Source organism: Tinamus guttatus, unplaced genomic scaffold, assembly GCF_059628265.1.
Source record: "Tinamus guttatus ecotype Peru unplaced genomic scaffold, ASM5962826v1 Tinamus_guttatus_pri_ptg000202l, whole genome shotgun sequence".
NCBI classification, from domain to species: domain Eukaryota; kingdom Metazoa; phylum Chordata; class Aves; order Tinamiformes; family Tinamidae; genus Tinamus; species Tinamus guttatus.
In genome coordinates this window covers 2,330,014-2,402,102 of record NW_028288736.1, presented here as the reverse complement: position 1 = coordinate 2,402,102, position 72,089 = coordinate 2,330,014, and the positions used below count along the sequence as shown (strand labels likewise).

At 38.5% G+C, this 72,089-nt stretch overlaps 1 protein-coding gene across 1 annotated transcript; it reads left to right on the top strand.

Moving 5' to 3' along the window:
* Positions 1-38,944: 38,944 nt before the first annotated feature.
* Positions 38,945-71,739, top strand: SEC24B (SEC24 homolog B, COPII component; the record flags this gene model as incomplete). Its single annotated transcript, XM_010226099.2, has 23 exons — positions 38,945-39,665; positions 44,763-44,948; positions 47,483-47,587; positions 50,933-51,013; positions 52,599-52,780; positions 54,447-54,631; positions 54,947-55,049; positions 55,918-56,044; positions 56,659-56,768; positions 57,725-57,837; positions 58,995-59,113; positions 59,451-59,506; positions 59,814-60,020; positions 60,422-60,545; positions 61,407-61,565; positions 61,937-62,110; positions 62,722-62,832; positions 64,186-64,361; positions 65,587-65,724; positions 66,819-66,923; positions 67,940-68,032; positions 68,851-68,954; positions 70,836-71,739. Coding segments are annotated over 23 exons (3,594 nt in total), but the record flags the coding sequence as incomplete, so codon positions are not given.
* Positions 71,740-72,089: the final 350 nt, after the last annotated feature.

The window sequence follows — 72,089 nt, the reverse complement described above, 5'->3', positions numbered from 1 at the left end:
ATTTGTTTTCCTATTATATAGAATTTAACAATACTGTGACATAAATTAAATGACGTTATTTTTACAAAGGATGATTGACCTTGGATAACTTTATCCTATGCTTCTGAAGAATTCAGTCACTGTTGGAGGAAGACTTAGGATAAAATACAAAAATCTGAACAGATCACACTTGGGTTCTACTGAAATCTCAATTTTATTACTTCTTAGAGATTTTGGCTTCACTAATCCCTAATTTGAGTACTTCTATCAATGTTGGTTCCTTTTCAAGATGTTCAAGAAGCTACAATTCCAAAATGCTGTACGATTAAGTGCCCAAGATTTTAATCTACTTCCAAAGGACATGAACAAAGTTTTCTGGAAAACTGTGACTTGCTTTTATAAGTTCTCCAAATAAAAAGATTTCCTCCTCTTGTTGCTCAAATCAGCACCAGGAGCATAGCAATTATTTACTGAGGAGATAAAAATGTCCACCTACATCACAGCCCAGGTAAGAAAACAACAAACCTGCAGTATAACTAGTCATTATTTTTTCTGGCTCAGAACAGGGAAAATTGTCAACTGTTCCATAAGTATATGACCACAAGTGCAGAACAGTTACATACTTTCGTAAAGCAGTGAAGAAATGGGTCCTATGGATTTAACTTACTTCAAACATGTTCTGAGGAGATAATCTTATTTCTCAAACTTTTTATCCCTACTGAACACCCAGCTGTCGCCCAGCTACCCTCTCCCTGCAATGCACTTGAAGCTGCTGCGTGTGCTGCAGACCTGGAAGGCATGAAGCAGTCTTGCCACAGCTCCCGTCTTTTGACTTGCTAAACTTCACTTTCTCTCTCTACTAGAAAAAAGAAAAAAAAAAGCAACCTCGATGCCTGTAAGACTGTGCGATAGGAATGACTATAAAAGCTATTGAAAAGGTGGTTCATAAGGCACAGGATGGTCAGCTATTCAGCCTGTCTCCAAATATCAGGGTTGGAGTTCTCTCCTAGACACCTTTCCATCTCTAAACAATGCTGTGACCTCTTCTACACGAAATTCGCAGAGAAGAAGCGGGTAAGATATTTGTGATATATCGATAAAAACTATGTCCTCATCATGAAAATTACAGAATTTGTGTGTTCCTGAGCATGGCCTCTGAAGAGTGGTGGAGCTAAAGGAATCTGAGGTCAGTAAAGAATTTGAAACCTGGCTCACAAAAGTTTAGGACACTTTTCCTTTTCACAAGCACAGAGATAAAGGAGGCCAGTCAGGAGATACTATCAGCTAAGGAATCCATAGATCTCCCACAGATTTCACCAGTGTTCCTGTGACGAAGTATAATAAAATGGCATGGCTGCTTGGAATTACAGGTCTCAGCATCACGTCTGCATCATCTCGACCCTGTCAGGCCTCCAGCTGCCAGAACCTTTACTGCATCTTTCAGAGGCACAGATTCTTCAAATTACTATCGCAGACTTGTTGTCATACTCTTAGCTGTAGCTGTCATACTCTTTAGACTAGGTTTATTATCTTTTATGTCAGTGGTAAAGTCAAGCCCTTGTGTCTTCCCTATTTGCCATCGCTGTAAGAAAATTTAAGTGTTTGATAGTAACGAGTGCTGACAATGCAGAAGGCAGTATGGTCCAGAGGCATATATGGGGAAGGAGGATGTATTATAGCCTTCGTAGCTGAGGGCAATGCTCTTAACAGTTCTTTTTTCATGGAACAAAGATAGGATTGAAAGAAGAGGTTGGACAGGACCTGATAGTCCTGGCATAATAAAGCAGAAAAGGTCTATCTTGGTAATGCACAGCATTTAGTATTTATACACAGCATGACTGAGAGGATACAGGAATTTTCTAGCATTTGCTTTACCAGCTAATTGTGTGATGGAATGATGCCATCTTATTTGGCTCAACAGATGTCAAGGTCTGGAGGGCTGCCTTTTAAAAACAAGGAGGCTATGGAGGCAATCCTGTGCATGGTGCTGAGAATCACTTGTAGCAAGAAAATGCAGAAAATACTCAAGGAAAAATATTTTTTACACAGAGGTTTTGCTCTGTATTGGTTAAAGAATCAAAAGATTTATCTTTTTAACTGTTTCTGGTTAAGGATGACTAGGGTCTAAAATTAAAGCAGTCCCTGTGTTACAGGACAGAATCAAATCCCAGAGGGCTTTGGGAGCAACATTCCCCTGGTGGGGTAGGAAAGGGAATGTTTTTGATCGTTGCAGCTGAAGTATTTTCTGCTTGATATAGAAGGCCAGGTGGGTGAGCAGAGATTCAGAGTGCAGAAAAGCTCTCTGGAGAGTGATCTGTTATGGTTGGGGTTTGCTCTCCTGGAAAGGAAAAACAGTTTTGGGAGCAGGTCTTCTCTCAGGGTACTTCTACACCTACCCAAAATCAGCTTGCTAGTGGTTTTTGCCTGACATCTAATTTAGATGAACCATCCCCTGAAGGTGGTCAGAATGATTTGGGTATAATTCTTCCTTATTACTGAATATCCATTTAAGAATCTTTTGCACTTAATTTTATGTTTCTTCTTCCTCTGTAGGATGTTTTGCTTCTACTGTATTTTTCTGCACTTTTCTGTCCTCTGTGATTGTAAGTGTTTGAGACTTATTAAATATAAAGGCTCTTTGATATCAGCTGGAGCACAGCTGAGGATTAAGTCTGCCCCTCAATGCTCTGTCTGCTGCTGTCATGTGTAAATCCTGCGTAGGAATTGCTCTTTTCCACAGAATTCAGCCATTGCCTACATGAAACATAGCAGATGCTTAGCAAAATAGATTTGAAAGGAAGCGAAGATACCTTTTCCAATGAAGTTCATGATGGTTATAAAATCTGGCATCAGAACAGCTCTCCTCAGGAAGCCAGCACATAGGCATCTGTAACTCACAAAATATGTCCTGGAAATTTAATGGATGTAAGGAAGTGCCTGTCAGCTTTCTGCCACATGGGAAAAGATGGTACCTTTGGTATGCTCAAAAGCTAGGCTGCCAAACTGGCATACTCACTGAGAAGGGACTCACCAGAACCACAGACAAGCTCCTGGAAAATGCCCTATCCAGGAATAAAGTGAGACTGACCCCAAGTTAACTTAAGAAATCTGACAGCTTCATAATCCTAGGTGTTATGACTACAGGCAATAATACATTAATCTCCAGAATGTAAAAAGTACCAGACCAAAGCAAACTGGTAGTACTGGTCATCAGAAGAGCAAAAAAAAATTGGCTGTTAAGATGGGAATCTACTTTCCTCTGGCAATGCTCAAACATTTTGCTGCCAAGGTTTCATCAGCTGTGCTATATGGTTTAGTTATTTGAGTCTCCATTAACGTGTAGGTTCTGGAACTAATTTTTAGGAGGTTTACCCACAGGAATACCAGTCCATATGCTTAAAATAAAACAGGGTGTATATATATGCATATATATATATACACACATATACACACAGAGCCAGAGAGAGAAGGAATATAACTTCTTTTTTTTTTTTTTTTTTTGGAAGTGATAGCATGCCTGTATATGATTACAACGTATAAAAAATACTCCAAAGCCTTCTTCTCAAACTGTGTTTATAGGAGAAGTCCCATACACTTATGAAAGAGTGAGGAGTTCTGAAACCAATACCATAAATCAACAATAAAACTTCATGAACTACAACTATGATGTAAAGTTTCCTGGACTGATGTGAAAGTCTGAGGGTCTTTGTAATCTCTTGTTTAGGTAGCTGTGCTGCAGACTATTCATTCCTCAGTGCTCACGATAACCAAACTCCTGCTCTGCTTCTCAGGGAAGCTGCATGTTGCTTTAGTGATTTAATCTAGGGGCTGGTTTGTTTTGTTTTGCACTAGATTCTGATTTGAAAAGATATATTGACAAAGAAATGCAGATAAGTCATGGGCAGGTTTACTACTGTAGCCCTCCTTTTGCTGCCATTCATACCCTTGCGAGCCAGGGAACATTGAAACAATCAGTTTTACCAAGGAGTCCGTCAGAATGTCACTTATTCCAGATCTGAAGCTAATGTATTAATTTCTTTCAGTCAGGAGATGAGACTGATCAAAATTGATCATCCACTATGTTTTCTTTTTTTTTCACTTTTGGTTGTTTCTTCCGTGGTTCCAGTGATTCTTCTCCCTGCCACTTCCAGTTAAAGGTCTGTCACATCTTCCTCTTAGTTCAAGGACAGTATCTTTCTGTCCAGCAGATTTTGTCTTTCATGAATGCAGCTGAACTGCCACGCTATCCTAGCTCTGCAGAATTCTATACAGCTCTTCTCCTTAACACCCACTGAACACTCACCTATTACTCCTTCCTAAACACTTCCAGCAAAATCGCAGTGCAGTTCAAATTTTAGTGATGCTGTCTCTTGAGTTGTTTGTGTTTCCAGCTCCATGAAAAATCATACAAGGAATGTGTCCCTCCTGCACAGCATTTATTATATGGTACAGTGAAGAGAGGGAAGGGACAATCTCAGTACAGTGATGTGCTGCTGAAAACATGTATATCTGCAGTATCACCTCTGCTGGCGGAGGTGAATAGTAGCTCTTTATCATGGGCGACAGATACATACTATTGCATTGAATTAGCACAATTCAATGAGATCAATTGGAGGAAATGAAGTTACATGGCTTTAGGGTATGACTCTTACATTTTAATTCACTGATTTAGATCAATAAAATATTTATCTACTCTGCTATACTGCCCCTATTTTAATTTTCCATTGGCTAACTCTATGCATCCGCACTATGCATTTTTTCAAAACTTAAGCAACCTCTTTCAGCTACCTCTCGTGCTGCTCTTGATTTTGTAAGATCTCATTTAAACACACAAGGGTCACTGTTCTTCCCCCATGAGCTGTGTATTTAATCCCATTTAGTCTCATTAATATTAAATAGTTTTGGAGGGAATACATTGAAGAAGAATAAGCTTCTTAAACACCTTTTTTTTTTTTTACCATATTCACTTTATTTATTTGGCATTTCTCACCTCCTGAAGATATTTTCTTATTTCTCTGTCTGTACAAGCACAGACTGTATCTCACTCTTCTAATAAAACCCTCTCCTATCCCATGATTGAGGACTCTCAGGTAGGAGACATACAGTTCCCTACACTGTTTTCTTTATCTCTATAGATTTAAGCAACACTGTTTCCACTCTATTCCCAGTTTCTATTCAGAGACATAAACTACTTTTCTGAATTGACCTAAGAAGGAACAAACACTTGCCTGAAGCCATATGATGTTCTAAAACTAACATAAAGATTTTTTCTTATTTGCATTTTTTGAGCTCTTTAAGTACAGAAACTCTTCTTTTACAGTATCTTTCAACGTGAAGTATTTCACAAATTATGGTTCAAGAAGATTTGCTATGGGTTGCAGGCTAAGCAGTCCGATTGGAACAGACAGTTTTATGTAAATTCATTTTGAAAGGAAATGCTTTGAAATCAATTTCCATCTCTGTACATGCAGTGCCACTGACTCGGGGCCACGTATATGGTGGACAGAAGTAGGAGTTAATATGTGCTGCAATGAACAGAAAAGAAGTCCTTCTTAAATAATGGCCTAAGATAGAAAATGCCATTTCTGCATATATCAGAAACAACTAACAGCCCTGCTTCTTTCCCTGATTTAATTGTATTGCCATCATCAGACAATGAGCTGTTAAATGAGTTGAAAATCTGTTCTAAGCTCTCTTCTGTAGTACTAAGTGCTAATGAAGTGAGAAAGAGTATCAGACAGAGAAGGAAAGAAGGTCACTTGCAATGCAATTTAATTAAAAAAAAAAAAACAGATCTGGGGATACTCTAGCCCTAGCTTAGAAATCTTAAACTTAATGCACTTAGCATTTGAGATTTTGAGGAGAAGTTATCATATATGAATTCTGCTTTAATTGCTGTAAATGGTTTCCTAAGATGTCTGTGTATGTAATTTCAGATCTTACAGTTATCTGGGTAGTATGCTAACCATAACTTTCTGCTTTGGGTGACTGTTCCAAGGTGTCTCTAGTTTATCCACTACCATTCTGTCTTTTTCCTTTGCAATGATCTGTTAGTTAATCTTGAACCTGTGATACGAATCTCTAGCTATAGAGGGTCAATTAAACTTTATTTCCCCACTGAGGGAAAACATGGCTAGCTGATTGTGCAATGAAGGAACAGTTAAAGAAAATATCGTTCCATCTGGAAAAGTTGCAGCAGGAGAGCGAGAGGGAACAAGGACTGTATCATGCAAGGTAGCTCTTAAAAGGTGTGCATAATAAAGGGGCTGTGTGAGCAATACCCAGTGACTCCAATAATAGCTCCTGTGTTAAGGCGAAAGTTAGCACATTACTGTTCACTTTCTGCCCTTTTTTCTGTTTCTTTCCTCCCTGTTAACAGTGGTCTTGTGAACACTCCCAAGCAGGAGACTTGGCTTGCATTCATTTTTAAACCACCACAGCTGTTTGCTGTGGGGCTGCCCCTGGCTGATTGGGCTGCCGAGGGCCACTGCCTCCGCAGTGGACAGGGCACAAGAAGTGTGACCGTGCTCAGCTGTTTGCACGCACAGCACAGCAGCCCAGAGGAAACGACGCGAGAAGCAACTTTGTGGTCCATCAGCAGTGTGCCAGCCCTCTGTCTCGTACCTGGCCTCAGCTGTTCCTCCTGAAGTCAGAAACACCCATCATCAACACCTCAGTTTTTCTGGTCAGGCTTCTTTAGTGTCATCACTTTCTTTTTAGATTGCTAGTGGGTTTTTTAAGTGTTGAGCAGGGCAGTGTACCCAGTAGTCTGCAGTAATCTCAGAATCAAGTATGTTCCCCTGGTCCTTCTCTGCAAAAAATATGTCAGTGTTGACAGCTACTGCAAACTAGAAGTTTTGTGAGTTAGGGATGGCAAGGTAGGAAGGTTCCTTTGAAGTCCCCTACCAAGAGTTACCTTAGAGAAAAGAGAAACAGATTTTTTTTTGTCATCTAGAAAATACCATTTGATTTACCAAATGATTTACCAATGATTTACCAAAAATCATTTGAAAATACCAATACCAAAGGCTCAAATCTTAAGTGGACTGGCAAAAAGAGAAGTTCTGTGTATGTTTAAGATTCCTAATCAACTCTTTTTATGAAGACATGCTAGATTCTTGCTTTTGAATCCCTCATGTTGGTGCAACAGGCTATCCCCCTTTGATGCATTCTCGCAGCTGCCAATACCTCAGCTGTGTCTAAGGTTGCAGGCAGGCTGCTCCTGCGCGCCGGGAGCTGCAGGTTTGGTTGGTCAATAAGCCACATGGAGCCACGTCATGGCTGAGCTGCACGCAGGTGCCTGGAGCTCTGCGAGGAGCTGAGATTGCCCGTCTCGCTCTGCAAGCGCAGGGCCCCTCGCATCAGCATTCCTCACGCGCGAGGGGAGAGCGTGCCGCGTTTCCGCCGTGCATCTGCACAGGCAGCCGCGCTCCCAGGGGAGCAGTGCAGGGAGGAAACAAGACGACGACCCCTCGCTTAACAGGCTACGATATGCAATGATTATCTGCAGTAGACAGGTGAGCCTTGAGTCAATGTGCTATTAAATAAAAAGGCATAATTGTCAAAAACAAGCCCCGCAGTGTGTGCAATGCATCTCTGGCCTCACGGACGGACAGGCTCCTGCTCACGGCACTGCTCACCAAGGGGACACCCGCCACCTCTGCTCACCTCTCCGTACGCGTAAAATGGGGCGTCCCACCACGGGGAAATAAATTACGGTACAGGTGTCACAGAAGAGAGCAGGTATTAAATGGGCTGACTGACTAAGGCACTTGGTGGTGGCTCTGTATGCTATAGCACATTTCATGTAGTGAAACTATTATGTTATTTTTAGGCTCAGTTTTCACACATAAGGTGTGAACACAGACTCAGTTTTGTTCTCAAAGGTGCGACTCTTCCACAAGCTGTTTTAAAAGCGTGCCTTAGTGTTTAGTATGCCAAAATAAATGTTCTGTTCTCTTTGGATTCCCTGTTGCTTCCGTATTTTAAACCAGTAATGCGCAGAATGATGAACTTGGTATCAGTGTTCAACACCATCATATACTTAATATGTCATAGTTATGTTCATGGCCATCTTTTTTCTTCCCCTTTATTAAATTATTGGCTCACTCACTGCTAAGAAAGATGAGGAAAAAGGGAAGTCTTAGAAAGAAAAAGGCATTGAAATCCCTGATACGAACTCAAGCCCATGGCCAACAGCCATTCTAGGAAGAAGACTATTTTTCAGTTAGGTTTCAACAAAAAGGCTGATCTTTTTTAATAAAACTTCTGACCATGCTAGTGGAAGCAAGCATGACTGACTTTATTTAAAAGCTCAGCTACCCAAGTAGCCACCACTTACAGCTGAACTCTTGTGAGAACAGCTTGCAAGAGCCGAGTTTTGTTTAATTTGAGTACAAACCCTAGTCTAGAGTTTCATACCACAACTAGTCTTAATGTAAGTAAGATTCTGACCTGGAGCCAAGCTCCACATCTGACCTAGCTCCAAATAAGTCAGAATCCCAAAATATACTCTAAGTGTACCACATGACAGCCTCCCAGAACATCATGAAAAGTTGTATGATAAATATATCCTAATCGGAATGCTTTCATAAATAAATGAGTTCTTGAGTCACTGAGTTCCTGAGGATGCAGGGTCCGCTCCTTGACCATTTGCATGCAATAGTGCAGACCGCGCTGCGCTTACGGACGTGGAGCACTTCAAAGCCCAGCGTGAGGAGCCAAACACTAATTGCAGGGATGAGAAAACGAGACGGACTCTTCGAACGTTGTGAGCAGATGGCCCCATGTGTGAGCCCGTGGCCGCCGTGCAGGGGGTCCACGCCGAGCGCTGCTGATCCTCAGGCCAACTGCAAGGCACCCACTTGTCTGGGCGCTGGGACGCCCGTGGCTCCGCGCGCTCCGGCTCTTGCCGGCAGGTGGTTACCAAGCAACAGCGCCGTTCCAGGGGCTCCCTGTGCGCTCCAAGCGCCACTGGATGAAGGCATCCGGCACGGCTGCTACTGGGGGGAGCGAGTGTGACCGGGGCAGGGAGATGAAGGTAGCTTTAAATGAATGGCTTTCATAGAACTATTTTTCCTCCACCCCCAAGATTCCTATAGATCGACTGGCTGGTACTTAAGAAACACTTTTTGAGGCAAATTTGTGGATCTGAAGTCATTCATTTCCCAGCAAATGAGATAATGGTGAAAGCAGATGCCAAATGTTTGCTATCCCTGCAAAATTGCAAATGCTCCTGCGCTATTTTTTAGGCTAGATAATTGTAGCACCTGCCCTTGCTGAGTTGTGTAATGATGTAGCTCACCCTTACAGTGACCTTCAAAGAAAAAACAGAGGAAATAGCTTCTACGCAGAAAGCTTCTACCTACAGCACATCTTGCAAGGAAAGCCTCCAAATGCCTGCTAGCTGTACCACAGATGAAGGGGTGGGCGTTTGGGATTTCATCCCAAATTCTCACACCATTCCTCTTTTACAATCAATGAAGGTGACAGGTTTCTGCTTTTTCTTAGCTGTGTTCCCTATGGCTGCATTTGTAGCGTGAATAGTGAGGGCAGGAACATGATGCAGCACTTCACCCTGCTCACTGAGAGAGTATCGTGGACACACATAGAGGAAGGAGAAATGACTGTCCAAGCAAAACAGCCCACAGGCAGAATGGCAGGGAAGGAAGCCCTTGTTACTCCTCTCAGTAGGTGTAGCCACGCACCTCCCAGCTTGCTACACCCGCTCAGAGGTGTAGCCATGCACCTCACAGTGAGCTGAGCCCTGCTTCATGCTCCCCCGCACGCCTAGGTCTGTGCCAAGAGCTGGGAAGAAGTGTGTCTGCAGACCAGGAGGGATGCATGGAGAGAAAAATGTAATTTAGCCCTCTGCTTCAGGCCTGGCCCGCCTTTAGCTGTAAAGCAGCAAGAAGAAAACCAGTCTATTTGCTTTTTCTTATGTTATACACCTATTCCTCAAAAGAGCTTCCTAAAATACACACTCAAAGGCAGTCTGCCTCTAGAAGCAAGCACTTACAAAGTCCCTTGCTTGGGGGCTCAAGCCTTACAATGAGCTTAAGGAAGCTCCTTTTAAGTCTGTCCTGCACAACTTGCTACGATTTACTCCTCTTAAAAATTATGTTCAAGCAAGTGGGGAAGCATGATGAACTATTCCTAGTTTCAAAACGAGAAAATTCTTGTATTCACACACAAAAAAAGCCTTGAACTGGATAAGTCCCGTTCTCTGCCCAGCACTATGAGAGCGGAGTGGAAGCAGCAGCAACGCGACGCGCTTGCAGGCCAACAGCAACTCGGCATCTCTCTCAGCATGAGGAGCTTGGAGCACGAGCGGTGCCGAGAGAGGCCTCCCGCGCAGGGCAGGAGCAGCAGCCCTGGCGGCACCGTGTGAGCCGCGCTGCGCTTGGCAGGATGCAGAGCGTCCGAGCAGAGCGGAGCGGAGCGGAGCGGGGCAGCGCATTCCTGCCGGCCGCAGGCATTCCCGCAGAGGCTCCGGGGCTGCCAGCTGCTCTGCCCTTTGCTGCTGCAGGAACGCAGCTGAAGCCCCAAAGCTGTCACCAGGCTGAAGCCACCACACACCTGTCTGCCTTGTCAGTCTCCTGCGGCAAAGTCTCACTGGGACTTAAAAACTAAAGCCATAAAAGTGGGATTTAACCAGACTTATGCTAGAATGCAATATGTAACATACATGCTCCATATGTCCCATGATGGGAATGTCTTTTTAAACCATGATATGTAAACAAGACAACAGCTGTGGAATGGCATGAGCTGTCCCACATTAATTCAGAGAAGACTTAGACAAAACTTTAGAGGAACATTCCTTTTTATTAAATATCTATATCCAAAGAAATGGGAAGAATGTGTGATGGGAATCATTGTCATCTCCTTTTTTATGAGGTGGTGCCGCAGTGAAAAACTGGTTAGTAGGATGAAAATGGCGGCTTCAGCAATGAGAATAGAGCCAAAATATTTACCTTTCCTGTGTCGTTACGTATAGTTAGAACAGTCTTGCTTCTCACTTGGAAAGACAGCTTGGTAAGCTCCTAGGGCTCACCTTTTCATAGGTCAGCAGCGTGCGGGCCTTGGAGGAATGTGCTCTGGTAAGTGTACGAAATGGCCGGCTGCAGCTGAAGCCATCCTTGCCTCCCAGGGGAGAAATGTTTGTCTGTCTTTCTTTTGCCTTTTTCTAAAAATCTAAATTAACACTGTCATAATGCAGAGAGATTTCCCAATACTGCTAGTAAAAGCGTGTAAAACAAAGGCAAAAACAAGCACTGTTCAAAGAATCTTTTTTTCTTTTTGTTTGGCTAAACTTAGAAGACAAGCACTGTGAGGTTTTTTTTTTTTGTTCCTTTGGTAGGTTTTTTTTTTCCCCTATAAGAACAAACAAATGAAATTATTTAAATGAAATGCTTTATTTAACCATATATCAAACATTTCAATGGGGAAAAGCAGGTTTCTCCTTCCCTTTATTAAACTTAGATAAATTTGAAGATAAGCATCTTCAAATTGCAGGTCAAGATGCTTGACCGCTCTTATGAAAACAATCCAGTAGTTTGATTAATTTGATTTTAACCTGAAAATAATTAGTTCTACCAAATTTTCATTATTGGTTAATAAAACTTCTAGCATTATTCATTCCATTCTGTTCTAGTTACATGTATTGACTTTTATAACACACGCTAAGATTTAAGGCCCTCTCAGGCAAATATTGACCATGACGAGAGGCTCATATTAACCTGTCAAATCAATAAATCCTAACATTCACATCAGCAGTAGTTAATCTGCTTATATTTATTAAAAAAATATCCGAAGCCCACGATTACCCAAGTAGTTAAAGTTGCTAAAGCTCAGAAACTTAGTTACTTACATTTACAAAACCAGTAGCAAGTGTTTACTTATAACATGGAAATTTAATGTTGAGACTGGAGAGAGCAGAAACTGGGAATCAGCACCACATACATGGTTTTCACTTAGATATTTAGAAATAGCATTTCACTATGACAGCTGGTGGTTTTAGTGCCTGAGTGCAGGCTTACAGAGTCAAAAGTGAAAATTAGGGTCACTCCAACTCAGTTTTCTAAGCACACTGGCTAAACTCACACTGAGACACTGGCAGCTTTGGGGGGGAAAAAAAAAGAGTTCTTGGGGAGGAAAGAACAGACTTTATTAGAGCAGTTTCTTCAAAATTCTGGGTAGAAAGCCAAAATCTGCATTTGAAAAGATTTTCAGCAAAGACATAATACAAGGTGTCCATCCTAAAGAGCTTTCCATATGCGATTATGGAGCAGTAAGATTTCCTTGCAGTAGTTCCAACTTCTGCTAAAATCCATTATTTATGCTGGCCATGTGATAAAAATTAGCACTCTGACTTATAGAGAAGTAGGCACATACCTAGTCAAACTTTCAAACAGGATTTTGAAAAGAATTTCACAGGCAAAACATTAATAGCCCTGCGTTTGAAAGAGACACAACACCAAAAAAAAAAAAAGCGAGAATGGAAAGGGAAGAATCTTCTCTATCCTTTGCAAAGCACATCGTTGAATAAAATATTTAAGGTCCCTGAACCCTTTCTGTTTACTTCTAGAGCTGAAGCAACATCCTTGCTATGGATTCTCTGTGAGCTGGGAATGCAAATTCCTGTTCAAATGACTACACCAAGATGCTTATTAAAAGCGATACTGCAGCGATTCTCAGGAAAGAGAGGGCGCCCGGCAGGAGAAAAGCTTCCCGAGAGCCAGCTCTGGGGTTAGCAGAGGGAATTGGAGGCTGGAGGCTGAACCACCACAGTCTCCCTCCGGCCGCACAATGGGACATTGTTCCCGCGCCGCAGTGATGCCCGCTGCTCATAATGCTGCATTCACGTGGGCAGCCTGCCCCAGAAAGCGCGCAGGGCAGGCACCGCGTGTCCCACTTGCTTCAGCAAAGGGAAAAGAGCGGGGAACGTGTAGAAAAGATGGGCTTGCTCTTGCATTCCCTCATTTTTGAGGGCACAGGAATAAGACAAAGTATACAGGAAAATATTCCTAATAAGGTGTCTAATCTGGTCAGCAAAAAAGAGGAACACACAAAAGCTCTAACACCACTGTTGTCCGAAAAGCGGCTTCCTGCAAGACTACCCCAGTTTCACTCTACCTCTCAATCAGGATCTCGGCTACCTTCATGTTAAGGCACCTGACGTGGCGGAGAGCTGCAGAGCACCACGTATTGGCTCTGTCCCTGAGGAGCAGAACAGGGCTCCCCCATGAGAAAAGCATCAGCCCCATCTCGCAGAGCTGGCTGCCCCAACGAATGCACCACAGGCCTGCGCTTCAGTCTCAGAAATCAGTGCCAAGCAGGTGCTGAAAGGAAGTTTGTAACATTTCTGTGTTACAACAGATAGTCTTATAATCAGCCAAGGGTGTCTGAAGAGTTTAGAAGTGCTGAGCATATTGTAAAACGAGTGATTAAATGATAACAGCTCTGCTCAGCCACTGATCTTCTGTGCACGCTGATCTCTAAATAATGTGGTAAATCAGGCAACTGAAGCTCAGCTTGCATTAAGATTTTGTGTTTCTCACACACGCGCGCTCTGAGCCAAGGACAAAGCGCTGGGAGGAAAGAGGGAACACAAAGTTAGCTGTGGAGGATGGAAGAGGATGGCCATTGATGAAAATACCAGGAGCAGTTGGAAACGTAGCAGCGAGCTACACTAAGGTATCAGCCGAGGGCAGTCACGTTTTCCAGCAGCCTAATCTAGTGCCGAGAGCACCAAGGCCATGGGTGCTAAGCAGGAGAGCAGATGCAGGTACTGAGGAATTTGGGAGATGTTTCTTTGCCCAGAGGATAATGACTCTTAAAGGCAGAAACAGAAGATGCATCTGTGAGTGTACTCAGAAACAAGGCAATTCAGGAGAAGCAGCATTACAAGACATGCAAGTTAAATAGGTGAACAGACTGTGGGCTTGTCTACGGGGAAATTTAGTATCGAATAAGCCAAGGTGTGAATTTATACAGCCCTAGCTACTCTGCACTAGCTTCCTGTGTGGATAGCCTTAATCTACACTAAGAATGCTTTTGTGAGCACAATGACACATTTACTACAGGCCTTAACGTAGGGCAGCTAATGCGCTGTGAATTCACACCCCCGCTAACTGCACACTGCCTTCCCTTGCGCTCCTACCGCAGCGGCTCTTCAACAAGGGGCACTTCAGTGAAGTGCAGGCAGGAAAGCGTTTCCAAATGCCGATGCTGCTGAGGAGCAGACCCACCTACGGGTAAGGAAAGAGATTGTAAGGAAGTAAATTTTAAAGCTGTTATTGAGGATTGAACAGTGATAACTAACAGAATAAAACTGTTAAGAAAGCTGGAGTATGTCTAGAATTCAAAATGACAAGTCATGAGTCAAAACTCATGAATTATATATTATCTTGAAACAAACAGGTCTGAATTTTTTGGATTTGGTTGGGAGAGGATCCCTAAGGATTTTTCTTCTCAGATTCAGGACTTCTTTATATATTAAATATATAACACTAGTGTTTTACTGTGTCTTATAAATATGAATCACTTTCGCTAGATACAAAAGTTCATTTACTTCTTTGCTGGAAATTGTGAAACTGAAACACAGGTGAAATAATGTGCCTCAGATCACAGCACTTTAACCACATGTCCAGAAAGGAGCCTCTAATCTCTTGATACTACCTTACATTCTTAGGGAATCTGGCTGTAATAAAACACCACAAATTTTTGGCTGAGTGAAGGGTAAGAAAGAGCTGAGACCAAAACACAAATATGAATCTGGATTCAAAATTTGTATCTGAGACATTCCAATATACCATGAACCCAGCAAAAACAGTGCTTGCTGGACTGCACCAGAACTAACCCTTTTAAGAATGAGGCTATTAAAAAATCACCAGTCACTTCTGAAAAACGTGTGTTTTAAGACTACTCTCATTGCAGAGGCCCTTACTTGCTTGAGTCCACATGGGTGGAAGGTGATTTGGTTCTATAGAATTAAATGTACTCCTTTCCTGAGTGACATACTAAGAATGCAAAGTCTGTCATTACTATAATAACAAGAGTGATGCTCTATGAAGAACACTAATGCATCGGCATTCATCCCTTCACAGACAGCAGGTTACTTTTATTATTGAAAGTGCTGATGTGAATAACATAGAAAGGTTTCTCAATATTTCCTGCTTTCCTGAATGGTATGTCACATTGTCACATCGCACTGCTACATGATCTGGTAATGAAATATCATAAAGCACGTGTGCATGGAGACAGACTTAAGGATACGAAGAGTAATTTAATTCTGAATTATCTGGCTTTGGACAGCCTCAATCTCAACCTTCTGGATATATAAATGCAAGAAGCAGTGTTCAGAACTGACAGCTAGCACTAGCCACAGGAATGAAACATCGTCTGTGAAGACGGACTATAAAAGTGTACCACTGTATGTGGAAAAACTGGGTACTTCTTAGAGACATTTCATCTGCTTTTAACTCTTTCTGATATTACCCTTGATGTTGTGCAAATAAATCAACTCTTCCATAAGCATTTACCTATATTTCATTATGTTGCACTGCAGTGTGCAGGTTTGTAGGGATTAAGCTATTTTGTAAGTACAGGCTTCGACATGAAACATCTGTCTCTCATTTATGGGCATGGTTTAAGTCATTAAAGTTCTGATTCGTTACTCTATTCTGCACTCTTTCCTCTCCCCTCTCCCATAGTGGCCTACTCGACAGTTTGCCAACTATTTACAGCCTAGTCTAAATGTTCTTCTCTAATTTCCAGTCCAGCAATAAGCCATGATACTGCTCAATATGCTGACATTTCTGATGCTTTACATCTAAGGAAATGTGTGCTGATCTCTTTTCAGTTCAGATGAGATTAGTATGAAGCAAGTGAACTTCTCCAAACTCCAGGGTAGCCAGTTCACTCAGGCAGGGAATGGTTCTGTATTACCATATCCCGTTTGTAATGCTATCGTTACATGGCTGAGTTGCAGTCCCATTATAAGTCCCATTTTCCAGGGTTTGCAGCTCATCCATAACTGGCCATTAAAGTTGTCATTCCAGCAATGCATATTATTCCAGGCCTTTGTTAGAAAATTGGCCTAGCTTTCTTTCTTTCTTTTTTTTTTTCAAGAACTTAAGTATAAAAATAGATTTTAGATGTGGGCTGTGAAAATCTTGACAGATCGCAATGCCCTCACCAAAAATACCATGGGTACTTTGATGCATATTCTCTCAGCGAGCAAAATGGCACAGACTGAAACATGGAACATGAATTAAGGTTAATTGATATCTTTCTGCATCTTGTGAGCCATACTGTTCTGTTCCTGGCTTTCCAACTCTAATTTATTAGAGACACTGTCTATACTTAGCTTTCCCACACTAAGCCCCATTTGGTCTGCATGTTAGACTTGATCTCTCAGCTTCTTCATTTGGTTTACTTTTGCTCAATTTGGAAGACAGAAAAGAGCTCTGCTAGAAGTTCTGTACACCTCCAAGGAACGCAACAGAGATCCCATACTTTCATAGTAGTTCAGAGCACGATGATTATTTGCAGTTCTGAGTCTCATCCTCCCTATGCTACCTGACTATATTTGCTTGTGAATCTGCTCCTTCATTGGGCAAAAGGAATGGGAAGAAGCACAAGGAGGAGATTCTCTTTCTTCTAGCCACCGAAGAAAGAACAGTGCTCATTCTCCTGCTGGGAAAGTGTTCAACTTCCGGGATCCCTAGAGCTGTGTAAAACCTGGGTACAAGAATCACGAGCCCTATTTTTGGATGTCCTTTGTCTCTGCTTGGAGACCACATGGCTTCAGGCAGATTTTTCTAAGTGCTTAATGCGTGGCTGAACTCCTCCAGTTGGAAGAGTCAGCTCACTGTCCCCTGAGCTTGTCCAAGCTCCCCTACTGCCACAGAATTGCGCTTTCAGATAATGTGAATGTGGCAAGCTATTTACCATGGTGTTGAAAAAGACTTGCATTCCTCCCTAAATTTAACTCTGCCCCATGATTTGACCGCTGGGTTACAAATCTTTCAAGACTAGGACCTGCCTTTTGATTTCTTTGTAAAATGCCCTGAACACTTGTGATGAAGTGAAGCAAATGGCAAAGACTGTGATAATTAATAGCCTGGGCAATTTTTTTTTGTAAATCAAAATTCAAGCAGAATTAAAGTAGAATTCCACTAGAGATTGACACCTGTTACCATACAGTTCAAAGTTGATGTAGAGAAATCTAGTGAGAATGTAGGCTAGGCTACTTGAATATGTCATTCGTAGGGAGTTTGTGCAATTATACTCCAGCAATTTACATGTTTCCAGTTTGGTAACACAGTACACAATTTGTGGCATGTTTACCAATGCCATTGCAAAGGTCTGCTGTCCCCAAAATCTTTCTTTCAATCCGTCAAAAGTTGCTGCCCACACAGCAGGCAAAATGTGCTAGTTCCACTGATCCTGTTGTGAGCAATCCAATATATTAACTTCTGGCACCACTGCTTTTAGCTTATATTAAAATACTGAGCAGCGCACTGCTGCTGCAGAGGGGGTAGATCTGTCATTTCTGCTGCAGGAGCAATAACCTTCAAAAAAGGGGCTAGGATTTAGCTGCCACAGCTAAATCTGGCAGGGATCATGAACCAGAGCCCTCAGTTTCATCTACTTTATTCACTCACACAGTATTAACTCATTCCTATCATCTTTTAGTGCTTTGGCTAACATATGTGGATATCATATTGCCTATTCCTTAGCAAAGCTTGCTTCAGACTGCAGTTGGAGAGAATTCAGAGAAAAGCAACAAAATGAGCTTGTCACTAACTCTTATGGTAAAGATATGCCCAGGCACAATTAGGCCAGGATCTTATAGAGACGTACCCCTGCCTCCCTGCTCCACATGCATGAGTAAATCACATTTCCTTAAGTAAACACAAATACACAGTAGAAAACTGAAGCTTTCCCCCAACGTATCCTTTTCACTTGTTCAGTTTCTGAACTCTTAAGTTTTATTTCTTTTTGGAATGCCACTGCTAATGTAAAGGAAATTAAATATCAACATTTCTTTCAGCACTTTTTAATCGTGTGCTTTGTGGCTAGAACTTATGCTGGTAGTATATGCATGTTAAATCTTGAGAATATTACAGTGCAGCTCTGGGATTTCAAGAAACTAAAAGCAAATAGCCAGTCATTGTCACACACAAAATCACAGAATGATTGAGGTTGGAAGGGACCTCTAGAGATCATCTAGTCCAACCCTCCCTGCACAAGCAGGGACAAGTAGAGCACATGGCATTGTCCCACTATTGTTTTACAGCTACCTGCAGTGCTAGGGAACAGAAAATTAATACCGATTAATGTGTTTCTCTGATTTATTCTTAATGCAAGAATGAGATAACAATTTGAAATCTAAGTTAAAATTGGCAGAAATTTAAAATAATTCAAAAAAAATGATCTAGGATGGTGAAAGTCATCTACTAGACAGAAATGAAGAAAAATGCAATCTCTCTAAAGCCATCTCAGCCTTACAAACCTAATGCAGATTGCTGCCCTGAGTGAACCCATCTGCCTCGGAAACAAGAAATAGGCAACTCCTTCTAGCAGGTCAACAATTTGAATGTGTTTTGCCCTTACTTAAATATAAACTGTGAAGTCAGTAACCCACCTCTAAAGGCAAATGGTGAAGAAAATTCAGATCTGACATTTAGTGGATGCAAAATACACCACAATAGATTCTGATATAATCAGAAGCTGGAAGAAAGGTGAAAAGCAACTAATAAGAGAAGTTATACATGAGTCTGAAAGACTCCTTTATTTTAAGACAACATTGTATGTGGCCTTCTTGCTAAGCTCTCCCAGCCTTACGGCACAAAGTTATCATTTTTTCACATGCATTACTGTAAAAATATTTAGTGCAAATAACACTGTTTTCTCACAAACACCTACTTTTTGATCAATTTAAAACTGAGGTGCAATTTCCATCAGTACTGAACTCCTCTCATTTACTAGTGAATACTTCTCTGTGAGTGGCTATGATGGTGCTAGTGCTTACTTGACTGCAATATATGAATATATACCATCCTAGTGCTAAACTCCATTATCATGAGACTTATTTTTTGTTTCTTTGTATATGTGGTTGTTCTCATCAGTTATGATTTCAATGTCGTCACCAAATGCCAGCTGTCTGACTCTCAACCTGTGTGTCACAGGATTCCTTTAATACAGACTTCCCATGCGGCGCTACAGGAAAGGACGGGTAATCCTCCCAACACTTAATACTAATGCCTCTGCATAGCACACATCACAAGACGAACAGCCCACCTCTGTTAGCAGACCTGGTGGAAGGCACGATTTACATTTCCATTTCAGGATGTAATCTGCTAAACCGAATAACATTTGGCATAATGGTAAAACTCTTAATGGCCCCTGGGAAACTAACCTGGCTACGCTCCCAACTCTGCCCTGCAAGAAGAGCCCTAAAACAGAGGAGCTCATGGCCAACTGGTCAATTTTACTGAGTTGGGCTCCCGGAAACCAACACCTGGCCCAGGAGCACTTGAGCTGACAGAGTAGCACTCGCCACCTCCAGAGCTGGGGCTGGGGCAGTGAGCTGTCACTGCCCTCTGAGAGCTCCCCTCTGAAAGGTTTGGGCTCAATGATCCTGAAGGTCTTTTCCAACCATAATGATTCTATGATTCTATAAAGCGGGGTCTTGGCAACCAATACACATTTCCCACGCCATGCTCAGGCCCCAGTGAGGTCAGGGCAAACTTCACTTAAAATGTTCACCTAGGCCACAGTGGCCCCTGTTCTACAGCTTGCTACACCTGTGTACTAAAAAACATCCTGTAGCTTTGCTTGAATTCAGAGTTCCTCTGTCTTCCGCAAAAGGTGACCAGCTCCCAAACATAACACAGAAGACTAAATATCCTCTGAAAATATATTTTTCTTTCCACTGCAACTAACATACACTGCCTTCCTGCTGTGCTGTGCATGGCCAAAGTATGTTATTGATTCATTATGACTCTGAACCAACATAGCTTTGTCTAGCTAATTTCTGCAGTATAAAGAATCTAGTAAGCAGGGTTCAAAGAGCATGGGAGACATTTACTTTCAAGCATAAGGTCATAAACAAGCTTTATGCCATCTATTTCACCTTATTTCCTCATTCATAGATGAATTCTTCCTCATAAGAAAATTTAGAGGGGACTTTTCCACCATACTTGTGGTGAAACCACAATAAATGCGACAGGATATTCCACTCAATGGAGAGATGGTGGCGGGGAGCTGAGGGGTTGGGGGGGGAATGTATAAATTGCCAGCAAAAGCAGAACCATTTCAGGGTGGTCTACTTAAAACTAACTTCTCCGTTGATTACTTTGCTTATGACTGGCCAAGATTTCTTTTAAGAAGTACCTTGAAAGTTATTTTGAAAGGTCCTATTTAGGAACAGGCTCAAAAAAACATAAAGTCTGTGCTTCAACATCTCAGCCAGTGGTTTAATAATGAAGGAAGCAAACTACTTATCCATCTTCCTAAACTTTAAAATCTTGACCTTCGATTTTCAGCCAGCTGCTATGTAGTCTCTGTGTAATCAACAGTTCTTTAGCTATTCCCTCAAGAACAGGAATAAAATATTTTACATACAAAAGGCATAACGATGAACAGAGACACAAAGCTATTTTTCCCCAGAATGGCCAATCCAAGTGCACATGGCCAAGACTCGCACTTTTTAGATACCTGCCTGCCAAGAGAGGAGTGTCTGTTTTAAACCTTTAAAAAAAATCTTGCATGGAGGGAATTCGCTTTACTTTGTGCTATCGTGTTCTTGAGGGACCTTGCCAGGAAGCAAGTGCATGGAATTAGATAGCAAAGGAGAGACCGAAGGAGCTGAAACACAAGTGGTGGGATCACAGTGGGTTAGCACTGAGGAAGCTGGCACAGAACCAGAGAGCTGTTTGTGGTAATAGAGGAGAGAATTACTACAAACCCTCATCCTCATTCCACGAGAGCAGTTGGTAGCTGTTAACTACAAGCAGACTATAAAAGGAGAATGAAAACTGGCCACCTTCAGCCGTAAGAAGAATGAATAAAATGCATTAGGTCTCCTGCATATGAAGAATCAGAAACCTATACAAATAAACTATTTCTGCAACAGGCACAGTGCCAGCAGCAACAGTCTGAACTGCTAGTCTGCTCTGAGAGCAATGAGAAATGACAGCTACTCAGAAGACATTACCTTACAATAATAAAAGCAAAAAAGCACCCCAAATCTGAATATGGAGCTCACTGTCTGGCTTTTTTAGAAACAGAAATACTTTGGCCATAGATAGATTAGTTTCTGGTTTTGGCTTTTGAGTAATTAAGAAATCATGCAGTGATTTAAGAGCAGAGAGTGGATCATCCATCCATACCCGGCTTGGCTGCATTAGCCTAGCTTATTGCTCTTATCTCATCTCTCTTGATTTTAAAAACATTAATTGTCGACACAGCAGGGCACATGCAGAAAACCAGAGAGTAAAATTCTGCAATTCTTATGTGAGGATAAGTCTGCAGTCGCTCATGTGCGTGAATGGTCAGTATAAAACTGGTATGAAACTGATCTGACCCAGCCTGGAGATTCTCAAGGCAGCTAAAGGGATACAGAAGCAGAGTTTTCATTAATTCTAACAGCATTTTTAAATCCAGATTCCCCCCTTTCCGCTGGAAATGTGTATATCTACATCTGTATATGGAAAATAAAGAAGAGAGCTCCTATAAATTCACACACACTGAGCTGAACTTTGTGGTGGGAAGCGGGAGCAGTTAAAGTAAACAATGGAGAACTGGTGAGCAGGGAAGAATGGATTTGACCAAAGCCTCCAATTAACTGTTCTAATTCCTTCCTTCCACTTACATTTTATTTCATTCTTCCAATCAGCCTATATATTTTGATTCTGCAAACTAATCACTAGGGAAAAACATATATTCTAGAAATGTTTAAGTACTGCTGGCATTCTCCTACCACACAAAAGAAAAGTGTCCAAACTCCACTCCAGGAAGCTCCTGATTGCTCTGAGCACTGAAAACACCCAAGATTTGCACATTAAAGGGGTTTCAATTTCTCCCATGCTCGCTTTGAAATTAATTTCACACAAAAAGCTTCATATAAAAATGGACCTGTTTGCAAGAGGAGGAACGTTGGTATCAACCACTATCTTTAGTATCTTTCGCACTCTCTGTGACTCAATCAAGATTCTTGTTCAGCTGAGTATGTCACCCATTTTGAAACTCCTAGGAGAACTGTTAATCCTCCTTCCAAAGGAGGACATGCATTTAAGATTATCTTTTGTAAGAATTCACTGTGAAATGCTCACAAGCAGCCAGGGGACTTTTCAGGCTTGACACTTGCGGATCAAATATCCTATGATTTGTTTGGTGAGACTGTTCTGAATGTTGTCCTGTCATTTATGGATCAAATCAAAACATTTCATCATAACTTCTCACGTGCAAAGCTCCTGCCGTTTCCGCCTTCAAATCCCTCCTTAAATGCCCTTCTTCTGAAAGGCTTCCAATGTTCTTCGGTTCACCAATAACATCTGCACCCACTTTATACTAAAATGGTATCAATGACTCGTGCTTCAACTAGACTTTGTTCTCCCTGTAGCACGGCCTTGTCTTCCATCTGTTTGCAAAGTATATATGTGTTTTAATATAATCCCTTTATTTCTCCCGGAAAGCAGTGAGAAACTGGAACAATTCAGGAACAAGTTTTGATGGCAGGACCTACTGTCCTTTCAATGTAAGGTTACCTCCCTGTCTTCCCCCCTCCAAGTACCACAGAACTACTGCTGGCTTACTGGCAAAGCTGACCTGGAACTGTGCTGTAACATCTCATTACAGCTGACCTCTGCCAAAATATCAAAGGCACCATGCAACGCAGGTGCCCCCTGCTCCATATCAATTTCCACTTTCCCTGGACCATCAGTCCCCCACTCCCCACATACCCTCCTGCCTCTGGGGCTGCTGTTGTGGCCACAGGCGGATGCCCTGCTCCCGCTGCTCCTGCTGCCAGGCCCGGCTGCCAGGCCGGTCCAGCAGCCAGCGAGGGCGAACCGGGGCCAAAAGTGCAGCAGCAGCAACGGCAGCAGCTGAAGAGGAGGACAACCTGTGGCTGCGGAAAATGCTTTCCTTGAAGTGGAACCTAAGAAAATGCCAGTTTACTGTAGTATGTACAGTATGGTATGTCCATGGGAAAAGGGGGGTGTCCATAAAAGTACTGGGAATTGAGTTCGACTGGAAATCGAGCTATTATTTGTATTGTATTCTGGGCATTAAAATCTATGTACTTAGGTACCTAAATAAATGGCCCATTTTTCAGCAAGGCTTAGAACTGCATTTACTAAATATGGAAATAGGGTATCTAAAAATAACCATACAACTATGGAGATGTTAGCCTTATTTTATAAAATGGGGGCAAGAGAACTACAGCAACTTGCATTCCAACAACTATCCCTTTTCCCACTCACCCCCAAAAGTACCCCAAATAAAACAAAACAAAACAAAAACAAAAAGCTTTCCAAAAAATCTCCTAGTTGAGTGAACATGTCAAAAAAGGCACCCAGAGAAGATTGCTGGTGTTAAGCAGGCTCTCCGTGGATGAATAGCCATTTAGGTTGCCAAAGGACAATAAAAATCCTAGAATTTTTTTTTACTAATTTTCACATTCTTCATTTTATAGCAGAATCATAACAAGACAGCAGAAGACAAAAATATCTGATGGCAATTGAACAACCCAAGCATTCGTGGAATCCAGAATCACTGCAGAGAGTGATAAAGCTATAAAGCATCTGGAGTTTTGCTACAGCAACAAGCAAATACAAACACATAAATGGAGTTTGCAGTTAATCTTTATATTTTTGGAAGTCCCTCAACACAGCTCCAGAGAAAGCTTTTCCAACACCTTAATTTCAAACTGGAATCAGCATTAAACCTATCGGATTTCTGTCCAGACATAAAAAGTATTATTACTTGAATTCCCAGGAGTATTTCTAATTTCTCTGTCTAATTACATCCCTGATTTTTAATTTCAGTTTATCCTGGAAGCTTTAGACAATGTATGTTTAAATCATAATATCAAGCAGGCTAAACCCTAAACCCTTCCACATACAGAAACACAGATCTTTTTGTCACCAGAATCCCAGCAGTCAATATTCTAGATCTGAGAAGCAAATTCCACATTTAGTAATTTATTTAAAAGGTGCAGCCTTTTTTATAGTGCTAAAGTAACCCCCATAAATTACTGAAAACTGTGAGTTAGTGTTTCATTCACAGACCTGTACATATTTCTTTCTCAAGTTTCTTCTCTAAATGCCTACAAAAAAATGTGCCTTGGTTCAGTGTGTTTTGAAGTATTTCTTCCTCATTTTTCCCCCTCTATTAGCGTTCAGCATATTCTATGTACAGCAGCATCTCCTAGTGGCCATATCACCTCTTCTCAGTGGGAAATGAAGTGAACGTAGCTTCTTAACAAGTGATCAGACTTGTTTTCTGCATTTAATTACATTTCCTTTCATTACAGTTAATGGAATAAAGAAGTACTCAGACAGGATCAGAATTGGTTCTAATGATAAAGAGCAATATTTACCTTTGTCGAAGTGAGCTCTGCCACTTGAGTCACAAGGCTCTGGCAGGGTGAGGTTTCCTGGGGATCTGGGATTGGCCTTCCTTCCCACCAGCTGCAGAGAGGCAAATTGAAGTTAATCAAATGACCCTTTCCGAGGCTCCATTGTGGGAAGGATTTCTCCCTGTCCTAAATCAGGTATCAGGTCTAATTTTGCTCTGATTTACACCAGTGGAATGCTACTGACTTCCTGATTTATAGCAGCACAAATGAAAAAAAGATATCTTCTTACTTTATAAGCAGTTAAGAATGAAGAGCCTATTCTCTACCATATCTGGAAAAGAACGCATGTATGAAATTGTAATACTATGAATAACTTCTAGATAGTCAGCAAAGCAATTTACAAGGAAATCTGGGCATATTTCAATATGCTTATAAGAAGGTCAAAGGGACCCACAGCATTTCAGCACCCTAAATGCAGCACAGAGATTATAGACACCACAACATTTAAACCCTAATCTTTAGTTAGCAGTCTGGAACAAAGTTCATCAGCGTTGAACAAAACACAATGTTGTCACTACTCACAGAATAGGTTTAACCCTCTGAGCTGCTGAACACCCACTGAATTCCCTGTGGCCAATGCCAGCTCTGGGCACAGCACAAAAGGTCCATATTGAAGAGACCGTCACTATCCAAGGCAGATTAAGTATAGCTCCGCTTGATGTCAGAAGTAAGTGTCAGGCATACACTTTGGCATTTTCCTGAATAAAGTCGAGTCCATTATTTTGAAAAAAATCTTTCCTACTAAATTCATTCCTAATACTGGTCAATATATCCATGTTTGCATCGCCCCAATCCATAACTGTTTAGAACTCCATTATGGTTTTCTCTGCAGCCTGCTGAAAAGCTTTAAAACAGACCAAGTATTCAATCTGCTGTGGTAAACACTTAACAAAGAAGTAATATCTAACTTGTGATCTAACAATCTGATCTCATATGGTTTCCTGTCCGCTGCATAGATAAAGAGGAGCACTTAGCTTCTTTTGGTTTGTATGGGTTAGATATGTGCTCCACTAGAATTTCTTTGGCAAGGGTAACATTCTACGACAGTAACAAAAACAGCATTATTTATTTATTGAGCACTCTCTGTGTGAATGACATTTACAACACACCGAGGGAGACACAGGTCCCCAAGGGGCTTGCAGACTGGAAAAACAAGACAGTTTAGAGCCAGTGGCCAGACAATAAGAGCCCAATATGTGAACTTCAAACAATTCACCATTTACATTTAAATGTTGATATTAGCCAGATTAATATAGAAAGGCTTAGCGGCTGGACAGTATTTTCAGGAAACTTAAAGTTAGGCAGAAAATGGAGAGAAAATACCGTTCTCAGTGCACTAGAGTAGCACTTAAAGTTGGTGCTCCTAAACAGGGAGAATTCAGAAATTTCATTGAAATGACTGCATATCTCTTCAGTCAGAAGTGAAAATTAGAGGCGTGTTAGAGTTTATCGACTCCTCAAGTCCAGGACCAGCAGCTTTCTCCTCATTTCCCACTCTTCTCCTGCAAAAAACCCCTCTCCTGTCTCACAATGAATGAGACTGAGCAATATAAAGCTGACTATACTGTCCTTGCATCACCAGAATTTATCCCAGGCAGGGTTATCCCATGCTGAATTTTTAAACTGATTCTCTTGTTTTCCAACAAGGAAGACCCGAAAAGATACTGTAACCCTCAGGGAACAGGTTTATCTTTAACTGTGCTACATAGTAGGAGGAGGCCACTGCAGATACTGAAGTGCTTCTGCAATCAGTCTTCTCTAAACTGCTGGGAAATTAGGCCAATAAAGGCCTCTATCTGCTGTTAGTAACCAGTGCCGCTCGTGACACTGCTTCACATTACTTCAAATATGGCACATGCCATTGATTCTCCTGTTATTTCATTGCCATGTAATGCTGGAATATCATCCACCACTTCTGACAAGCCATAAACTAATGGAAAAATGCAAAATGAAAAATTCCAGTAAATCACAAATTTCTTAAATTCATGAACTAAATTATAAATTTAAAAATAATTTAAAAATGTAATATTTTTGCCTGGCATTTGTTGTAAAACAGTGCTTTTTCTAGCTAAAATACCAGAATGCTAGCATTCTAGCTAAAATGCTAGCACATTAAATGTGAATCTTAGGGATGGCTTGATGTCCAAAGTTAGCAGAACGGTTCTTAGCTATGGCTCCTGTAGGTGTGAAATGTGTATGCCTGCAGATTTTTCTTTCTTCAGGGGCAATTTATTTGTGTTCTGTGTGTCTGACCAGCTGTCTTTCTTTACGGATTTGTTTACTTAAGAAGTAGTAAAATAATATCTTTGAGCATAGGCTTTTTAGCTGCCAAAGAAGACAGGCCTCATATCTCTCCTTTATCTACTATACACCAACTTAACTGTTTTGATTCTGCAACACAACCCAGACATATAAAAAGCAAACACACTGTGCAACAAGACCAGCAGAAGCCATAACAACTATGAGAGGCAACAGCCTGAAGCTTTGCCTAGGGAAGCAAAGTTTGACCCCTGTTGCTCTGTTCAAGTCTAGCCTGTAGCTGTAAAGCAAACAGTTGTGTTGCTGCTTCTTGAACAACCACAGACTCTCAGTAGTGAATGAGTGCTCCCAGTTTGAGAGACCTCAGATCACACTGAGTTGTCTTCTATAAAATGAATCTCCACTCCTATTAAAAAAGAAATGGAGGAATGGTGCCTGTGCAGTTCATTTTCTATATCAGTATTTTCCCTTGGAAAGTACACAGGAACACAGCTGAATTTATGCTTTAAATCCTTTAGCTAGAAGGCATTTAAACATACGATGAAATTTGGGCATGTGCCTCTGAAACAGACTGTTTGCTTAATAAGAATATTAGAACAAGAAAATATCTGGTTTAATCTTCCATTCAAAATGAAAGATAACTACATTGTTTGAGTCAGCCTCATAGGAAAACAAAAGCCTTCTGGGCATCAAGAGAAAAAAAAGGGGCTGATGGGAGCTAAATTCAAATGAATCAATTAGTAACATTTCAGGTCCTGCGAATCCTTTCCTCACCTTTCTTATTTTATATTCAACAGCTGTCAGAAGTGCCAAATAAAATACTTCTGAAACTGAAAATATTGACTCAGATCTGCAAATGGCGTCAATTCACAGCTGCTTTCTTTTCACATAATAAATATTTTATCAGCAAATGTTCCCCTAGTTCTAGAATTGTTCCAGAACTGGTATCTCAGTTACAACCAAAGCAATTACATAGAAGTCCAAGGAGCTCCATGCAAATATCTGAGGGTAGAACTTAGCTTACAAGAAAAGACAAGCACGTGGGTTTGTATCTCTATACTAAGCATTTTTTAAAAACCTGCTGCAGAGGTAGTTCTCCAGATGAGAAAGTTGCTCTCAGAGCAACTTTCCTCAAGAGGCAAATAGGCAGCACAGAGGGAGAGAAAAGCCAGAGGGGCCTCCCACTGTAAGCCAAGAAGTGTCAGTATCTGGCTGTCCTAACTAAGCATCTACAGAAAGACAGCTGATCTTGTAGAATAATGTCAAAGATTGTGCTACTTGTATTTTCATGAACAAAACACTTCCCTTTGTCCATGCAGATGCAATCAGCTTCTGCACTATTTCCAGTGCTAGTTGAAACCTTGATCTTAAAAGATAAGACAGCAAAGATCTATTCTCATTTCTTTTTAAAGCAGAAGCATAGAAACAACAGTAAGTTGATCTTTATGTATGAAAACTTACATTTAATATTAGAAAAAATATTTAGAAGTAGGCACTTTACTATTTTAAAGGAATCACCAACTTCTATTTTTATTATTTTCTGCTGCTGTGCTAGTAAACATGCTTCACAGAGGTGACGAATACAGTGCTTCCTGTGATGCTTTAATGTAAGGGAGGGACTGTGTCTTTCGTTTCTGTGGGACTGCCAGTGTGACAGTACAGCTGGAGATGAGTGAATTAGATATCCTAAAAACAGAAATGCTGTTTTAGACACATTTTCACATGTTTGTTCCACACTGCTCTTTTAGAACTGAGGTCAAGGTCAGCTTTCGGGGCAAGCAGCACATCCGGAGCCCCAGTAGAGAGAAAAGAACAACAGGTTAGATAAGTCGTTGTTCCATCTTAATGGAAAATCCATAAAATATCAAACTGTGTAATAGACAGAGTGTAATAAACCTTTCAAGGCTTTCTTAGTTTTAGAGGTGTTCTTAAAATTACCAGAAAAACATAAGCTTAAAAAAGAAAAACTTAAGCTCAGGCTTTTTGGATCATGGCACAGTTGCACTTCCATAGGTGGGTTGCAGAAAGTTGGTTGTAAAAATTCCCCAGCCTCTCTTACTTCTGTTTAGCTGTCCTCTAAGGTCACACAAAAGTGAGTGTTCAGAATTTCCATTTGTACAGAACGTCTTGAAAATATTTAGACCTCTGGATTTGTCTGCTGACTTGCAGGTTCTCCCTAAGCCACGGTTTTCTTGGTGATTTTTAAGTACTAATGCTGTAGTCTGAAATATGCAGCTGATGAAACCACCCAAGAGTATTACAAATATAGACATAGATATATATGTTTATCTACACTGAATACTCAAGGGACTTACCAGGCATAACTGCCCATCAGCAGCATCTGCTTAAGAAATAATTTATTTTGTTTTTCCTGATTTGAAGAGATATAACAGAAATTACAGACTATAAACATAGAAGGGACTCCTTCTTAGGCTGTAAGACGAGACAAGCGCTCTCAGTCTGTCTAAGACACAAAAGTCCTAATGTTTAGCTATATGCAACACATCAGCTATAGCAGTTTGCAGAGTTCATAGCCCAGGTCCAGGTGAGAGCTACAACATTTTTCTGTGACATTTATAGTGATCCTAGGTTGATGGCAGTGAAATTGCTGTTGTTAAGGTAGTCAAAGATGGCTGCAGCACTGGCTGGTAATGACAGTGCCAGTCCCCTTATTCTATAGTTTGCATAGAGACTAATATAGACAATGTCTGTATAGAATGTACGTGTATAAGGTTCTCCTTACAGCTGGAGAAACCACAGTGCTGCTTTCTGGGCCTTTTCTGTTACAGGTATAAGTACCCCAGAAAAACAAGATCAAAATTTTGCACAATTTCACCCGGTGCACACAACCGGAATTCTTGTTGCCTTCTTTGGGAAGACAGACAGAAACTCTGCTTATTGATAAGCCGAAGAATTCCTCTGGAGTCCCTGAACAACCTCAGAGGTGCAAGTGGCCAGGCAACCACATTCCTTCTGTGTTTTTAAGCTCAGTGACAAATCTAGGTGGAAAAATATAAACTGCTGAAGAAAGAAGCTTGGGAGAGTCAAGAGGCAGCTACAGATTGGAAGAGATTCTTTGCTTGCAGGCCATCAGACAAAGAAAGGATGAGTGGCATTATACAGAATAATAATGGAACTAAACCAAACAAAAAGGGAACCTGTGCATGTGTAGGAAAGCTGTGCTGCATCACAGCCCAATTATCTTCTTGTGTTGTTTTTCATCTGTGAAAGATTTATTTATTTTTTAGAATGGAGCATGACCACCCTAGGGTCTCTTACACTAATTGGGCAGCTATAAATGAAGTTCAGCACAGACCTCACTCAGCAGATCCAGCGAATTCTCCTTCAGTCAAATGCATAGGTCATTGAAGCAGCAGCATCCTGTACAGTGACATCAAGATTCCTGATTTGTCTTCCTCATTCTGGAAAACAGTTATGGTATAGTGATTACAGGTAACATAATGAAATACAATTATGGGAATATAATTTGTGAAAATATAATTCTGTGAAAAAATGAAGCTTTATTATTCTGCACTACAGCTGCCCATCTCCTCCTGTATTTAAAACAGTAGAACAATTAGAAATCTGTTACTGAACTAAGGTGACCCACAGCTGTATTTTGTTGAGGTAGATTATAAAAGCACCTAATTATGACATTCTGCTTCTGAAAGACTGTATGCCAAACCTGAGGGCTTTTGGCTTAGGTATATTAAAGCTCAAATTACTTCTAACTCACTCTAACAAGATTTTGCTCCCAGATTTTCTTCCTTGTGAAATCAGAGGGATGAATTTTTATCTCATATTGACAGTAGGAAGAAACAAACATAAGACTAATGAAAGTGCTAAAAATTAACTTGTGGTCTCTAATTTTGGACATTTAATGACCCTATTATCAGGTTACAGGTAATGAGATTCACTTCAATATTTTGCTTCCCCAAGCCCAAGTCACAGTGACCTTTCGGTGCCATCGAAAAACTTCCTCCACCAAAGGTCAAAATAACATTCTTTGTAATTAAAACTCACCAGCTGGCAAAGAGAATATAGAATTCTTTCTCATCTGCGACAAGTAATGTACTGCTAAAAACAGAATTACTTGGGGCAATTAGTAAAATAGTTTATGTCTGCGGAATCAAGTCCTAGACAGAGCATTTTGTAGACTGGTACGTAATGATTGATGCATGTCTGTTATTTTAAAACAATTATCTGACAGAATAAAAGATAAAATAGTTCTTCGTATAGTCATACACACATCTAAGAACTTCAGAGCTATGCAAGGGTACCTGAACCAGACATATCAGGGAATAAAATCACTGGATGGTACAATTTAGATTTGGGATTTTTCTTAATTTGGCACAAGTGGCCACAGGCATTGTAGCCTTTTTCCTCATTCCTCAGACTGCAAAGAATTTGTAATTACTGGAAGCATGTTACTAGATTTGGTGGAAGAAATGGTCTAGGTGAGCCAGCTGGCTCATGAGCTCAATGCATTGCATTGTAGTGTTAACTGTACACAGATTCAACAATCAGTTCTTGCTAATATATTCACATTCATTATAAATGAAGAACTCAAAATTAATGGATTTGCGCTTACAGTGAATTTCCATTACAGGCTTGTGTTCTACTTGCCAACGTATTGGTATTTCCTAAGAAAGCAGGAGTTTAACCAGCGTGCAACTGTTGTTTGTAGAAAATAATTCATTAAGCTATGTGAAAGGTTTTGTAAAATCATTCAAACCAATGGAAAAAAAATCCAAGTTGCCTCTTCTTGCTTTTAGAACAAGGATATTTTAGAATGTGGAAGTCTTCAAATACATCAGATTAAAAGTTATCATCCATCTGTATTCTATAGTGTCTCTCATATTTGTCAGTTATTAATGAAACTGTGGTTCCACTGTTTTTTTACCTGCCATTTACAGTTCCTCTGCTTGATTTACGTTTGAAATACTTATTATAGATACCACAGTATTTTTCACAGATTGTGATGTAACATGTGCATTTAACGTCTCATTGTAAAATCGAGGAGTTATGAAAGATGATTTTGGAAAGGAAGATCTTTTGTTAAAATTCAGATTCTTACATGGTGCGTTCTGTGCAAAAGGATCATAGTCTTTCACCGCCTTAACATAGTGGCTTTTCTTAATAGCTCACCTGAATTTACTTATTTCATTTTGAGCTTATTATTTCTTGTCTTAGCTTACTAGGACACGAAGAACAACTTATTCCCTTCAGAGAAGGGTCCACAGTCCACCAAACAAATGTCTATGCAAGATGCCTCTCCACACTATGATAAGGTTGGCAGTCCGAGAAACCTTCAGATACAGAAGTTTCCCCTATATTTAGCTTGCGTACTTTGAACAAATAACAGGCACAGTTAGAGCTGGACCATATGCTCAGCATAGGGGATAGTTAATAACCACATATTTAATGCCAAGGAGATGCATAACTACTAGTAGGAAAACACATCATACACACAGGGATAATGCCCAAATACATATAAATATGTAAAACAAGTGACACTGGACGTGGTCTGGAAGATAGTCACTGTGACCACCAGTATGCATTACTGTGGTTTGTGATTCCTTACAGAGGGATATAAAAGTGGCTGAACCATGAATCTAGCCTTGAGCGCTGTCTGAGTGAAAAAGACGGTAGGTGGTAGAGATGGAGACACACTCAAAATGGACAGGACTCAGCATGTGGTTGTCAAACAGAGCAGATCAAGAGAGAAACAGATTTGGATCCTTTCCGCAGCCATCAGCAAAGGCTCAACAACGCTGCTCTTTCCGAACGGGGAATATAAATCGAGAACCAGGCATACAGAGCCTGGAAAGCCTGGCTCTCCCTAGGCAAGGCCTGGCCTGGCCTCATGCCGCCTCACTCAGGCTGTTCTGCCCAGACATGGAGTATTTAACGGGGGGGAGAGGAGGGGAATCACCTCACGTAGCCTCACCAGGGCTCTCCCACTCACACAGAGAGGGCGCGTTACCTATGTACGTTTCTAAAAGTGTGTGTGTGTGTATATATATATATAAATATATATATAGGTGTATACATGTATATATGGCTACAGACGCCCTCACCTCCCGCCTCAGCTGCCCGCCCGGTGTCCCCGGCAGGCGCCCCCAGGGGGCGCTGTGGGCGGCGGCCGCCCAGCCGTTAACGGCCGTCGGCGCTCGCGCACCCTCGAGTTGCGCTGGGCTGCCGCGCGCCAGGCCGCGTTGCCTCACGCACGCGGAGCTTCTGCTCCGTGCCGGCGCCAGCAGCAGCAGCAGCCGGAGGAGGAAGAGGAGGAGGAGCGGCCGCTGCCGCTGTGAGGAAGCCGCAGCCAGGAGCCATGTCTGCGCCCGCCGGGATGCCGCCGCGGCCCTCGGCCGGCACCGCTGCCGCCGTCTACGCGGGCGGCCCTGCGGAGGCCGCGGTGCCGCAGCCCCCCGTGCTTCGTCGCCACAACGGTGAGAGTCGGCGGGAGAGCAGGGCGGGGGGGACAGGGAAAGGCCAAAGGGAGGAGGGGGGGCTCCGACCTCCCTGCCCGCGGCGACGGGGAACAAGGGCCCTGGCAGCCAGACTTGCTGCCCCGGTTGCCTGCTGCTCTCTGGAGCTGCTCGGAGACCCGTAATTTCTGAGAGAGTGTAGTCTTCTCCAGCCTGACCGCGCCGTTTGCCTTGTGTGTTTTTTTTTTTCTCCTCCCTGTTATTTTTTTTTAGTTATTTTATTTTTTTTTTTACTTTTTTCCCGTAAAAATCAACTGGACGTTTTTGGCGGCTCTCTCATTTCGGCACTGCTATTCGGGAAACCTCTGCAGATGCAAGGCACTTCGAGGCCTTGCTGTGCACGCTGTGTTCTCCAGGAGATAAGAGCGCTGCGAGCTTAGTGTAGCTGTTTATGAACTTAAAAGAAGTGGGTGGCGGGTGCTCGAGCAAGCACTGGGGCTGCGCTTTGGAGCTGAGTAAACAAGACTGCAGCGCCGGTGCTCCCAGCGGGGAGGCCTGGGGAGTTGGCGTCACTGCAACCCAGTGTTTGAGAACTACAAAATAGTGACTGCTTTCCACGTTCACTCCTCTTGAATGCACATAAAGATATACTGAAATTAAGTGCATTGTGAATTCTAATTGGTGAGCTGTAACATCAGCTCTCTGTTTCTACTGTTACTTTCCTGTGTACCTGGTATGATCTCTGTGCCCCTGTGGTGGTGTCCTGGTGTCCAAGTTGGGCTTTGAGCTGCAGCTTCTATCCTGGAGGCCTTTGTTTTGTGCTTGGTGGTTGTGCGCTTCCACACAGTGCAGCGGGCATGGTCAGGACTGATACAGATTGAGTTTTTCCCTGTCCATAAGGGTAGTCATTGGCCCTTTACATGTCTATAAAATAGCTTTTGAGTCAGTTTGCAGGCAATGTGGGAGGCATTGGCATAAACAAAAGGGAAGATAAGTAGAGAGTGGCTTTTAGGGAGAGGCCAATGCTTCAGCTGTGTTCCACGAACGTTAGGATTGTGATACAGAGGATGAAATTGTTCACAAAATTCTGGTATAAATGGTTTTTATTAAAAAAAACAGTACGTTTGCAAGACTCAGATAGTATATCATCAGGAACCTAGGAACTTATTCCACAGAAATAAATAAAAAGTGAAAGCATGCATCCTCATTTTATTTTTAACTGAATCATACATATATTCTAAGCAGCTGTTATTATTTAAATCATTAGTTCTATGTTCTTGGTAATATATGTGCTGGTGATACAATGTGTTTTAACCTTTGTGGAAGATCTTTTTTTTTTTTTTTTTTTTCTTCTTCTCCCTCTGTAGATTTTTTTTTCATGTATTCTGAGAGATTCATACAACATTCAATTATAGTCTTGTGTTTTTCCTGAACGCTTTGCTCTGCTAAGCGTTCTCTGCTAAGTACCAAACTCTTTATCTTAACATGTCTTACAGTAATATATGCTTGTTGAGTGTGTGTGTGTGTGTTTTTTTTTAAGGCTAGAAAACTCGGAATTTTTCATTTGATGTGATTTAGCAGTAGCATGCCAGAACTTTGAGAAAAATGTAGCTTTCGTCCTTTCCAGTCTTGTGAAGTTTTAATGTAGAATTTAGGACTTTTTTTCTTTCCTTTTAAAATAGAAGGGGGTATAGATAGGACTACTACCAGAAAAAGATTATAATGGAAGTTTCCATGCTGTCAGATAGAAACTAAATTTTACAAAGGCAGCTGTCATTTCTTTTCGTAGTTAATTTTACGTAAATATAATATAAGCTACTTCAGTAGCTAGTACAGCTAGTATTTAGTACAGCCACTGCCATGTTGGTTGCAAAATATGCTGAAATGCATCCTTTGAGGTGTTTAGAATTATACATATTTTATGTATTTCATAAAATATTTTTTTCATAAAATATTTTTATGAATTTCATAAAATGTTTCAATACAGACTTAACTTTTGAAGTTACTGGAATCTGATGAAAGAATGACTGTTTGCTTTCCTTAAAAATGTAACCTGTTGTCTGTACAGTGCTTTAAAAAGCATACTTGGCTGTATGTCTTTATTAGGATTTGCTAGTGGTTTACTGACCAAGTTTATTGGAGTTTTTTGGGGTAATTCAGCATTAGTATAACTTTAAGGATTTTAAAAAAATATTTCTTGTTTCTATCTGGATAGTTTTTTCTTTTGTTTTCCCTTTTCCTTTTCTCTGTGCTCCTACTTTGATCCTCCTTGCACTGAAATCCAGTGTTTAAGGAAATAAGACCTTGTTTATTTTTGGATTATCAGTCTGGAACTTTCCAATACAGTACTTTTCTGCACAAAGTGTTAAAAGTCTGAAAGATTATTATTGCTCTAGTGTTGAAGATAGCTTTGTATATAAATGGGACAAAAAAGGCTTGTTTTCTAATGTCAGTGTATTCAAATGTTGATTATTAAATCAGTGCTAAAAATGATGCATTTTTTTCCAGTAGCCATAAAGAACTTTAGTGCTAACAATCGCATACATTGAAATTTCCAACACTGAGAGGACAACTCTATTAATTTCTCATCTTTCCTTGTAAGACTGCATGTGTGTGTGTGTTGCTTGAAAATGATTCTTCAGATATCCTTTATACCTCTACTGGCTTTTGTAATTGCCATTTTCATTATGAAGTGGCTTGGTTTATTAGGAAATGGTACTTACAGTGATTCCTTCCATCCATCTCCTTTTTTGATGTGTGTTCTCCTAACTTTGGGTCTGGAGGATAGTCAGTTACGTTTGATGAAGGGACGAGGGTCTTAAAGATACGAAAGATCCTGAAAATACAAGAAATTCGTGTATGCTTCATGAAAATAGGAAGCTGGGTGAATGGAGAAAGTTGGCAGTAATTCCATTACCAAAGTGCTGTGAGAGCTCAACGGTGACTCCCTTTGCTGGGTTTCTTAAGTACACACAAGGACGCACATCACTTCCATAGTGCTACTTTGCTTCTTCATCCCGTAAGTGATACATGAGGGAGCAGTGTAGGGAGATAAAAACGTGTTAAAAGTTTTGGAAAGGTAACAGGTAATCTAGACCAGAAAGGAGGATCATGATGTGTGTTTCACTAACTGGCATTAATATTGGCGTAATTGTTCATCAAATGTGGTGGCTCTTTTGTCTTATAAGGGGATGCTGTGCTTTTTGGGTACATCATGAGGTCTCTTTTTAGAACCATGTAGACCCCATGCAAACATTGTACGATAATAATTTACGTGTACAAAGATTTGCACTGCTTTCCTCATACAAATGGAATTTTTGCTCTATACCCTCTGTGTGTAGATATGTTTTTCAACTCCTTTCAGGGAAAAGAACAATTTTAAGGAGTTGTCTGTTTTGGGAGGAAGGTACAGTATCAGAGTCCTCAGTAAAGACTGTGCAATTACCCAGATTTCAAATGGACAGTCTGAGATGCACCCAGATTATTGAAAACTGTTCAATTATATAGTCATCACTAATAGGTTCAACTACTAATTATACTGCAGAAATTTTTTCATTCACGTTCTGTATGATCAAATGGTAAAAAAATTACCTCAGATAATGGCAGTAATCTGCCTTCTGTAGTTGTAAAACTTCCTTTTAAAGGACCAAGACTTTGCAATCAAAAAGGTATTTTTCCTAGTGTCTGGTGTGTCTGTCTTAGTGATTTATTTATGTGATTTATATTCTTGCCTTGTATGTTCAAAGGAACAAAAAATCCTAGTTTTAAACTTATAGTAGGTGTTTCTATGAAGGTGCCTTAGGTGTTTTATAAGATGGAGAGCAATACCTTGAACTGGTGATTTACTCTTGTCTTTATTTATGGTAATTCTTTTAACGGGAGCTAAATACTGAAAAACTCCATTAACTTATTTGATACACAGCCTTTTATTTAGAAATGAGGTGCTCCTAAACCAGTTTCTGAATTATACCGGTGCTGTTAGCTTATTGAGAACACTGTAGAAGAGCATATGCGCAGAATTTTCAGGTAAAAACTACTTTTCATGCTACTTTCAGTGCCAAAACTGCTTAAAGTGGTTTGTCCTGACAGTCATATTTATAGATTATTAGTCTATTTTGATACTGTTCTTTCAGACCTTCCAAAAATAGGTCAAAAGCCTGCTAAAGTTTGCTGTAAGCATAGCTTAGCTCACCAATCCAGAACAGTTTTCTTTAAAGATGAAGAAAAACTACAGTGCCTTATGAAGCAGCTCCTACATTTGCAAGGAGATAGCGAATCAGCAGAGAATTACATATTCTCAGTAGTGTTAGAATGTCAATCTCTTCTATATTTTTTCATCTCTTTATGTTTTTTCCTCAACTGCCTTTCCATTTATTGCCTGAACAGTTTAGTTTACTTGTGTTCAATGGTTAGCTGCTTTTTCTCAGACTCAACTTCCTGTGTTGTGATTTGTGAAAAGGCATTTTTCAGTTTTATCCAAAATCTGTTTTGGATAGTATGTCCCTTACTGAAAGGATTCTGTTCATGTTAAAATTGCTTGTAGAAGTTAATTGGAGAAAATATGGGTGTTACTTTGATAATGTTAATTTTTCAGAGTTATGTTTTTCAAAAGTATGGACTAGGTAAGTAATACTTAGGTTTTGTGGTAGCATAAATACAAGGAGGCAAATCAACAGTATCATAGAGACACTGTAATTTGTGAATGGCACATCATCATGTTGTGTTTCTATTCATAGCATAGCAATTCACCATGATGTAAACAGTGTGGTGTGGGAGTTTGAGGGGAACTTATGTAGGGAAATGTAGATATGGTTCTCAACAGAATAGGGTTCTGGAGAAGAACATGACCTGACAGTCTGATACTTACCCTTGCAGGTCAGTTTGTCTTTAAAAAGAGAGAGAGAGATTTAACTTTAAGTCTCCAAGAAGTACCTGGACCCTTGCTGCACCAGTGTGTAATTAACCTCTAATGTTGTACAGCCAGTTGCTGAGGCAGTTGAGGTCATCTCTGTGGTATCACATCGTTTATAACTGATAAATATCAAGCAATAAATAGAAATTAAGAAGTGCCATAGTTTCATAAAAATTGGGTTTTCATAGAAACATAAAACATTTTTTTTTTAAAAAAAAAAGAAGAATATATAGGAAAAAGTGAACTGCCGCATCAGCACTTGGTCGTGGTTGCTGTATTAAGGATTTATAAATACGAATACTTACAATTGATGTTGGTTTGAGTAAAGTTTTTTGTTTGCCATTTTCAGTCAGATTCTTAAAGGGATACTGTTGCGTTTGGGCACTAGGAAGCAACTGTTTGTATAGTTCACTCTGCTTAAATACAGAATACCTAGCAAGTTCTAAAAATATCAATGTGATATGTTAGGGCCTTAGCTTGGAAACATCTTTTTTTGGTAATGGAAATAAAACTTTTTGCCTTAGTATGTTTGCAATACTTAGCACACATATGTATTTTATGTGTTGTACTTGTATCATTCTGCTTTTTTCACTGATGAGAATTGACTTCAAAGATAAGAAGAAGAAACAAGAAGAAATCTGTTGCTTGTTACAGTATGTACAGAGTCCACTGGAGCTACTACCAGAAGCACCTTAAATTCATGTTGCTTTTTTGTCCATTTCAGGTCCTGTGCAGACTCTGGTGCAGTACCCTGCTGGCTATGGCTTACATCCTCCAAACTATAGTGTGCCCTCAGGACACTATTCACAAGTGCCCAATAAAGCTGTCTCTCCACATTTGGATAATCAGTACAGAGCCAATTATCACTCTACTTACTATGCAGCATCGGCACAAAATGTTATGATACCTTCTGTGGGTACCAACATGTTGAATACGCAGGAAGCGCAACAACTATACAACAAGACGTCTCCCCTGACAGCAGGCTCAGCAGAAGGACTTATTCAAGGAGCAATACCATCTACATCCTACTTACATACCAGTGCTCAGCAGTCATATTCATCGTTTGGTAATCACTACAGCACTTGTGTCAGCTCTTCGGTTGCATCTCAGGGATTTCCCCTTAATTCTGACCATTACGCTATGCCTGTCGTTTCTAGTCCTATGTATCCTGCTGTTTCCTATCCTTCTGCAGCTGTTGACAGTATGTATGGGCAGCTCTGTACCTCTCAGAGCCTACCTGATGTTGGACAGTTTAAACAGACACATACATTTTCTAGCCAGAATACAGCAGTACCTCATTCACTTCAGCAGCCTGTTCCTGTGGGATATAATTCAATGTTGCCGACTATTTCGCCTGCTCAATCTGCTCAAGACAGCCTCAGCAGAAATCTCATTGGATCACTGACTAAAGCAAGCAACCAAATAAATCTAGGTATGGTATTATTTAAAGGATAGTAAACATAAGGGTGTCTCTTGGAGATTGCAGAAACCAAGTGCTTCTCTTGCTTTTTATGATTCGCTACATGAATTACTGCATTATAATCTTGACTTCTGTACTTGTTCATCCCTAAAGTTTTTCTCCTTTGTTTACTGCAGTCTTTATGATAGCAGCTAATCTATTAATCATTAATTTTAATATTCTGGCTAGAGAATTTTTAAAGTCATGAGCTGAGTAGGTACTTACCAAACAGACAGTTCAAAAACAGTGGAAACCTAAATGTATTTTGTGCAATTAGGGCTTTAAAGATTCTTTTCAACTTATCTCTGAATGAGACACAAGTTTATGTGGTTTTAATTGATTTTTTTGCAAGCTATAACATGACATTTTGAATAGGGATACTCCTCCACCACATCCTCTACTGCTGTATCAAATTGGAGGGAAAATTTAGTCAGTATCTGCTAGTAGCTGCAGCTTCTGCTGCTTTTTGGGAAAACTGTCCACAAGTCTGTAGGATAGCCAGTGCCTTGTGGGGGGAATAGAAGAAGTTAAGAGATGTAGAAATGATTGAACATTGAGACACCTTGCCCAATGAATTGGGCAATGAATTGGAACTTCTTTCCAATTCCCTTCTTTTTGTACTTGTAATGTTTCCTATCTCCTGCATTTCTGACTTGTAAACTGTGCAATACTAATAGTTTTCCTTTTATGATGGCACAGATACTAAAGAAATATAGGGTGTGGGGGGTGTGTGTGTGTTTTTTTGTTTGTTTGTTTTTGTTTTTTTGTTTTTTGTTTTTTTTTGGTCAGGTATTTCAGATTATAGTTAGGCATTGGAATTATTGTAGAAGCCCCTGAATCTGAGATTTCCTAAGACCTCTGAAAGAACATGCTTTTGATGATGTGAAAGGCTTGACTGGGAAAACAGGTTAAGCTTCATTCAAAATCACCTGATGCATATGGATACTGTATCTAGTTTGAATGTTGCATTTTCTTTTTCTCCAAAATAAGATGGAATGACATCCTTCAGTTATTGCAGACTGAACAGCAGATTTGAATCTTGTCCTTGCATGCTGCTGTTCAGAAGCATAAAACAAAATAAGGAATAAAACAAAGTAAGGAATAGCTGTTCTAAGGTGAATCTGTGAAGCTGACCAGAACATGAAGAGGAGTATGAACAACAGAGGAAAAAAGAAAAAAGACTATCTGAAGTCATGTACTGTTAGGACTGAATCTCGAAGAGCTGATATGGACTGTGCTAGCGGTGTATAATAGGAACACATTTTGCAGTTATAACAAATACACCCATCTACTAGTTCCGTTACTTCTGAGTGATACAGCAGTACTTGGTTAATTTGCCAAACTATAGCAATCACTTACACCCACACTCACACTTCCTGAGCTTTTAATGCTGCTGAGAAAAGCATGTCCTGTGCCTTGTTATGTAGCGGACTGGATTGTGGAACCGATTTATCTGGAAGTTAACACTTCCTTTTTTTTTTTTTTCCCCCCTTTTCTCCTCTCTCCAGCTGGATCACATTCCTGGCTTAAATTCAGCACACAAACACTTTAAAATTTACTCATTGTGAGAGAGCAAATCAAGGCAGCCTACAGTAGCTAAGCTAAATGGAGAGCAGGGTTGTCTTACTGGCCACTGTGGGCTCGATGGGCTTGAAATATTGATCCAATAGCAGCCCTGGTGCAGCTTCACAGTAATTCAAAATACTCAGGCTTAGACTGCTGTAGTTCCACCCTTGCTCTGGTAGTGGTCCTAGTAATTACTCAACCATGTTATGACATAGCTTAAGCAGCTGATCAGATTGAATTGCTGTATTTAACTCCATTAGCTTTGAATTAATGAATTCCATCTGCCTAAAAAGAAATAATAGAAGTTGTGCCCCTACACTCTTTAGGATGTGTGTGGATCAACAGACTGCCTCCAGTGATACCTGAATTTACCATTTTTTGGCTAAAATATATCAAAAATTCAATTGTTATAATACCTGTCCTATGAAAAATATGCGCTTTGATCCTGTAATACGAATGATAAGAGGTGGGTTGTAGGCTTTTTTTTTTTTTTTTTTTGGGGGGGGGAGAGGGCAGGGGGAGAGGACAGATTGACACAAGTTTTCCAGTGCAGTCTTGGTGTTCTCAGATGGAATAATTTGCGCATAGTATTAGTAATTTCAGTCCTTTTTTTTTTTTTTTTTTTTTTTTGGTAGAGGTGGATCTTGAGAAATGTTTTCCTTTTCTGTGCATATCTAAAGCTTTTGAATATAACATATGAAGAATTTCAGGCATTGATGAATGGTTTCTAAGCGTTTTTTCCAGAATATTTGGTTTTTGCCCCTGTTCCTTGATAGAAACAGTGCCTCTGGAAAGCAACTGCAGTCTTTTCAATGGATAGTTTTCAGCAAAACATGAAAAACTTGTAAGGTGTCCAGAAATTCCTTGGTGTCCTTTCTGCTCATGTAAAGATATTTTGATAAAATATTATCCTGCTAGATTAGGAGTGCTAGTAAGACAGTTTGTCGTCATTGTTGTTGTGCTCTTCAAGTTCCTCACTTCTCTTGAAATTATAAGTAAGCAAATCTTTGTAATGTTAAGTACTTAAAGATGAAGACATGCTACTGTCTTTATGTATTCAATACCAGTTAGGTGCAGTTAGTGGACACTGAAATTCATAAAGGTTAAAAAGAGAACACTCTGTCTATGGAATGATATTTTTTTAAATAAAACTTGTGTATTTAAACAGGATTTTAGAAAGGAAGGCATGATTCTTTCACAAGTATGGTGACATCTGAGTTGTTTTCCAATTGGAGTGAAAAAGTTCTAAACATTAGATTTCTAGTTGGATTTTTGAAATAGACTGATGAAAGTGTAAATGTACCGTCTTGGTAAGCCCTAAAGTTACTGAAATCTATTTAAATCAAGCCACTAAACTACCAGATGTCATGTGTGAAGGACCTGTAACCAGATTTTGTTGTAGTACCAAAACTTTTGGCAGCTGCTGTCTGCAAAGTGAGACCTCGCTCGAGGAAAGGAGGAAGCTTAAGAAAGACACACAAACTTCACTAGAGTCTTTTAAACCATGCTTTTCTGCTAGGGAGAGGGAGAGAACTCCTGAGGCTAATGGGATGACTTTCCTTGCTTCCTGAATCTTAATTACAGTGCTCGAATTGTAGGCATTTTGCTTGAGCAGTAGACTCTTTAATTTCTTTAGCCCATGCACTCACTTCCCCTTATGTCAGATCAGGATCTAAAGTCCTTGCTGCCCCAGTTCTATAGGAATGTAGGCTATAATCCTGTAATCCTGTAAATCAGCTGAGGTGTGGTTGGAGAAAGGGGAAAGCTCAGCATCTGAGATACAGAGACAGGAGGCTGTTACTGCAGGGAAATGGTCAGTCTCTCAGTAGATTGTGCTATGTCAGAAAAAATCAAGATTGCAGCTGCATTATGTGAAAACAGGCAGTATTCTCATCTCTTCCATAAACTGGAGAAGATACCACTGCATTCATGTATCTTGTGGTTTTCCTTTCTTATGACTTTCCGAAACTTCCCAAAATCACTGAGAAAGGTTTAGTGTTTAATTTTGCAGGTTAGATTCTGTAATGGATACATTATTTTTTTGCTCACAGTTTTTGAAGTAAGGTTAGTTATTTTAACAGCACATGTGAAAGATCACTGTTATTTTGAAGGAAACTTTGAATAACTTTTGCTTGAGAATAAGAATCTAGGACTTTGCAGGAAAATACTACTTCAGCTAATCCAAATGTGAATTAATTTTGAGTTTGAACCGTGGCAGTGCAGCATTCTAAAATTCAGTGTGCTCGAAGACCAGTATTGAATGTTGCAGGGTTTTGAAGCCATTGCTGTATTGACTTCAGGCATGGAAAAGAGCATAAACAACTACCTCTGCTTAAACACCTATGTAAATGCACTAATGTTATGGAAAAACTTCCCTTGTCATCTTGTATCTTGCTTGAGGAAGCTGCATGGCTACATTGGGAAGAAAATTTTTGCTGATAGGTGCTGATGCTTCCATGGAGACGTTGCAAGGGCATTAATTTGTAGCAGTAGAGATAGCAAGTACCTTTTGGCAGCAAATACTGTGTGTACTTTGGAGACTCGTATGTTTTAATCTGGATTTAGATAATAAATCCTTACACAGAAGCAGTGTGTATGCTTAATAGGAATTTTGAATAGCAAATAGATCTGGAAGTAGTGCCATTAAGATGTTGAAAATGTGCCTTATTGGCTTATAAGGTAAATTAGAGAAACGGGATTGTTTTAAACCCTCTCTTCTATCCCCCTCCAAGAAAAAAAAAGGTGCCTCAGTCTTTTCACATATTAGCTGGGATATGTAAGGAGAAATCCTGGGAATGTGCGTACTTCACTGTTTATACACATGCATGCATGCACATGGAAGAGAAACTAAAATTGTATGTGCATCAAGTGAGTTCTGTAGCTTAAGATCTCTAAATATAAATGTTTAGATTTCATTCTTGCTTAATTTCTGCTTTCTGTATAGTGCTGATCAACTCCTTTTCAGTGTTGTATTTATTTAAGTAGATGGGTGAACAGTTTTATGAAGGAATTGTAATATGATGAGTTCTTTCTTTGTGAACAAAGGTTACCCTTTTAATACCTATCTTTGTGGAAGTCATATTGTCTCTTTGTGGTAAGAATTTCAACGGGACTGCATTAAATCTGTCAAAGCATTGATTAGACATTTTTTTCCTCCATTGGTTAAGCAAACGGTATCTACTTCAGATGTTCAAAATGTATCAGACTTTCTGTGGGATAGTCAGGGCTGTGTGAAACAGGTTGCTTGGGATATGAGTGGGAGTTGAGGAGCCCCGAAATTGCCAAATGTATGAAGGAGGCAGAATACGAGTCAACTTCCCTGGTGACTTGTGGGTTTCCTGCTTGTGGGAGGAATATCCATCCATGTTTTTTTGAAAGTGGCTCTTTGAAGTACTGTATTGTTTTTGTAGGTACTTTGAAGTTAGTTAAATGTAAGAGTTTTCATTATGTAATTGTCAATAAAAATACAAATAAAGTGGTCCTACCTTTTGATTTTGTTTTCAGGTGGCACTGATTCTTTACAGTCTGTGCAGCCGGGAAGCCAGAAGGCCCAGTTTACCAAGCCTGGGGTTGGAACAGCTGCTTCCCCAGCTGCTGTCACATCTGTGAAGTCACCTGCTCCAGGCCATCCAGCAGAGCCAAGGTCTATGCCCTCCGCTACCCAGGGACCAGAGTCAACCGTTCAGGAAGGTACTAAAAGGGAATGGGGAAGTTTAAAATACAGACTTCTGTATCAGTATTTCTGAGGCTTTACAGCACTTCTGCACTTGTCTGGAGTACATCTTTTGTGTCTTGTCAGGTTGCCTTAGTGATCCTCGTTTGAACCTCTTCAGTTCTTTCCTGTTGTAGCTCTTCTGTTTGGTTTCTTTGGCCTGTTCATCTTTAGATTGTCTGTTGTGTTGGCACTCTAACATGTCTTTCCCTAAAAAGCCCTTCTTTTAGATCCTTTATTTTTTTTAAAAAAAACTTGTTATTGACACTTATTAGAAGACACTTTTGAAATCTGTGTATTGCAAAATTGGAGGTGAACTAGCAATTTGCTTCTGCTAGCACTTGCTAAGGGAACTAGCTTGAGTATTAAGTTCAAACTGATGGAATTGTGGTCTTAATCTGTAGTTCTAGGCTCATGTGGAAGTACTCCTTTGGTTCTGAGTAGAATTTGTACTGTAGAGGTGTTTTAGAGGCTTGTATCGCTTAATCTTCTAAAGAAATAGCATAACTGTGTTTTAAATGACAAAAATTTCTGTTGTTTAACTGCCTGCCATAATGGGCAACTATCTATAAGTTCTTGCAGTTATTTCTGTATAATGTGTGAACATTTGATACCTTAAACACAAATCATGGCAGTTCCTGATGAACCTTTCACTAAATTTTTAGCTATTGCTAGCTGCAAGTGTTGTGGTCCAAATGTAGTTCAAATAATCCACTTCAAAAACAGGAATATACGTATGTCAGGAATCTATAGATAAATTGTCAGAAGTCTGCATGGATCTAATTCTATTTACATTAATGTAATGAATGGCAAGTCCATATCATGTTATCATGTTTCTTTCCCTTCACAACTATGGAGCTTTGTCCCGTTCCTCAGTAATTCTTCCAGGCCCGAGAAAAGCCACGTTCCCTTCAGCTACTGTCTGGATTGGGGCTGAGAATGGACAATCCTTAGCAGATGCATCTAGGAGCTGTAGTAAAAATGAGAATATCTTGTCACTTGAGTTGGTGCTGCATTTTATCAGAGCAGAGAAACAAGTGCTTTGTGCCTTGGGGCAGTAGTATTGTTTCTGCATCATGATGGTTATGGTATTCCTAGGACGCTTAGCTGGCATGAGCCTCCCCTTGGAGTGCCAGGGCACCTGAGCAAGGGGAGTACTGCCAGTGTCTTCCTGCACTAAGCTCTGTGTGACGGTTACAGCTTCCCAAGAAATTGTGATCTTGTTTGGCTTTTTGTTTCCTTTTTAGTTTCATTGTTTGAATAGATACCCTTCATCCTGAGCCTGTTAATTGCTTCTTTAAGTGGAATTGAATCAGTTCTTCTGGGTTCAGTAAGATTTTTTTTTTTAAGACAGTAACTAACAGTATTTTAGCCCATATTGGGGGAGAGGAGGAGAGGAGATTACTATAACATATTCAAAACGGTTTATTACTCCTTATGATGCTCCTCTGTAGTACTTGATACTATTAGACTCTTTTATTTTAATGGTGATACAGTGTTTCTGCTGGAAAAAAACCCAAATTGTTACTTTGAGTTTCAAAGAGATTATTCTTACAACAGTCTCTTGGATCGCTAGGTGCGAAACAGTGGGTACTTGCATCTATTTGGGATGTCTTTGTGAGACTGCAGGTATATAAATCCTTTCTAAATCTGTGCTGTGACAAGAGAAATATAAGATTTCATGGAGGGGCTTCAATTTAATCAATCTTGCATGTTGTAAGCTTTGCATTTAAAAATGATGTGTTTATTGCCGTTGCGTGTTCCCTACATTTGTTTAGAGTATTGTAAACATACATGCGCAGTGGTTAATAGTTGAATTCTCAGAAGACATTAGAAGTGGACAGTATATTCAGGTGCTTAAATATGGATCTTTGAGTCTCAGTTTAGGCATTAGATTGAAAATAATACTAACCAAGTTTTCAAGTCTATTTAGTTTAAATTTTACTGAGTATTTGTACACTTACAAGTTGGGATGACAGTATATTTCATTACCTTCTACCAAAGTTCAGAATTCCGGAGAAGTGACTGTTTTCTGCTTCAAAAAGTACAGGTTTTCTGAACAATTTTAATATAGACACTTCATAGCCCAATTTAAATTCCTTCAGGAAGGAAAGCTTGATGGGGGAAGAGTGTATGTGTACCTATGGGGTACGCGTGTGCGTGTGTGTGTGTGTGCATGTATTCATATATACACACCTGGCTTTATGAAAGTGCTCCAGTGGACAAATTTGACAAGTATATAGGTATAAATGTGTATATATGTCACTTTCTACTAGTTCTGTGTACTTCTAATACTTAATCCAACTAGCCCACTAAAAGCTACATTTGCTGTACTGTTGATGTGGCATATCTAGTTCTCTAGGTAGTCTAGGACTGTAGGTTTAATTATTTGCATGTTGGGATTTTCTCTGGTATGCCTAATTTCTCTCACTTTTAATGCAGTAATTTGTGAGTTTTGTTTCTCATCTTTCCTGTCTGTATGACTCTTATGTTTGTGCTTTCCACTTCACAGGCATGCAGTATGGTGGATATGTTAATAACCAAGCTAGCTCTGCACCAGCTCCCTTGTCATCAAGTTCAGATGATGAGGAAGAGGATGAGGAGGATGAGGAAGCAGGTTGGCTTTAGCTTTACACCAATATCTTGTTCTTTTTCTATGAAAGTTTTGTTCCGCATTTTGATCCCCTGAAACTTATTATTTTTTTAAAAGCCAAAAAGTCACTCTGACTCATCATGTACAAAGTTAACTGGAAAATTCCCAACTATGCTGGGAATTCTAAAAAGCATTCATTAGTGGTCAGAAAGCAATATTTCTGGTCACATGAATATCAGATATTTTATATATCTAACAACATAATATTCACAACTTGTAAGGCTCTCTGCTTTTTGATAGGCAATAGGTTTTAAACTCTTACCTGAAAATGGCTATTGGAACTTTCACTAATAATTACTTCATGTTCTGCAATGAAACAACTATATGCCGTTTGTATCATGTTGAACTGTTCTTGTTTCCTATCCTCTGTTTAGGAACATTTACAATTCAGGTAGTGAAATAAATATGGGAAGGTCATTAGTGCGCTTTTTAAAGCAGTAAATTAATCTGTCTGCTTTCGTTTCCATTTCCTAGGGCATGTCTATACAGTTCAGGCACATCAGATCAGTTTTAGCATGTTTGCTTTGTGGTGATCTTGAAAAGTTTGCTTTCATCTTTAAAAAAACATTTTCTTTTATAAAGACAAACAGCTTCTTATGCCTTTGCAAGGATTCTGTCTGTACTTTCGGGCTTGCTTGTTTTTGAAATTAGTTCCATGTTTCTTGCTACAGAAGTAGAGACTTTTTTTTCTGATCTCAAAGAAAAGTGTCTTCACAATCTATGTATGATATAATGATGTAAAAAGCCTTCTGAAATTAAATGTTAGGCTTTGGTTTTGTTGCTACACAGAAGTAAATACTGTGATAGTATACTACCTGCCTTGTACTGGTGTGCTTCTCCCACTTGTGTATGTTGCCTTTGAGTATTTATTTGTGAGGAGAACAAAATTATATAACTGTTACTTCAAGTTTCTTTTATTTTATAACTTTTTAGAAAAATTGGTGCCTTGTAATTGTGAATTTTATTAAAATAACACACAATCATAAAACTGAAATACCATGAAAATAACTTAGTTCCCTTACTCTGATTTCGTAGAGTAGAGCAGAACTATAATGACCTTCAGGTCACAATTATTTTTATGTAATGTGTCCCCATGATCATTCAGAAAATACCGATATGATTGTTATGTTGAGTTACTGGATAAACATTAGAAAGCCATGCAGAAATTCATTTGTCCTTTTCTGTTCCCCCTCCCTGCCCTTTTCTCTCCTAATGCAGAGTAATGCTGTAGATCCAATTAGGCTCTAATAGCCAGAAAACTGCCCAGCTTTGGAATTTAAAAAATTTAAAATTTTGGTTTGGTTGTGATGCAGCTGCTGTTTGAACTCTTTATAGTTGTCTTTCTAAAGCATGGCCAGGATAAAATAGCCAAAGAGCAGATCTTGTTGCAGAGCTTCCTATAGAATTTCATAAAGATCTTTGTCTAAACTTGTTCCAAGCCTTCTAAAAAGGAATATGTCCGAATAGCTATCAACCAAAACATGTCTGCTTTATTTTCTAGTCACAGGGACAAGTTTTCATACATTTTGCGTCTTTATCTGTCTAGTTCTCTACTTCTGCTAAAGTCTGTATCCTTTGAGCTATCATGCTACTTAGCCTTTTGCTCTTTCGTATAGGATAAAAGTACCTAGGTTCAATACATAGGCTACCTGGCTATGTGACCAATAAGCCTTGTGATTTATTCTCTTGTCACCAGGAGTTAATATAAACCCTAATATGTCTTTAGCTCAGGCTATGCCAGTGTTGTTTTTTTTTTTTTTTTTTTTTTGTTAATACAGATTGTTTTTGACTAGCTTCCCAAAATTTATAACGCTTTTGCGGGTTTAAATCTTGTAATAACTGTGTTTAAAAAGAGACTTTAAAACTTTATAAAGGCAAAAGATGCATTTAAATAGCTCTCTTTAATCTTAAAAGCATGTTAGGAGCACTGTAATTGTCTAAGAAGTTTTCTATTGTTTCCCTTTTTCCCTCATTGTTAATATGTTCTCTGGTGTGGTACTTACAGTGCTGAATTAAATTCTGACATCTGTTGTGGCTTAAATTTAGTGTAAGAATTCTTGTTCAGTTTTGTGGAAGCTTTTGTGCTTTTTACCGAACGAGAATCTGAAGTTTCTTTGACACACTAGCAAGCTTAGAGTTTGAAGCTACAGTTGCTTTGCAGGGCTCGGCACAACTAGTTGTCTGTCTTATTTCTTAGGGGTAGTTTTTCTGTTTCATAGTTCATTGTTTTTTGAGCATATTGTCTTTATAGCAACTTGTGATGTTGCCATGGTATAAATGATGTTTTCCAAACTCCAGCAATGTTATGTTTCCATATATAAGAACCACTTCTTCAATTACTGAATTTCTCCCTCTTTAAAAAGTTTTGATTTCACTCAGGGACGGTTGATTTTCACTGATCCTTCTGAGGATTGCTGTTGCTTCTGTTCTGCCTGTCACATGAAAAAAATTACTTTGTGTTGCACTTCGTGGCATTTTAAGGAGCAAAACATTTCATCTCTTTTCTTTCCTGGTCTTTTTTTTTTTTTTTTTTTTGGTAAATGGAAATGTTTTTTAAATATGTTTGTTTCTCATCTATTCAGAATAGAGGCTGGGAGTTGTACAAAAATCAGGCATTTTCAATCTATTCAGTACTGAAAAAGCTTTTGCATACCTACGTAGCTGTGACTTCTGGTTGCACTAGAGTGTTTTTTTTCTGACGGAGATTGAGAGCTCTTGTCAATGTCCAATGGAAATAGAAGCTTTATATCAAAACTGAATCAAGGTCTTAATTAGAGCACCGTGGAAAGAAAGAAAAAGCAAATAAATGTCAGTACAAATTTTACCCAGTGCAGCTTTTCCATTTCAAGAAAAACTCATCCCAAAGACAGAGTGTCTTTTTTCATTTGAAGTTCTGAAGGAAGTCATGGGAGAATATTTGAAAAATGTTGCACATTGCTTCATTTTACATAATCTGGAAAGTTTTTAATAGGAAAATATTAATAGCTTCAAGAAAACTCCTCATTATTGTTTGTTGTCTTTCTCCCTTTGGTCTCTTTGCTGTTCTTGCTTTTTGTTTTGTTTTGAAATGTGATATAATTAATTACTACTTCTTCCCTTTCACTTTTGCCATGCCAATAGCTTTCTAGTCTAACAACTGAGTTGTGTGTGTGCATTCTGTTTGTGGTTCTTTTTTTCTTTTTTCTTCTGCACTCTTTCTTGAGAGCTTTTCATGAAGTTTTTGGGGAAAAAATATCTTCAGCCTCAGATTGCTCCAAAAAAATGCTGTTTCTGAAGCACTTTTTTGTTCTTTTTTTTTTTTTCCCTTAGCAATTGATAGTTCCTCTACTACTAGCAGTGCCTCTCCTGTTCTGAACAATTATGATGCCCTGGAAGGAGGTGGTTATCCAGGTGAGCCATTTTTGGTGTATGTTAACTCTGAATTCTTTGAGGCTTAAATATTCACTGTATATGATGTTTTTTTCTTCTTTTTTTTCTTTTTATAAATTTTCATTGCTTTAACACAGATATTGTAATTATTAAATAAAACTTTATTGTTTTGTAATTCATGTTTTCTGTTATAATGCTGAGAGTTTTAATGGGGGTGTGCACTTTGCAAAATGGAGTACCTTTCTCTAGGTTGTGCTCTATACCTAATTGTGTTGACATTCGTAGCGCCAAAAGATGCTTGAGAAACCAAAGATGCTTGTATCGGGTTGTTTTCTTCTGTTTATTAATGTGTAAAGAAAATGTGAAAAATGACTGCTCTTTTGCTTGCTCTTATCTCCAGAGATATCAGGAATGTTTGGTTTTGTTCTAAATTCTAAAATTTTCTCAGTCTCTAGATATGTAGAGTTACTATACTGGGGGTGGTTAGGAAAAATGCTATTTAAAGTAAATAGGTTAGCAGTATTTTTGAAAAATATTTGGAGTAACTTTTGGGACTACCCATCTGACTCTCTTGGATTGCCCTGTTATCTCAGAATGTCTTAATAGTTGGCCTAAGTATTTTGGAGATTCTCTTGTGTAAAGCAAAGTACCCATGAAGTAAAAAGCTGATACAGTAGCTATCCAGATAGCTGCAGGATTATGGCTTCTGAGTCCTCAGCTCATTTGGTTCTGTTAAAGTGTGTTCTAAAAATATTTTTTTCTTTCTTGTTTCTTTAAAGAATAAAAGGATTGAGTTGTGTGGGTTTTTTTTTTTTTTTTTTTTTTTTTCCTCTTTTCGTGTTCATTTTCTGGCTGTACTGGCCCAATCTAGCCGCTTAGTAGTAGTTTGGGTTTTGAATGTTTTTCTTGTTTTCCTGTCACTTTTCTTGGTGAATTTTATCAAGTTTAATTTGTTTCTGAAATTTAGGTCATGCTTGTAGGCGTTAAATTCTAAAGAAGTGCTTTCATCTCTTCACAACTGTTCATTTGCTCTGCGAGTTGAGATCTGCGTATTACTTTGAACTTAACCTTTTAAAATAGCATGACCAAACTGTTATAGGCTCAACAGGGCAGATGTAGATTACTTTGAGAAAAGCTCTGTCTCTACATTTAGAGAATAGTACTGTCACTTCATATTTTAAAGACGTAAGTACCTTAGGAAAAAACCAAGCATGAATGGGCTTTATTTCTGTAGTGAATGTCAAGGTCAAATCCTGGAGTAAAATACAGTTGTAAAGAAATAGGAAGCAAAAACAACCCTACAAATGAAAACCTTTTATTTAAAAATAAACATGTATGTTTTTCATTTTATTATTCAATGAATTTTTGAAGTTTCTGTGAGTATATAAGTGAGTCTCTAGTCCTGTTATGTAAATCCCATTAACAACATTAGTTGCAGTAATGTCTCTTGCTAATAGCTTGTAATTTTCTGCTTGGTCAATGCAGATAAATGGATAAGGGAAAAAAAAATCTAAAGTATTGTTTTTTTTAAGCATTTGGGAGCTTCCACTTAAACTGGGGCAGATAATAAGTATATTTCGTGCTTGTGGGATTTTTCTCCTTTCAGAGAGCCGCTCTGTGACCAACAGCCCAGTCCCTGCTCCTTCAGTTTCCCAAACATCAAAAATGTCTAAGCCCTTTGGTTATGGATATCCAGCACTGCAGCCTGGTTACCAAAATGCAACACCACCTGCTCCTGTGCAACCCAGCAATCCAGGCCACCATCCTGGCTTTCAACACTATCCACAGGTTCTTATATACTTGTTTTCCTACATATATTCATATTTTATTTTTTATAATTTTCGTACTAATAAATGTTGATTTATAATATTTGCATCAAATGTCTGGGTGCTAAGACTTGTAGTTAGAAAACTTTTTGAATGAAAAATTTAACTGTATCTACAGACTTAATGAGTTTGCCCAATCAGTTCTTATTGGGAGCAACAATTTTAAAGTGTTTTGTTTTAAAAGTTCTATATTTTAGTGATAGAAACCATTAAAAAAAGTGTAACTGAGTCTTTGGTCAGAAAATAAATATTTGATTAGGAGCAATATCCTACTTTATGATCTCAAGCAATAAACTGTGTTATAACAAAAGCACTATACAAGCTCTAGATGCAATAACTGTGCAGCCCCTGTGCTGGCTGTGTGGTGGAGCAGCCCCTCCTTCTCCTGGTCTGTCTCCGACAGCATCAAACACCCGAGAAGTTGTGGACTCTCACCTGGCTCTGGTCATGCATCTGTGTGCTGAGGGGAGATGTGAAAGCTGAGACAGTGTGGAAAAGTCTGTGTATGGGGATGTAGAAAAGCAGACCTGCTGATTTGCAAATTCCTCTTTCTGAAATAAGGGCCAGCTGCAAATGTGTTAAAACTGCTGCTGTAGGTTATCAGGATTCCTTATTGGTCTGAGTTTAGTACTGAGTCAGTGTCTAATATCCAGGAGTGACTACTGCAAAATGTGAAAGAGAAGAAATGCTTCAATTTTTTCTTTGAGCTGAAACCCCAACATAGTGGGGTTTTTTGTTTGTTTGTTTCTTCTGGAACAAATTTTACCAAGTAATTGGTATTACAGGCTTTAATTGGGTAAATTTATAGTGTAATCCATGATATCTTTAAAGCTGCATTAGGTATATTCATTATGGTAGTATTGTTTGCTGAATTCAAGTGAATGTGAATTCAAGCATGTAATTAAACTGAAACTGTTTTAAACTAAAAACTGTATGTGTAACTAACCTACTTTCTAAATTCAGACAACTCTTATATTTACTGCTTGGAAATGTTCTTTCATAAAACTGGCAAGGCTTATGATAACAAAGCCAGAACTTGCCTTTTGTTGAAGAGAGGTGAAGAGAAGGGGGAATCTGCCTCAAGTGTCTAACCTCCTAAAACTGAGTTAGACTAGATTCTTTCCAGCAGCACACAGGCAGTAGTCACAGGTTGCTCCATGCAAAATTCCATCTGGAAATGCAAGGAGAAAATTCTTCAAAATGAGAGTGGAGAAGCCCTAGGCTAGGTTGCACTGTGAAATCATCTGTCCTCAGAAACTTGCAAAAGTCAGCTAGGCAAGACCATGAGCCAGCTAAACTGGCTTTGAAGTTACTATTTGAACAGAGGATTGGACTACAAAACTTCCCAGAGATGTCATCCAACCTAATCCTTTCTTCTGGCGATACTATTGTTTATACTATATATAGCATTAAAAAAAAAAAAAGTATGTTTCAAAAAAGACAGAAAAATCCTCTTTTTCTGTAGTAAATATATTTGGAAGGCCCTCCAGCTCTTTCTATTCATATAGTTTTAAGTACTGTTGTATCTTTCTGTAAATAGACATTTGGAAAGGATGGGATTACAAGATGATTTAAGATTGCATTTTTAAACATGTGCTTAACACTTTGCAATACTCCTCTTTTTGCAGCAATATCCAGGCGTAAACCAGCTGTCCTCTTCCTTAGGAGGACTAAGTCTGCAACATTCTCAGCAGCCAGAAGGCTTGAGACCAGTAAACCTTACACAAGATAGGAATATTTTGCCTGTTTCTTCAGTTCCAGCCCCTGTGCCTAACTTGAACTCTGATCTAAGGAAATTAAATTGCAGTCCAGAGTAAGTGTACTGTGTCTGTACCAGCACATTACATTTTTCTGTATCTGATAATTATTTAAAACTTTAAATAAATGTGGAAACTTGACACCTGATTGTAGATCATGATGGTGATTAATTTGGGGGAGGAGGTAGACTCTTGCGTTCTTCAGGAGTGTTTTTTTTTAACTTTCTAATGGACATGGTTTCTCTTTGGAAATGTCAGGTTTTTAGAACATATAATTTCTTAAATTTCGAAATATCTTAAAATCAAATGTTAACACATTGTTTTTAACATTTTTCAAAATATCATTTGTAACATGTCTTTATTTCTTCCAGTTCATTTCGATGTACATTGACAAATATTCCACAGACACAGGCTTTATTAAATAAAGCTAAGCTTCCTTTGGGTTTGTTGCTGCATCCATTTAGAGACTTAACGGTAAGGTAACTTGATGTTTGAATACGTGTTTATTGTATTTGTTTGTCCTATTATGAAATACAAGTCCAAAATTTAATAGAAGTAGCAAGATGTTTCTTGGAGATTAAGAGGGGAGAGAGGAAAAAAATTCTAATCGCTACTTTGCTGAAATTCGTAATGGAAAACCTTAGGACAGATCCTTCAAAACTTTTTCCTTATTACTTGTGTGAATGGCAACTAATGGAGACTAGATTTCTTTTTGAAAGGGGGGGGGTGCTAATGTGAATTTATTACTGGGATGATAAATGCTATTGATAGAATTTAAGCCCAATAAAAGATTGAAGCTGTGTTCACAATAGCTAAGCCATTCCTCTCCATATAATTAATTTCTATTTATATAGAAGTGTGAATAACTATCTGGTATGACTTTTCATTACATTGTGGGTTTGTTGTTGTTTTTTATGTGAAAAGTTTACTGTACAGCATCTTTAATCACCCAAAGTTGTCCTGTCTTGCATAATTTCCCACAGTAGCCATTGTATTATAACTATGTAATTTTTGTCCTTACCTGCTCAGTTTTCCTTTAATGCAGCTAATGTATTACATTCTTTTTCTAAAAGTTCTTAGAACTTCATGAAGTCGCTTGTATGTTTCGTTAGCGATATTAGTTTTAAGAGAAAAAATACTAAATATTGTTCCTTCCAATTTCATGTGTGAGGATTTTCTTTAGTAGGCATCATTATTATTCTGCGTGGAAATGAGCTATTAAGATGATATAAAGACTTTCTAAATACCACTATTCTACTCTGTGCTTCAAAATAATGTTCCCTGGGTCCCGTTGTTACAGCTTTCCTTTTTTTTTTTTTTTTTTTTTTTTTTTTTTTTTTAGCAATTACCAGTAATAACATCAAGCACAATAGTGAGATGCAGGTCCTGCAGGACATACATCAACCCATTTGTTTCTTTTATTGATCAAAGGAGATGGAAATGCAATCTGTGCTATAGAGTTAATGATGGTAAGTCTTGTAAGAGAAGATTCTTGCATTTATATCATCTCTTCCAAGTATTTGGAAGTATTTCAAGTATCATATCAGTCCATGCAATATTCTAACTGGACTAAGATGACAGTAGTCTTATGATCTAGAAATTTTTAAAAACATCTTAAGGTAGAAGTACTAGGTTTTCTGAAGTAAAAGGTAGTTTTGCAACCTACAGGGAGACTGAGATGTGATCAATTTGTCCTGATGACTTGTGTAATAAAATAAGCTTGCTCAATTGACTGTTTTTGTAATAGGCAAAAGAAATACAACAGTGGTTACTGTCTGCAATCCAGGCCACGGGTTATGATAAAGAATCCAGATTGGGTTGTATTTGTAGTAAAAAGCTTTATTTAGATTGCTGTATGCAGGGCAGTGTGTTCAAAATGGAACCTCTTTTGTTTCCAGTTATTTAACTTCAGTGTTGCTTGGGATACTTAAAATGTTCCTTGATGTTACATATCCTTAATATGAGATTTTTCTATTGTTCATGATAATTGAAATACACCTGCTTTAGGTTGCTTGCTTGCAGCTGCTGTATTGGTTTTAACACATGTTAAATATATACATTTTGAAAACAACTTGTTTTCTAGTTCCTGAAGAATTCATGTACAATCCTCTGACACGGTCTTATGGAGAGCCTCACAAACGTCCAGAGGTCCAGAATTCTACAGTAGAATTCATCGCTTCCTCAGACTATATGGTAAAAATATTTTCGTAGTACCTTTCCCAACTGGTCCATGTTAATGGATTTTTTCTTTAAATTAGTATCACACGTTGCTTCAGTATTAATTTATGTATTATTTTTCCTGAAAAAGTCCTATAATACTGAAGTTTAGTTCAATTTTGTATTTTGAGTTTGGGAAGTGAATATTTTCAGAAGCTTGTCAATAAAATGCGTTTGCAGTATGTGCAGTGCTCATCACAATGTAACGTTGCATAATATTCCCTCGGTCTAACGCAATGTGGTTTCTGGGCTTCTCCCTTTTTCTCAGAGAGATTGGGAAAGGGCAGTAGAATAATGATGGAATTAACTTGGGTTCAAACCTCTAGTTAGGATCATACCTATCACAATTACTGAATAGGAGTCAAGCTGCACTTGCTGTGATAGTAGTGTTGTATCTATCCAAGAACAACAACAACAAAAAAACACTAGGAAAAGGCCCTGCTCACAATCACACACAAACAACAGCAAGTAGAAAATTTACTCTTGTGATTGAAAAACTGTGGAATTAGGCAATATGAATAATTATATCTTGAATATCCTGTGTAAAAGGATGCACGTGGATCCTTTTAAAGGAGACTAATGGATCACACTGAGAGAACAGTGCTGTTTTGAAGACATGTCTCTCTGAAGACGTGTTTTAAGTTTCACATCAGTGGTATCAGTGTCTCGTTTTTGAGTTGACTGATGGAAGGAGAGACTAGAATGCCCAATTTCTGTTCAGAGACATAATACTATGCTTACTGTAAATGGGACTTGCGGTTCGATCTAGCCATGTGACTGTGTTAGACTGTTATAAAATACCATTTTATTTCACGATATATGCATTGCATTTTTCCAAGTAAAGCCTTTTCTCCTTTCACTTTGTAAGGACTAAACACTTTTAACATTTAAGTATGATTTTTGAATCTCATTGTTTTTGTTTTATTTTGTAGCTCCGTCCTCCTCAGCCTGCGGTGTATTTATTTGTTTTCGATGTGTCTCATAATGCAGTGGAAGCTGGATATTTAACAATAGTCTGCCAGGCATTGTTGGAAAACCTAGACAAGTAAGAATATAAGGAACATTTTCAGATTAGCTAAATGTTAAATGTGATTGTGAACAATATTAACAGACAGAAGTGCTGTTCTCTGAGATTCTGAAATGCAAATTACCTGGTGGGCTGAAAGAACTGAGGTGCTGTGTCTTGGCATGTCTTAATTACTCATACAATATGGCCAAGTTGAACTGCAGTTTTACATTGGCATTTTTAATAGATTGTAGTTACCTAAATTTCCTTGTGCTCTGACTGATGTGTGCCCTTTTTGCATTGGAACAATACCTGTTGGGATTTCTGTTGGTGCTTTCTGAGGGAGGGCTGGCACACTTCACTGCTCGTGTTGCTTTAAAACAAATTTCCATCCTGTGGAGGCCTGCCTCTTAAATGTTTTGCATGCAATTTGTTGAAAATTTTCCTTTCCAATAAAAGTCAGCAGCAAGTGCTGCAAGAATACATCATTTACCTTTATTGTTTTAGTCTTTGTTCAGAGCTTTGTTACCATTTGGCCTATATGCTCTCAGAAACATACTAATTTAATTTCAGGAAGATAGAATTTATATCTTGGTAATAAAGCAATTCTTGCCTCTGTTTTTGTTCAAAAGAATACTTTCAGCATTTGCTGATGTTTTATGTTTTACTTAGAAATTCCCATTTACTTTTTTCTCTTTATTTTAATGCCATGCATAGAATGTAGTCCTTATGAGAAAGTATGTTGTATGCTACAGACATTGATTTTGTTTTGTTTTAGCAGTATAAGTTTTTTACCACTATGTTAGTAAAAAAAGGTCTTTTTGATTTATAAAAGAATAAAGATTTACTGCTTTCAGTTGAAGATCTAAAGAGCTGTCTTAGAAATAATCATCAGGATATTAGCACTTATCTGTAATATCTAGAGTCTTGTAAACTATATTATCTGTCCTCTTAAGAAAATATTGAAGAAATAGTAAGAAATTGTGTGAAGAAATTTGTATTTACAAATTCAAATCTCCCTTCTCTCATGCTCTACCCACATTCCCTTCACATCTGAATACTTGAACTGGGTTTCTACTGATGTCAGTGGGAGCTGTGTGTGTATCCATCTCTATCTTATGAGAGAGAAATTAAAATGTATTTATTTAAGTTAAAATTAAAAAAATAATAACTGATTCTCTTCCTTTATGCTTCAGGCTGCCTGGAGATTCGAGAACAAGAATAGGGTTCATAACATTTGACAGCACTGTTCAGTTTTATAACTTGCAGGAAGGTTTATCTCAGCCTCAAATGCTGATTGTCTCAGATATTGATGGTAAGTCACAAAAAGATGGAAACTAAATTTTTGAGAAGCTTTTCAAGATCCAGCCCACTAGAGTAAAGATTAGAATCTTTTTATTATTTTGGTGTTAGGTCCAAATTCCCAAAGAAATGCTTTATTTGGAAATAATCTTACGTTAGCACAAAATAAGTAGTGTTTAAAAAGTGAAAATGAATATTAATTTTACTTTGAATAAAGCAAGCTTGTATAAACTTTATTTTTAATAATGTGTGTCAAAATGTAGACTATTTGGTGGCTTTTTCAGAAGTATTTTTTATTTGAAAGTGTTTTTAAGAAGAAAAAAAAAATGCTGTTTCCCTTTTCTCCGCAGATATTTTCCTGCCCACACCGGATAGTTTACTTGTAAATCTCCATGAAAGCAAAGAGGTAGGACAACTCAAAAATATATTAGTAAATTTAAATATATGAATATTCAAGACAATGGTTTCTTCTCAACTTTGAGTTCAAGTCTGTTTTCATAATGTGCAATTCCAGTGTTGCTTTTTTAATTATGAAAAATTATACACTGTTTTTAATGCATAAATTTTTTAGAGGATCATGTCTTCCTTTGAGTAACTAAGCTGAAATATTCAGCTCGCTATACAACATTTACGACACTTATAACAACACAGCTCACTAACAGAAATATCTCAAGTTTGCAAAATCTCAGAAAATCTTTCGATCTCTTTTGCAGCTGATAAAAGATCTTTTGAATGCATTACCAAATATGTTCACCAATACAAGAGAAACACACAGCGCACTGGGCCCTGCACTTCAGGCTGCGTTTAAACTGATGTCTCCAACAGGCGGTCGGATATCTGTATTTCAGACTCAGTTACCCTCTTTGGGTGCAGGGCTTTTGCATTCCAGAGAAGATCCCAATCAAAGATCAAGCACAAAGGTACTAAAATTGGGTTATTCATTCCAGAGATTAGGGGCTGGCAATATCTTTTTTGACAGCATGGTTCTGCAGACCAGCTCTTGACTTCTGTGCACAATAATTCATTAAACTTTCAATATTTTAACCATCAGATTATGCATATAAGATCATTTTTGATTTGTGTGTGTATATATATATATATATATATGTACATGCTGCATGGTATTATTTGTTTCAAAGAACATCCTTTTTTGGCTTTTGGTCCGTAGCTTGTCTTGACAAGCACCAGAAATTGTGAAAATTACTGACTCAACCTGGGCTTTGAACTAAGGGGATTGAGTAATCATGCCATAAATTCTTAAGGGAGCATAATCTTTCTTCTAACTTTTCTCCTGTATATGTGTGTGTGTTTTTTAACAAAGGTGGTCCAACATCTTGGTCCAGCTACAGATTTTTATAAGAAGTTGGCATTGGACTGTTCAGGCCAGCAAACAGCTGTGGATTTATTTCTGTTAAGTTCACAATATTCTGATCTAGCTTCTCTTGGTAAGGGCTACTTAATGCACATATTTACTGATTCCAAAGTTTTGTCTTTTTTGGGGAACATGCTGATTCAGAAGTGTGTATCTTCAGTCGTGTATCTTCTTTTTTTTCCTCCCCCCCTTCCCTCCATAAACACAGCTAATGCTGCAAAGAGTTTGATTTACTAGTTAAGAGTAGTGAGTAACAGGATGTTATATTGATCATATCAAAGACAGTTTATTTTAAGACTTTGCAATTTTGAACTAGGAAGTACTGTCTGCTTAAGAAAGGAAACAAATGGCAGGGAAGAATAAAATTTAATCACAAGGGACACAGTGCTTACCTTCAGTTCTTTCAATATTAAACCAGGTTTTATCTCTGCACACCAGAAACCAAGTATTCCTGTATGCATGTCTATTTGCTGCCAAAAGTAGCACACAGTATTAAGAACCTTACTAAATTAAGTGTGCATGTGAACACTTAAATATTGTGGATGACTTAACACTGCCTTAGCGATGGGAGGCAGGGACAATCATCCTTGTCTTATAGATGTAGGTTTTGTCAGGAGAAAGATGAATTTAGATGGAACCTGAACTGAGCTGGACATAATTAAATTGGTCCAGATCTCATGTAACTATGATGGTCTTCATTTTTCTTCTGTGCGATTTAAAAAAAAAAAAAAAAAAAAGAAAAGAAAGAAAAAAAAAATTTAAGTCCTGAATATCATTTATCATTTGAGGTTTTTTTCTGCTTAAACTGATCATGAAGTAGCACTAGTGACTTTATTCTTTTTTTAAAATAAGTGTTAGTTTTGCCTCTTAATAATGTGTGTTTTGTTTTGTTTGTGTTTTTGTGGGCTTTTTTTTTTTTTTCTTCCTTTCACAGCTTGCATGTCCAAATATTCTGCTGGATGCATCCATTATTATCCATCTTTTCATCATAGCCATAATCCTGCTCAGGCTGAGAAGTTGCAAAAAGATCTAAAAAGATATCTTACAAGGAAGATTGGGTTTGAGGCAGTTATGCGAATACGATGTACAAAAGGTATGGTATAAATACTTCTGCCTAGAAAGTTGGAAAGTTGATGTAAACATGGTATCTATTACTTGAAATGTACTTAGTCTTTCACAGCAATGCATTTCAAGTTCAAGTTACTTAAACTTTCTTTGAAAATACTTGCCTTGACATTAATAAAGGGCATTCGCTTTTACCCTTGCATATTTGAGGCCTTTTTTTTTTTTTTGTGTCACTCTAAAAATTGAGTATGAATTTTCTATAAGATCATGGTGGCATGTCCCATGATTCATGTAGCAGTTGATCCTGCTTCCTATTTAGGATAACTGCATCTTTTAACTATCGAGAGGAGTTTTCACACTGTTTTAACCTCTCTGTGTGAATTTTTTTTTTTCTTCTAGGTCTTTCAATACACACTTTTCATGGGAATTTTTTTGTACGATCGACCGATCTCTTGTCGCTTGCCAACGTCAATCCTGATGCTGGATTTGCAGTACAAATGTCTATTGAGGAAAGTCTGAGTGATACGTCTTTGGTTTGTTTTCAAACAGCACTTTTGTATACTTCTAGCAAAGGTGAATAAAGTCAAACAAATTCACCACTGTTGTTCTTTGTTAGCCTGTTTTAACAGTGATGTTGGTATACTTAGTTCCAGGGTTTCTTGTTGATCTCTAATCCCTAAATTATTTTTGTCAAAATCGGTCTATTTGACGCTGAATCACATAGGTTAATCTTTATAGTCTGTTTTGATAAGAAAATTTAACTTGTCCCCATTGTCCTGCTGAAGCATCTTTACTCAAATGGCATGCCATTGCTATAAGTAATGACATGTTTGGCACCTACTGTGCTCAAAATCATGGATGCTTCCTTAAGTTGATAGCTTTGAGCTAGTTGCTGATATGCTGGCTAGGCATAAATATTAGCAGCTATTCTATACTGTAGAGGATGCCACAAAATTTTTGGGTGGAAATATATTTACTTCTGTATTAATAAGGTGACCAGTTTAAGAGCATTTCAGAATTTTAAAATATTAAGAGACAGGAATGGGAGGTAGTGTTACTGCAGTTCCATGACTGCTGTGTTTTACACAGTAAATGCATGTGGGTGAGAGCAGGTAGGGTGTAACAGTTGAATGTCCCTTCCTACTGGGATAACTTTCATGGAGACTTCTACTTATTCTTACTAGGTGAACGGCGAATTCGAGTGCACACCCTTTGCTTGCCCGTAGTCAGTTCCCTGGCCGATGTATATGCAGGAGCAGATGTGCAAGCTGTTGTATGCCTTTTAGCAAACATGGGTGAGTACAGAAATTGAAAGTTTGAATATATTTTCATACATTCTTAATTTCATGAAGAGTTTAAACAAAGCTAAGAAAATAGCTGGAATATACTAAAGACTTTGTACAGGGGAGATGATGAAATTGAAGCTATATTAAAACTATTATCTGAAATATTCCTTAGTTTGAATACTTCAACCTTTTAAAGGAGCTTTTTAATATTGTTTCTTAAAATAACGGAGTGTCATTTTTTGTAAAGTTGGCTAAGATCAAAACCCTTGTTCATCACTACCACCATGATTGGTACCTCAAACTTCCGCATTCCACTTAGAAATGGCATGAATCAGTTGAATGAGTTGCTGGAAACTGAGAGACAAACTACATCTGGCAATAGTGTCTGAAGTATGCATAAACTCTCTATGCTTTTTTACCTGTCGTTGCTAGGGTGATGTTCTTTACTCGTCCCGTACTTTTGTGCTGCCGCCCTTGTTTGTCAGATGCAACTGTAAAATTGGTCGGTCTCTGCTGTTGTGTCCATACAGCTCTCTGCACAGCATTTTTCTCCATGCCAACTGATATGTTAAAATTCAAATAAATGAATAGTGCTTCCAAGAAGGAGCCCAGAAGGCAACTCTGAAGAGCGTCCAGTCCAGCCTCCCTCTCCTAGACCACATTGCACAGGACAGTGTTTCAACAGCTTTTGAATTATCTCCAGAGAAGGAGATTACCCATCCTCTCTGGATAACCTATTCCAGACCTTAGTCACCCTCACTGAGGCAGGCAGAGGTTTTCCCTTATGTTCAGATGGAGGCGAAGTAGTACAGTCATTTGAAGGTGTAGTTTTGTCATGTGTTTAAATTTGCATTCAGTCCAGTAGGTGGCTTCCTCCAACCAGATTCCAGCCCTTTCCCAGCAAAGGAAAATTAAGTTGTACTATGTGTAATTACACTGTTGAAGCAGTGGAAGTAATTTCTTGCTAGAAAAAAAATCGATAAAAATTACTGCAAATACATGTATTGGAGGCAGAACAGCAGATGAGTTTTCAAAATAACTAATTTATATTTATAGTGTTTAAAACGTTAACTGCATTTTGTTTCATATATATGTACTACAGTTTTAAACAAATAAAATTTCCAACAGTGGGAACTGTGGAATAAAGATCAGTCACACTGTGTTTTCTAAGAAGCATAGAAATGATTTTCCTCCATGAAACACATCTTGTTTACTTATACGTGCATACACGCACAGAGTCTACAATTATGATAGTATGTAAAATCCTAAAATATCACTCCAGAGTACACCTCATATTTTGAAAATTGCTGTCAAAGAATGAAGTCATCTTTAGTAATTATTTATATCCTTCACATCCAACAGCTGTGGATCGCTCAGTTTCATCTAGTCTTGCAGATGCAAGAGATGCCTTAGTTAATGCTGTGGTAGACTCCTTGTCAGCATATATGTCAACTGCCTCAAATCTGCAGCAGTCCATGTTGGTAGCACCCAATTCCCTCAAGCTCTTTCCATTGTATGTTTTGGCTCTGCTCAAGCAGGTATGTATAATCTAGGGGGATTCTTTTTTGATTTGTGATCCAATGTTGTTGCATTTTGAGTAGTTTTTCAGCTCTAGGTCAAGCTATTAGTTCACTGCTAGACTGTCAGCCCTTTTCTAAAATTGAGAACTGGGTTATCTTCTTTTGTGTGAAAGTCTTCTAGGCTCAACAGAGATGGCTAGCTTGTGTGTCACGATCAGTGCCTGATCGGTCTTTTATTTTACTCGATTTTTGATAATTGGTGTTTTGTTTTACTTTGCTTTCCAAGGTAAATCAAAAGAAAAGTATTATAACAATTATTTCTTAAATTTTGCTAAGCAACGAGAGCCCTTGGAAATAGAATGAAAGCTTGTTGGGTATTCTGTGCATTTATTTTATTATAAAGAATATTTTTGAAGTTCAGTAAGAAATCTCGTCACAATAAATTATTATTTTGATAGCGGAAAGCACAGAGGTTAAATAACAGTGGGTGAGGAAATTACTAGCTTAGGTTTCTTAAATAATTTCTAACAACAATCAAAAAGAAAAGAAAAGAAAAAAAAAAGCTAGGGTTATAAAGAAACCAAAATGCAGATGTATATGGTAGCCAAGAATAAGAAAATTTCTGTGCTCAACTTTGTAGAGGATGTTTGCTGTTTGGATTCATTGGATGAGAACAGGGTGTCTTCTCCTTTCCTAGCAGTGACTGTTTACCCAGTGCTTCTAAAGGAGATCTTGAAAAATCCAGTAGGAAGACAAATTCTGTCTCATAACGTAGTTTGTCATAAAATGTGGAGGTATTTCCTTTGCTGTTTAAGTGTTAGATATATGAATCTGCTTTTAATCTTATTGTCTTAAGAAGTTACAGTTTTTAACTTTGCTAAGCTTTTAGTTTCAATATTGTTTTGTCAGTAATATCACAGGCCAGTAACTGGTGTCAAGAAAAAAAAATAAAAGAAATTGCTGTGAGCATGGCCCAATGCAGCGGATTTTATATACAGCGGAGAAGTTTTTTCTTTTCTCCATCCTTCTACTTTTTGATAAGGAGGAAAACTGAATTATATTTTAAAGTATGCTGTTGTATGGAAGTTGTACTTGATTAGGACTTTTTTGTCTAATAAGTATTTTGTGATATCAATAAGATTTCATCATCTTTGCTTGACACTTTGAAGAAATATGTGACACAGTGTTTAGATCTGATGTAAAATATAGCATTGATGTGAGTAACAAAGTTCTTTTCTTGCAGAAAGCATTTAGAACTGGCACGAGCACGCGCTTGGATGATCGTGTGTATGCCATGTGCCAGATGAAGAGTCAGCCTCTTGTTCATCTAATGAAAATGATACATCCCAACCTGTATAGGATAGACAAGTTGATAGATGAGGTAATGTAGGAAGCTATTTTAGGAACCTGAAACAATGGTATGTTTGTAAAACGCAGTGTTGTGCTGTAGCAATTTATTGAAAAGGTAGTGTAACTTAAAGTGGGCATTTTCCATAAATTAAAAAAGTCAAGAAAATCACTTTTCAAATTTTGAGTTGCAGTTGTAATACTGCAATATAAGGCAAAAAGGCTTTTTTTTTCACCTCGTTTCAGTCACATTTTGATATTGATATTTTTCTACTATATAGTACAGAAAATTGTATGCATTAAATATCCAATCTTTTTTGTCTTTTAGAGCAGTCTGGGAGAAATAGATAAAATTGATTTGGTAGGGAATTCTGGGTTTGTATTCTAAAACCCAATAGAGTTGTCTTGAACAAGCTTTGATCTCTCTGCCTGGTCTGGATGAAATAAGATTTTATTTACAGCACAAGCTGCTTTAAAACTTCTTGTTTTTGTAGAAAATTCTATGATTTATATTACAAAAGACTTCTGTTTAAAAAACCAAAACAAACAAAAACCAGAAAATTCTCACAATTTTATTTTAACGCTGGATTCTCATGGAAATTGACTATAGTGGACAAGTAGATGACTTTTATTGTTACGTGTAGGTCCTAGTGAGCTTTTAATCTATCGCATTTTAGTATGGAGTTCTTAATTTGGTGGGTCAGGTGTTTTCAGCTCTGTGCATGTGTATAATCTTATAATTAAACTGAGCGAAGATATACTCAGTTCCTTAACCACTTTCCCTATATCCTACTTACAGTTTCCTAATGGATATTCACCCTATTTTCCCATTGTATGGGGAAGCAGTCTTGTCACAGTACAAATAACACAAATTTTAAGTATTTTTTTTCTAATATCTCTGATACAGACATATTTGACATAATCTTCAAGGGGAATACATAGTTCTAGAATTATTTTATTTTGCTACATGAAAACCCTCAAAAAGCTACCGGAGTGTGTGTGTCTTTTTTTTTTTTTTTTTTTTTTTTTTTCTAATTTTTCTAATGATAAAATTATGATGAGATAATTTTAAGGTAAAATTACTGAATTGGCTTTTCTTTATATCAAGAGAATTACTGTTTATTACAGACTGCAATACATGTCAATGACAAGGTTGTTCCTCAGCCACCTCTTCAGAAGTTGTCTGCAGAGAAGCTGACGAGAGAAGGAGCTTTTCTTATGGACTGTGGTTCAGTAAGTTACTGGTTTCACACATTCCTCTTACAAAATTGTGTGACCCATGCTGAATGCTTAAAAGCAGCCAGCTCTCTAATATTGCAGTGAGTCTGTATTCCAGGTAACCAGAGAGTAGCTCGTGTTGCAATGAAAATCTTCCTTGCTTTGATCAGAGCAATGTATATAATTGAGGTTGCATATTAAGCCTTCAAAGGTTCATTTTTCATGTTAGACTTTCTAGAATACATGAGTAGTTCATGTCAAGATACTTTCTGGAAATAATGGATTTCCTTTTCCAAATTTTTTTTAATGGTTATGCAGTTATGAGTACTAGAGCTTGTCTAGTTCTCATTTATGCACGGGTCTCTTCAGTTATGCACATATAAAAGTGCTTTTATAATTCACGGCTCGTTCAAGTAAGAGTTGTAAGAATAAGGGAATTGTGAGAAGAGAATAAAATCTGCTGGTACAACTTAAAGTGGTAGTAGAAATTACCCTAAAACACGCTTAACGGGATAAAACATTATGCTACTCTAATGGCAGTCTGGAAAGGAAGTGCTACCATGAGTTCAAGGGCTAAGCGTGAATGTCAAAACTAGTTTCTGTCTCCAGATGTCTGAAATAATAGCTTTAATATGTGCTGATAATTGCTTCTTTCCTGTAAATTCCTTTAGAGTGGGAAGCTGGTGTGCGATAATTCACATAGTTGTGTGACTTGATAAAACTTAAGGGTTTCCATTCATTTTAGGAGGCAATATTGGAAGGCGGGGTGTTAACTGTTTCAGCAGATGAGTCCTGGGTCCTTATTCTTGCAGCAATAACTTTTGTTTTCATCCCACTCCAGATTTTGCAGGTTGACTTTTTATTACATTGGCACTTAGTGAAGAGAGAGGTGTATTTAAGCTGCAGCTGGAGCTATCGGGTGATTCATTTGTGTAAAAGATCTATTTTGGTAGTATTGCAATTATATCACTACTTGTCTCTCTTAAAATGTGTGCAAGGCCTCTGCTAAAACTGATTCTGATATCTTATAGGTATTTTATATTTGGATTGGGAAAAACTGTGATAACAACTTTATAAAAGATGTCCTTGGTTACCCAAACTATGCCTCGGTACCACAGAAAATGGTGAGCATTTTAATGGGCTCTGCTATCTAGTGCTTACATCTAGATTCTATATTTAATCTATATTTTATTTCTGCAACTTCATTTTTTTAATTATGTAACTGATTTTGATGTATTTGATTTAGGTACACTGTAATTTCTTGCCAAGCTCACAGTCCTAGCTAGTTGTGAAAAATCTTTAATAAAAGAATATAAATATTCATTGAATGCCCCTCAAAAAGTAATCTCATTACTGCCTGTATTAATTCATTTTGGAAATGCTTTGGGACTCCTGAGAATAAAATGAAATTTCCTAGATAATTTTTTGATTTGTTCTCATCACAAGTAAATTAGTTAGGATTGAATTATTTTATTGATATTGGCAGTATTCAAGGGAAGATTTCCTGTTGTGTGAATACTTATTCCAAAACATGAAGAAATGGCAGATAAGGAAGGACGCTGTTAAGATACTCTGCAAGAGTTCTTAATTGAATGATTATATTCAGATAGTATTGTGTTTCTACAATCGCTAACACATTTACAATCTCCTTCTATCGCTTGCTTACTATGAAGGGGAAAGATAAGGGAAAGGTGGCAATTGTGGGAACAGGTGAGAGAGAATTTTCTGAGTTAAGGGTGTACTATATCCTACAGAACAGATATTTTGGAATTTTTCTATTTAAGCTGAAGAAAAAGATGTTTATATGTGATAAAAGATAAGTAAGTTTTTAAACAGCAATTGAGGTTATTTAGCTCTGGGTCATTCGTGGCTATTGGGATCTGTTTTTACTAAATTATTTGGATAATAAAGAGAATGACTTAATTGAATTCTCTTCGACTAGACCCAGCTTCCTGAGGCAGATGCACTTTCTTCAGAGAGGACACGGTCTTTTATATCCTGGCTTAGAGACAATAGACCTTTAAGTCCAGTTCTTCAAGTAATAAAGTAAGTATTTCTGAGATGCTTATAATTGCTGGGAAGTTGTATTTGTAATTTCTAGTAGACATCAGTGAAAAGGGAGGCTGTCCAGCCCAAAATATACTGAACACCAGCCCTTCAGCTGATAGAGTGCTGTTGCCTGAAACTGCTTAACCAGAATGGTGGTTATAGAATCATAGAATGCTTAAGGTTGGAAGGGACCTCTAGAGATCATCTAGTCCAACCCCCCTGCACACGCAGGGTCACCTAGAGCACGTGGCACAGGACTGCGTCCAAGCGGGTTTTGAAGATCTCCAGAGGGGGAGACCCCACAACCTCTCTGGGCAACTTGTCCCAGTGCTCTGTCACCCTCACCATGAAGAAATTTCTCCTTAAGTTCCTGTGGAACTTTTGGTGTTTCAGTTTGTGGCCATTACCTCTAGTTCTGCCGGTGGCCACCACTGAAAAGAGGCTAGTACCATGCTCCTCACTCCCTCCCTTGAGGTACTTATAGACACTGATCAGGTCACCTCTCAGCCTTCTCTTCTCCAGGCTGAGCAGGTCCAGCTCCCTCAGCCTCTCCTCACAGGGCAGATGTTCCAGGCCCCTGATCATCCTTGTAGCCCTGCACTGGACTGTCTCCAGCAGCTCCACATCCCTCTTGTACTGTGGAGCCCAGAACTGGACACAATACTCCAGATGCGGCCTCACCAGGGCTGAGTAGAGGGGCAGGATCACCTCCCTCGACCTGCTGGAGACGCTCCTCTTAATGCACCCCAGGATCCCATTGGCCTTCTTGGCCACGAGGGCACACTGCTGCCTCGTGGTCAACTTGTCATCCATTATCCTTCAATTCAGTTCAAATTAAATTATTAACAGTTTTATTGTGTGGGAATTAGTGTATTTTTATATTGTTAGGCATAGACTAAAACTGTGGATATAATTATGATCAATTAAATTAACTAAGCCCATTTCTGATTTAGCCTTTAACTTTTCAATATGAATAATTGGGGTAAGTTTAATGATTTGTAGATGTCTTAATATTCGTTATGATTGTTAACTGAGCTGTGTAGGACAACAGTTAATTTATGACACACATTGTTTTAAGGTGTTTTTAAGCCTTGATGTGCTGAAAGAAGTGTAAATCAATCCAAATGTTTATACTTGAATTTTCTTTTAGTTTTTTTTTTTTTTTTTTTTTTTTGAGTACTTAGTTTACTGAAGCTGCTGGAGATCACAGTTCTAGATGATATGGTTAGAGAGTATTGTGACTATTTCTTAGATAAAGAGTAAGTTTAAATACAGGACTAAAATTCTTCTCTGTCTTTTTGGCATTGTGGGTGCTGCTTGACTTGCAAGCAGTGCTGAAGGCTGTAGTAAATAGCAGGGCTTCCCTGCCAACTGTACTGAACCAGTAGGCAAAACAATATGAGCCCCAGCAGGTTTTTATTGGGGCAGTAATTTGGGGTGCTCTGCCTTTGACTTGTATTGTTATCCTTCTGTTCTGACATAAGAAAAAAACGTGATTGCAGAGAGGCAGACTTTCTGTGTGTATGTGTTTTGGCTCTGTGTTTTTTTTTCTCCACCCCCGCAACCCAGGATTTAATTGGGACCTGTTCTATGCTGTCAGCATAATTGCTAGCTCCCAGAACAAAAATGTATTTCTACAAGATACTTTAAATGATACTTCATTCACTTTATATAATATGCTGTGCTTCTTAAGAAGACACAGTTTGGCAGCATGATAGTTTTTTTTTTTTTTTTTAATAACTGTGGATTATGTGCCTTGTATCTTTGAGCTGAATCAACTTCAAATGATAATCAATTAATTAGAACTTGTGTCTCTATTTAAATTTACAGTAGATTTTTGTCAGTGTTTAGCTGAAATATCTTCTTGTCTTTTTTCAGAGATGAGAATCCTGCCAAAATAGATTTTTTTCAGCATTTAATTGAAGATCGGACAGAAGCAGCTTTCTCTTACTATGAATTCTTACTTCATATTCAACAACAGATTTGTAAGTGAAGGAAGAATAAACTAAAAGAAAAATCCTGACCTTGGATAGAAGCATTGGCTGAGAGAAGTACATGAGAAGTTACAAAACTGTGTGTGTGTTCTTCACAATATGCAGTGACCAACACTGTTTCAGAAGCTTTACAGCTAAGGGAAGAGTATACATTTCCTGTGGAATTTGGCAGATTTGCTTCAGTCCAAAAGTGATAGGAGTATTGAAGCTGTTTGACTAGTAAACTTTAAATTGGTTTATACACGTTTCCAGTAGTACGGCAATATGGTGCTCTGTTTATTGCAAGCTGGTGAATTTATGTAGCTATGTGGGATGATATTTCTTAATGAAATGTACAATTAGATAAAAGCCTTTTTTTCTTACATTTATTATGGTAGCCCTTTCATGTTCAAACTCCTAGAGATGTAATAAGGGCAGTGCTGTATGTTGATTGTTTATATGAATTTCTTTTTAAAACAAATGACTCATTTACTAAAGACTTCAACAAATTCTCTGTGAAAGTTGTAGAGTTTCAGTAAAGTACATGAACTGTAGAAATAAAATATATTATGTACATAAATGTTACATTTGTAAAGAAAATGTAAAAATGTAACTAAAAAAACACATAGCTCAATGTGCAGAACTGTTGAGTGCAAAATGATGAATTTTGTCCCAAGTTAGATAATGAAGTTGAGTATTAAAAATACTAAAAAAGAAAGGATCCATGCAGAAATAACAAAGCTTCTTGTTTGGTTATTTTTAGGTGAATTTATTTATGATTGGCTTACTAATTAAAATATTTTGCTGCATCATGTGTGCTTATATCTATGCAAGTATGTTTTAGTTTTAATGTTTGAACTCCTACCGACCTGAACATTGAAGAGAAAATGTTTACCACTTCATTTCACAGACCTCTGGAAAGCAGAAAAAAATATTTCATAGCTTGAATTATTAAAATAATACTTAAAATTCCTAAAATGCTTCTTATGTATAATTCTCAAGGCAACGTATCAGTAAACCTTGTTTTATATTTTGTTATTTACTATAGTCTTGGTCCAGCCTTCTGTAACTTGTTGTTTTTGGCGTCTAGACTAAGCATGGGTATTCACTGAATTGGACACAATGGTATTATTTCTGCTGTGATTGGAGAAAAAAAAGT